General features: G+C 30.2%; 9 protein-coding genes and 1 pseudogene across 28 annotated transcripts; 5 read left to right on the top strand and 5 right to left on the bottom strand.

The window, feature by feature from the left end:
- The first annotated feature begins 4,570 nt into the window (after window positions 1-4,570).
- LOC111300934 (golgin candidate 6-like) lies at window positions 4,571-7,155 on the top strand (annotated as a pseudogene). Its single transcript, XR_016330137.1, has 8 exons — window positions 4,571-4,603; window positions 4,679-4,797; window positions 4,891-4,962; window positions 5,034-5,219; window positions 5,357-5,459; window positions 5,627-5,688; window positions 5,886-5,951; window positions 6,056-7,155. The product of XR_016330137.1 is annotated as a golgin candidate 6-like (transcript).
- A 1,846-nt stretch (window positions 7,156-9,001) lies between these two features.
- LOC111300506 (SAGA-associated factor 29 homolog A-like) lies at window positions 9,002-13,536 on the top strand. Its single transcript, XM_022896137.2, has 9 exons — window positions 9,002-9,300; window positions 10,785-10,878; window positions 11,114-11,190; window positions 11,757-11,866; window positions 12,063-12,145; window positions 12,245-12,298; window positions 12,735-12,888; window positions 13,041-13,054; window positions 13,226-13,536. The coding sequence occupies exons 1-9, from the start codon at window positions 9,183-9,185 to the stop codon at window positions 13,326-13,328; spliced, it is 807 nt and encodes a 268-aa protein (XP_022751872.2). The 5' UTR covers window positions 9,002-9,182; the 3' UTR covers window positions 13,329-13,536.
- Window positions 13,537-15,673: 2,137 nt separating this feature from the next.
- On the top strand, window positions 15,674-17,938 carry LOC111299559 (SAGA-associated factor 29 homolog B-like). 2 transcript variants are annotated; one of them, XM_022894802.2, is made up of 7 exons: window positions 15,674-15,977; window positions 16,427-16,536; window positions 16,738-16,820; window positions 16,920-16,973; window positions 17,313-17,466; window positions 17,616-17,629; window positions 17,774-17,938. In XM_022894802.2, exons 1-7 carry the CDS (start codon window positions 15,875-15,877, stop codon window positions 17,874-17,876), a joined length of 621 nt encoding a protein of 206 aa, XP_022750537.1. In that variant the 5' UTR covers window positions 15,674-15,874; the 3' UTR covers window positions 17,877-17,938. The 2 variants fall into 2 exon arrangements, with proteins under 2 accessions (XP_022750537.1, XP_089603636.1); XM_089747510.1 differs by lacking the exon at window positions 16,427-16,536 and having other exon boundaries at window positions 15,678-15,977.
- LOC111299558 (GDSL esterase/lipase At5g14450-like) lies at window positions 17,756-22,792 on the bottom strand. The gene is made up of 5 exons (XM_022894801.2): window positions 22,118-22,792; window positions 21,788-21,997; window positions 21,521-21,693; window positions 21,165-21,435; window positions 17,756-18,387 (listed from the first exon to the last, which is right to left on the bottom strand). Exons 1-5 carry the CDS (start codon window positions 22,365-22,367, stop codon window positions 18,134-18,136), a joined length of 1,158 nt encoding a protein of 385 aa, XP_022750536.2. The 5' UTR covers window positions 22,368-22,792; the 3' UTR covers window positions 17,756-18,133.
- A 380-nt stretch (window positions 22,793-23,172) lies between these two features.
- Window positions 23,173-27,114, bottom strand: LOC111299557 (putative methyltransferase PMT9). 2 transcript variants are annotated; one of them, XM_089747503.1, is made up of 8 exons: window positions 26,742-27,093; window positions 26,374-26,538; window positions 26,097-26,279; window positions 25,293-25,887; window positions 24,940-25,052; window positions 24,590-24,810; window positions 24,181-24,498; window positions 23,173-23,550 (listed from the first exon to the last, which is right to left on the bottom strand). In XM_089747503.1, exons 1-7 carry the CDS (start codon window positions 26,991-26,993, stop codon window positions 24,183-24,185), a joined length of 1,845 nt encoding a protein of 614 aa, XP_089603629.1. In that variant the 5' UTR covers window positions 26,994-27,093; the 3' UTR covers window positions 23,173-23,550; window positions 24,181-24,182. The 2 variants fall into 2 exon arrangements, with proteins under 2 accessions (XP_089603629.1, XP_022750535.2); XM_022894800.2 differs by lacking the exon at window positions 23,173-23,550 and having other exon boundaries at window positions 24,140-24,498; window positions 26,742-27,114.
- Window positions 27,115-31,393: 4,279 nt separating this feature from the next.
- On the top strand, window positions 31,394-35,133 carry LOC111299554 (E3 ubiquitin-protein ligase RGLG2-like). Of its 9 annotated transcripts, none has more exons than XM_089747508.1 (13): window positions 31,394-31,524; window positions 31,713-31,964; window positions 32,158-32,487; window positions 32,665-32,749; window positions 32,829-32,969; window positions 33,052-33,165; window positions 33,256-33,353; window positions 33,646-33,725; window positions 33,805-33,910; window positions 34,033-34,160; window positions 34,260-34,497; window positions 34,691-34,747; window positions 34,835-35,133. In XM_089747508.1, exons 3-13 carry the CDS (start codon window positions 32,197-32,199, stop codon window positions 34,916-34,918), a joined length of 1,422 nt encoding a protein of 473 aa, XP_089603634.1. In that variant the 5' UTR covers window positions 31,394-31,524; window positions 31,713-31,964; window positions 32,158-32,196; the 3' UTR covers window positions 34,919-35,133. The 9 variants fall into 9 exon arrangements, with proteins under 9 accessions (XP_089603634.1, XP_089603632.1, XP_089603631.1 ...); XM_089747506.1 differs by having other exon boundaries at window positions 32,154-32,487; XM_089747505.1 differs by having other exon boundaries at window positions 32,105-32,487.
- Window positions 34,955-38,235, top strand: LOC111299556 (uncharacterized). 5 transcript variants are annotated; one of them, XM_089747511.1, is made up of 3 exons: window positions 34,955-35,094; window positions 37,120-37,509; window positions 38,011-38,235. In XM_089747511.1, the coding sequence occupies exons 2-3, from the start codon at window positions 37,154-37,156 to the stop codon at window positions 38,042-38,044; spliced, it is 390 nt and encodes a 129-aa protein (XP_089603637.1). In that variant the 5' UTR covers window positions 34,955-35,094; window positions 37,120-37,153; the 3' UTR covers window positions 38,045-38,235. The 5 variants fall into 5 exon arrangements, with proteins under 5 accessions (XP_089603637.1, XP_022750534.1, XP_022750533.1 ...); XM_022894799.2 differs by lacking the exon at window positions 38,011-38,235 and adding an exon at window positions 37,638-37,888; XM_022894798.2 differs by lacking the exon at window positions 38,011-38,235 and adding an exon at window positions 37,603-37,888.
- A 476-nt stretch (window positions 38,236-38,711) lies between these two features.
- Window positions 38,712-41,825, bottom strand: LOC111299553 (ras-related protein RABB1b). Its single transcript, XM_022894791.2, has 6 exons — window positions 41,583-41,825; window positions 41,325-41,464; window positions 40,263-40,345; window positions 39,695-39,899; window positions 39,496-39,564; window positions 38,712-39,076 (listed from the first exon to the last, which is right to left on the bottom strand). Exons 1-6 carry the CDS (start codon window positions 41,626-41,628, stop codon window positions 38,981-38,983), a joined length of 639 nt encoding a protein of 212 aa, XP_022750526.2. The 5' UTR covers window positions 41,629-41,825; the 3' UTR covers window positions 38,712-38,980.
- A 7,100-nt stretch (window positions 41,826-48,925) lies between these two features.
- LOC111299552 (proteasome subunit beta type-7-A) lies at window positions 48,926-51,723 on the bottom strand. Of its 3 annotated transcripts, none has more exons than XM_022894789.2 (8): window positions 51,493-51,723; window positions 50,439-50,580; window positions 50,204-50,300; window positions 50,038-50,107; window positions 49,837-49,941; window positions 49,520-49,618; window positions 49,337-49,436; window positions 48,926-49,228 (listed from the first exon to the last, which is right to left on the bottom strand). In XM_022894789.2, exons 1-8 carry the CDS (start codon window positions 51,634-51,636, stop codon window positions 49,152-49,154), a joined length of 834 nt encoding a protein of 277 aa, XP_022750524.1. In that variant the 5' UTR covers window positions 51,637-51,723; the 3' UTR covers window positions 48,926-49,151. The 3 variants fall into 3 exon arrangements, 2 of the variants coding, with proteins under 2 accessions (XP_022750524.1, XP_022750525.1); XM_022894790.2 differs by having other exon boundaries at window positions 49,337-49,424; window positions 51,493-51,712; XR_016329852.1 differs by lacking the exon at window positions 49,520-49,618 and having other exon boundaries at window positions 49,003-49,228; window positions 49,337-49,500; window positions 51,493-51,712.
- A 1,262-nt stretch (window positions 51,724-52,985) lies between these two features.
- LOC111300505 (cytochrome P450 724B1-like) lies at window positions 52,986-56,153 on the bottom strand. Of its 3 annotated transcripts, XM_089746824.1 has the most exons (9): window positions 55,910-56,153; window positions 55,444-55,768; window positions 55,199-55,351; window positions 54,858-55,097; window positions 54,689-54,775; window positions 54,511-54,589; window positions 54,300-54,406; window positions 53,702-53,820; window positions 52,986-53,226 (listed from the first exon to the last, which is right to left on the bottom strand). In XM_089746824.1, exons 1-9 carry the CDS (start codon window positions 56,143-56,145, stop codon window positions 53,112-53,114), a joined length of 1,461 nt encoding a protein of 486 aa, XP_089602950.1. In that variant the 5' UTR covers window positions 56,146-56,153; the 3' UTR covers window positions 52,986-53,111. The 3 variants fall into 3 exon arrangements, with proteins under 3 accessions (XP_089602950.1, XP_089602951.1, XP_022751870.2); XM_089746825.1 differs by lacking the exon at window positions 53,702-53,820 and having other exon boundaries at window positions 52,995-53,226; XM_022896135.2 differs by lacking the exons at window positions 52,986-53,226; window positions 53,702-53,820; window positions 54,300-54,406 and having other exon boundaries at window positions 54,506-54,589.
- Window positions 56,154-59,622: the final 3,469 nt, after the last annotated feature.

Raw genomic sequence — 59,622 nt, 5'->3', positions numbered from 1 at the left:
CTTTCCTCATAGATTGACACGGCACGTTGAACATTTCTATTACTTTTTAATAGTAGAAAGGATCTTATCATTAAAACATACTTAGACTAAATCAAATTATTAATATTATCAAAGATAATTAAAAAAACCCATAATATTGCTGCTTTAGGTAATTTGTTGAACTGCATTATCGATGAAGTTAGCTGGAAATTTTGTCTTTTTAAAACATTGTAATAAATTCCGTTGTTAAGTTTACAAGAAAGGTTCTTAACTATTATTGATAAAGTTTTAGCTCCATAACATAATGGAAACAATTGCTTTGGATTTTTTAGATTTGATAATATAAAATACAACACAATAACATAACATGAATATCATACGAATAAAAAATATAAAAATAATACGATTTAAAATTTTAATAATAATTATATATAAATTAAATAAAAAAAATATTTTATATTTTTATATCGATACAAATTATAATATATAATTTTTATATAAAATATAATAAATATACATAAATTTTTAAAATTTTATACGAATCGAATATACGATTCATAAAGTTTAATTTTTAGTGAATTTGACCATCATTTTTGACAGCTAAGGTTGAATTTGGAATAAAATGCTACCGTAAATCAATAAAAATCTATTTTCTTATGTTGTCAAATGAATTTTAAAAAGATAAAATTTAAATTAAACTTGGATTGTTATTTGTGATTGAAATTAAAATAAAAATTGAGAAATGTATTCAAACAACTCCAAGACATCCAATATCTTGATTTCCATCTACCTTTTATCATGTTTTGGGCATTAATTCAAATGGGATTATGTGATTTTTCTCACTTTAGTTAATTTGTTGATAAGATTTGTTAAGTTTCCTACCATCACCATGAACTTTGTCATCTTTCTCTGTCTGTCTCTTTTTTTTTCTTTTTTTCTTTTTTTCATGTCTTTTGTTTTCTAGCAATCACCCATTTGTCATCTTTTGGCACCTCTAGTTTCTTAAATTATCTCTCTTCTATGTGTACTACAATTGGTACGTTTTGTTGGATGTAAATGTTAATAAATCGAATTTAAATTAATACAATATTAAATTTAAGTTTAAATTAAATTTAAAATTTAATTTAAATTTAATTTAATTTATTTATTTTAATTTAAATTTGATTCGAGATATAAATTAAATTATTTAAATTCATTCGATTAACATGTAAAAATAAGTTTGATTATTATATTTGATAAAAATTTTATTATTATATTTAAATTTGAATTCAAATTTGAGATATTTTATTAATTAAATAATTAAAATATAAAAATTTGATTAAATTCATAAATTATTTGAAGTGAATATAAAAAACCTCGAACTCAACTCAATCAATAAGTTAAATTATTCAAGTTCAAGTTTGATTCGATAATAATCTAATCAAATTTAAGTTTTATTTCAATCGAATTCGAATAATTTATAAATATTAATATATTATTTACACTTCTAATTAGATGTGCGTGGAAGTTACCTTATTCCCAGCAAGCTTTCTCAAATTTAGATATGAAAATTTGATTATTTTTATCATATAAAATATTAATAATTTATTTATTTGTATTATATTTTATATAAAAATTACATATTATAATTTATGTCAATATAAAAACATAAAATATATATTTTTTATTTTATTAAATTTATATATAATTTTTGTTAAAATTTTAAATTATATATTTTTTATGTCATTTTTGTGTTATATTATTGTATTTTGTTTTAGATTGCCAGTCAAATTCAAAGCATCAATGCTTACTTTCAGCTAGAATTTGTTTTTTAATCCATTTTCATAAAGGAAAATAATGCAAGTAATAGTTGGAAAGAAACATTTTTAATTCAGACAGAGATAATCTCGATTTTTTTTTTTTTTATCAAAGCGTTTCTTACAAAAATCAAAGTTTGCAGTCCATCTCTTTACTAACAGAAAGATACTTCACATATTTTAAATAATTCTAACTTAAATATCCGATAAATTTAAGATTTTAAAATTGAGTTAAAAAAAAAAAGGAGAAATGTAAGTATTTACTCATTAACTAAGACTCATTAAGTTATTTATACAATTCTACATTAATCATTTGAAGTAATAACGAACATTTGATTTCATAATTTATAAATTTAAATTTTTTATTCTAATAAAAAAAATATTATTGGCTTAAATATTTGATAATATAAAATACAACACAATAATACGATATGATAATAATATAAATACAAAATACAAAAATAACATAATTTAAAATTTTTTAAAAATTATAAATAAATTTAATAAAATAAATATTTTATATTTTATATTTTTTTATCGACATAAATTATAACACATAATTTTTATATAAAATACGACATAAATATAATATTTTATATGATATGATAATATAAATTATCAAGTTTATGACTTAATGGCCACTTTGTCTTCTTGTTAAACAATTTATTGACTTCTTTAATTTAAATCCACCCCAAATTATCCACCCAATTATGAATATTTAGGGTTGTCAATGCTCCACATGAATGATAATTAATGATCATTTAAAAATCATTTCCAAAAAGATAACAATGAAAATTATTTTTTTTTGTTTTAAATTCCTTTCAAAACCAAAGACAACCTCATATGTCTCTTTGACTTTCTCCTGAATAAAAAATTGATTGAAATGATGATATTTTATTTGTGACATTTGAGTTTAAAGGGGCCAACCTTCTGATTTGGATAAGCATATTATCATTTTAAAATAGTGAATTTTTTTAATGGTTTTTGAGATCTGAAATTATTGATTGAAACCAAAATAATAAATATATATAATAGTTTAAAAAAATTTCCCCATTCCGTCATCAATCACATGTTAAATTATTTTATTTACAAGATGTTTTTGAGTTTTGACTTTATATATATATATATATATATATTGATGTCTTGGGCCTATATTAATGATTAGCTTTGGTTTGAATCTATGGGCTTTTGTTTTTGTTGGATATGGATCAAATTTTAGATAGGATGATTTTTTATATTTGTATAGGATAGAATATTGATAATTTATATATATATATATATTATATTTTGTAAAAAAAATTATATATATATTATATATAATATATAAATATATCTTTATATTATCTAACTTGTATAAATAAATCTTTTTGAACAAAATTGAACATGTTTAATATGATAATATGTATTAGCTAGTTATAGATTTACTCTTACTTTTGTATTTAATTCAATCTTTTATTTATTTTGACAATAATTTAGCTTGTTTTGTTGTTAAGATTTAAAAAATTATAAAATTTTATAAACTGTAATGTTATATAAAATACTCATAAAATGAAATTATATTTGTAAAAAGTATCAGTTATATAATTAAATCTTATGTAATAATAAAAATATGTATATAATAATCTTTTCATAAAAATAAAATTTTTTCAATTTTTATTTCCTTAGCTTTTCCCCAAAATTAAAATATTAAAAGCTAAAGATTATAAGAGAAATCAAAAGTTATTGAGTTTGTATTTCTTTTCTTTTCTATAAATTAAAATTTTATCTAAACAAAAAAAATATTTTTCTATTTTCATTACTTTCCTTTATTTATTTTTTTATTTTTCTTCCCCTTCTCTCAATCCAAACATAATGTTAAATAAAATATATTTTAGGTAATATTACTATGGTAGACACTTTTAATTTTTTACTTTTTGTTCTTTATTTTTATTAAGTAATGTTACTTTGGTAAACACTTTTACTTTTTTACCTTTTTTTTAATTTATTTTTAATCTTTTATTTTTGGCCTTTTCCTTTCAATTATTTTTTGAAAAAAAAAATCTATCAAATGGAACCTAAGTAAATATTTTTTTTTATTTTACAAAAACTTTAGACCAAATCAAACCGCTATTAAGTTGAAAAAACAAATTTATGCAAATGAAAAATGCTTCTCCTATTGCTTTAAATTAATGATTCGCTTTAAAATATGAAAAATATAGAATTTAAAAATTTATTAAATTTCTAAAATCTTACACGTGAATAAATAAATATGTTAAAAAATGTAAAAGAATTTCTAGTATATTAGGTTATAAGAAATGAAAAATATAGAATTTATAAATTTATTAAAAATTTATAAATTTCTAAAAACGTACACGTGAATAAATAAATATGTTAAAAACTGTAAATAAATTTTTAGTATATTATATTACAAGTAAGAGTATAAATGATATATCATTATTAACAAGTTATAAGGATTTAACTCGAATAAAATTCAAATTCAACTCGATCGTTATTAAGTTAAGCTCGAGCAACTTAATTTATTGAGTGAGCCAAATATAAGTATTCTAATGTTTGATTTCGGTATTTCATAAGTTTAATCGAAATTTTTTAATTTTAATATATTTTATTATGTTAATTAAAAAATTATTATTTTATTAAAATATACATATATATATATATATATACACACGTGAATTTAAATCCAAATTTGAGTTCAAATACATAATCAAGTTTGAAATTGAATATGAGAATCGATATCATTTTTTTATTAAACAAGTTTAATTAAGAGTTAGATATTCAAGTGTTTATAGCTTTATATGGCTTCTGTTTTTCCTCCATTGCCAATTCCTGTTGATTCTTTCACATGCTATCACTAGCTTACTGGTGATTTGCTGTTGTCCATGAAAAAAACAACTCACCGGTAGACAATTAATTTCCTCAGTGCATTGGAGACTATCAATTTATTGATGATGGGAGGTTCAGATGCTGATCCTTATAAAGATTTGAACAAGACCACCCATCCCCATAAACATTCCTCGTTCAGGTTCATTACGAATCGTATCTGCTTGAATTGACTGCCTGAAGAGCTATATGTTTTTGTGATATATTATCTTGTTTCCTGTTTTCTTGATTGTAGAAAAAGTTGTTGGACCATCTGCTAATGCTGGGTGTTGAAAGCCAGTGGGCTCCAATTGCTGTGCGCTGTTCGGTAAGATCTCTTTCTAGATTTATTCTTTTTTCTTCATTTCAACATTCAAGTAAATGTTTGTATTTTGCCAGGCACTAAGGTGCATTGGTGATTTGGTTGCTGGGATTCCCAAGAATCTGGATGCCCTTTCTAGCAAAGTTCTTGGTGAGGAGCAGCAAGTAGAACCCGCTTTGAATTCTATTCTCCAAATCATTTTGTGAACATCTAGCATTCTAGAGTTTATTGTGGCTGACCATGTTTTTACGAGCTTTTGTGAAGTTTATATCTTAGCTTTGCTCTTTACTTGATATTTTCCTTTTGTTAGTAATTATGCCTATGTAATTTAAAAAAGAAGTATCTCACATGTATGTAAACTGTTGTTTCTTGATTGTGAATTTGGGATCTTGTTTTCTAGAAAAACATGGATGGGCAAGCAATGTTAACATCCACATTAATTCCCCAACCAAATTCAATGACTCATGCTTCCCTTGAGGAGGATGTGAACATGTCATTTAGAAGGTTTGTTTACTCATAATGCTTTATTTCTGCACTTCTCTATTATTGAGCTATTCAGCCTAGGAAGTGTTGAACTCTGAGAAGCTAGTTAAATCTTAAAAGTATTACTTGACTGTTTGCTTGTTTCATATAAATACTAGTTCATTTGATCAAATTATTTAAATATGTTGTATATGTGGCAGCATGCTGTTACATGGTCTTTCATTGAGTGAAAGCGATGGTGATCTTGAGGTAACCTAATGTTCTCACTTCTCTGTTGTGCATCATCAACTTACTGAGAAAGAGCAATACAGTGCCTAAATTTGTTGGACCATCTCATGATATTGCATGAAGATTTTATAAATATTGACCTTCATCATATAGAATATTAGATTTTCTTCATGGCGCTTACTGCCCGAAAATTATCCAGCTAATGTTGTGAAGTACAGACTTGTTGCAGGGCTGCTAGTGTTCTTACTCACATTCTTAAGGACAATACTCAGTGCAAGGAAAGGGTATGCTGTCGCATTTTGCGTCTCTTTTTCACTTCCATCTAGAGCAAAATGGCAACTGTATGTCTCTATTTTTCTGTAATCTAATTTCAATGGAGATTGTGCAGGTTATACGGATTGAGCTTGTAGCGCCAATGCCATCGTTAGGAGCTCCTGAGCTACTATTAAACCGTATTGTTAGGTACTTGGCTGTTGCCTCTTCCATGAAAAATAAAGATGGGAAGCCTGGTTACTCGTATCTCCAACCAATTATCTTGAAACTGCTCGTCACTTGGCTAGCAGATTGCCCAAGTGCAGTGCAATGCTTCTTATATCCACGCCTTCACTTAACGTATATACTTGAATTGGTGTCAAATGCATCATCAACTGTGTGTGTTAGGGGGTTGGCCACAGTTCTCTTGGGAGAATGTGTGATTTACAATAAATCTAGTGAAAGTGGAAAGGATGGGTTTACCATAGCTGATGCCGTAAGCCAGAAAATTGGGCTTACATCATACTTTCTGAAGTTTGATGAGATGCAGAGAAGCTTCCTTTTCTCTTCAGTGAAGCCAGCTCAGTCCCATAAACCATTGACAAGATCCACTGCTGCTAGTATGGCAGAGATTGAAGATGGTGATGAGAGTGTTTTATCAGATCAGAAGAATGAGGATCATCCAATCCTGGCATCAATATTTGATGCTCAGTTTGTTAATCTTGTGAAGAGTTTGGAATTGTATGTTAGAGGGAACATTGTAGATGTTTACAGTCGCCCTAAGAGTTGTGCCTGCAGAAATGGAACAAAAAGCTGGACAAAGTGACGAGGACTATATGAAGCGGCTAAAAGCATTTATGGAGAAACAATGCTCTGATATACTTCACATAAAAAATGTACCAAAATTGTCCATTAACATCACACCCCGACCTATAAACTTTCGCATCAACACATTTACCATTAAAAACAAAGTCTTGTCTTGGAATTGAAAAAACAGCTTAGCTCCAATTCATAACAACAGTTTAAGCTAGCGTTGATCGCAGTTATTTTTGCAATAAAAAAGATGAAACCTTGGAAACAAAACGACCAAAGGAGAAATTCAAGTTCAACCACTGAATTACACACTAAAAAAAACACAAAAAGCCCCTTCCTTTCAAAGAGAAATGACATAATATAATTGGAAAAACAGCATACTTGGAACCAAAACGAGAATTCTCAGCCTGGGTTTTCTTTGGAAGGTTGAGATCAGTGAAAATTTTGACTCTTGGAAGACAAGACAACGGGTCCCAGGTTTTGTAGCTTCGTTTTAAAAGATTTCGTTTTTGAAATCATGTCAAGTTATACCTATTCTCTCAATAAATTCTGGTCATATTATTGATGGAAAAGAATTCCATTTTTCATTGTTTCTCTTTCTTGAGGTAATTCTTGTTAGTATAATAACACTAGGACTCTTTCAGAGTTTTTACAGTTAGAATCTGTTAAGGAAACTATTGCCACTTGATTTGCTTGATTGAAATTGCAAAGTTGAAATCTAATCCATGGTTTACAAGTGGGAACCCTGATTGATGCCATGTATTTAAAGGCCAGTGTAACTCATTGAGCTTGCTATATGGAATCCATATTTTGTTATGTGGGACACCATTTTTATGTTAGCTTGTTCATGATCGGAAGGAACTGAAGGCTTAAGAACCTTTGTAACCTCTAGAGAAAAAAATTTAAAAAATCAAAATTCAATGTCGGTCTGATTTATATTGATTTTTTTTATTTAGTTTGAATTAAATTTAGATATTAAATATATATATATATATATATTAAATTTGAATTGAATTTTGAATTGAGATATAAAAAATAAAAAATAATACATCGAATTATATATTTTTATTAATTTTTATATATTTTAAATTTTTATAAAATAATTATTTTATATATAAATTTATTTAAATATATTAAAAAATTTATTAAAATAATATATAAAAAATATAAATTTTAAATTTTAAAAACTAATAAATCAAACCAAATTAATAAAATTCAATTCAGATTGGATCGATTTAAAAAAAAATCGATTAGGATTGGAATTAGATTTAAAAAATTTATAATACTATATATTATCTAAAAAAAATTAAATTGAATCGGATTGTTATCACCCTTAATATCCACTACCTAAAAACTTGCATGGTTTTGATTTCTTAAAAGTTTTTAAATTTGAAATTTTCTTAGGGGAGGTGTCATTTTAGGAAACTTGTGGCATTATTGTTAATAAATAGATAGCAACAAGAAATAAATATGGAAAGGAGGATATTTGACATAAATTTGATTCCTTTTAATGTGTTTGACATTTGACATGGTAAAAATCTTCTGTTTTTAAGATTGATGATAGTGTAAATATGTAGGATAAGGAAATCATTAAGGTAAAGGTAACTTCTTATTATACCTATCTTTGACAAATATTTTTATTATCTTTCTATAATTATCATTAGCTCTCAAATGTGATTTTAGAAGTCTTTACTATTAAAACTCTATTTAAAAGTTTTGATTTTCATTGCATTCAAAGATTTATTTTATGATTGAATTTTTGAATTTTTAAGTTTGATTTAAGGCAGAAATAAAAAACCCATAAGCACAAAATTTTTTTGGATATGGATAAAAATTCATTTAATTGATACTTTTATCAATTTTTTTGCTTTTTAAACTTTTATTTTTATAAATTTAGGCATTGTTTCATCAAATTTGTTATAACTCATAAAAAACTTTGATAATTTGATCTATTTTTTATTATTTTTTTCTCTTGTCCAAGCAAAATCCAAAAGCAGAAATGAGTTGAGGAAGTGGGGCAAATCCCAATCAGCCCAATTTAAACAAGATCAACAATTTCAATTAAGTGATCAACATAACACTTATAATTTCTATTTGGGCCATAAGTTTTCCCATTTAAGTCTAAACTTAATTTCAATTGAGGCCCAAAGTAAATAAAATTCAAAAATCAAAATTATCCACTGATTTTTTTTTTTTTAATTATAGGCTTGATTTTTATTATTTTCCTTTTGTCAGGTAAAAGAATTTGAAAAAGCCCACCAAGGTTTATTTTTTATTAAGTATTAATATTTAATTGAAATGTTTGAAGGGAAAAAAAAACAAAAAAGAAAACTTTTGATCAAACAAAGGATTGATTGAAGTGAAAAATCTAGCTGGAAGTAATCTGGTAAAAGTAAAACAGATAACATTGATAACATTGTATTTCCGACGAAGATAGGTAATAAGAAACGATGTCGTTACCGGACATTGCTTCAATCTCGGAAAACTCAAGGGAACTCGACCGGTTAAGGAAAGAACAAGAAGAGGTGCTTTTCGATATCAACAAGCTTCACAAGAAGCTTCAAGCTAGTAAATTTCTCGACTTTTTCCCTTTAGTTTCAAAATTTATGATCTGGGTTGATTTATATGGTCCATAAGATTAATGGGTCTATTTTAGATTATCAAAATATGGTGCTTTTTTTTTTTCCAATGCTTTTCAGTGTTGTTTTTTTTTTTTGTTCTCTGGGTTTTTATTTTTTTATTCAAAAAATGCTTTTTTAAGCTGGGTTTGGTTTAAAAGAGCTTAATTTTTGTTGATGATGGATTTTATTGGATAGGGAAGTTACTTTTGTTATCCATTATTGCTGATTGTTTTAATTTGTGAATATTTTTTGGTTTTTAGAGGAAAAGAGAATTAGAGTAATTTGATCAAAGGAAGAGAGTTTTATGGTCAGTTTGACTATTGACTTTCTTTTAAACTTAGCTGCATTTGTGTTTGAGAAAGAAGATAAGTTCTCTAATTGGAGTTTAGAAGATTTTAGGATCTAAATTGATGTTCAAAGCTAGTATCTGTTTCGGGTAATCTTGGTGTAAAGGTTTTGCCTTTAGAATCACAAAATATGCCATTTAGCTGAAAGGGCTGCTTATGGGGCCTAAGTTTCATGGAGAAGGAAATTATGTGGTTTGGCACATTGCATGTTCAGCTCATTACATGCTTGGAAATCCATATTGAGAATGGTTAATTTTGGATGTAGAATTTTTTTCAATGCTTCTTGTATAATTACCTTTTAACTGGTGATCCTCACAATATCCATTTAGTTGCTTTAGTTCAGAATTTCAGTATTATCATATAGTAACCTTGATCCTGAATTTTTTTGCATGAAAGATGTCAGAAATCAGAATATTCTACAAATAAACAACCGTATGAAATTGGAACAAGAGGGTAAACGAAATATTTTGTTGTCAATTCAATAGGGTTTAAGTTTGATTAGCAGTTTCTTGGATGTGCATAGAATCGAAAACCAGGAGTATCTAAGAAGTATCATAGAAGGAATTTTGAGATCCATATGGTCATTATCGTGTAAAAACTATATATTTAGAAACTATCGGATGTATTATAAGATCATGCAACCTGGTGGAATTTGTGGCTTTGTCATGTTATTTCAAATCAGAGGCTTGTTGTGCATCCTAGATCCCATTTTTTTTTTTTTGCTCCAACCCACTGTTATAATGAGTTTCAGACTTGAACAAAAGATTTACAAGAATTCTTGGTTCTTCTTCTATGAATGTTGCTTCTGGAAAATTCCTTGAGGATTTCCATGTTTTGACAATAATTTATCTAATCAATTTTTGGATTATTGTCTAGCATCAAGTAATTTACTACATCTTTACTGATAGAAAACTTGCTGAAAAACACAGATGATTAAATTGTATTCTTTAAGATATGAGAATAGCTTTTCTTTCTTCTGTTACTTTATTTGGCCTTGTTCTTTGTTAACTGTCACTGATAGTTTATACTTTATACTGATAGTTTATACTTTATACCAATCTTGAACTTCTGTTTATCAATGCAGCTCCTGAGGTAGTTGAGAAACCTGGTGATTCTTCATTATCAAGGCTAAAAAGTTTATATATTGAAGCTAAAGATCTTTCGGAGAGAGAAGTAACGTATGACTGTTATCTCTAATGAAGTCTTCTACCATTTTCTTTGTCCCTCTCTCTCCCTCTCTCATTTTCTAGTGAATCTGGGGCTTGTTTAAATGTGTCAACTTTTTCTGTATAAATTTTTGGGCCTAGTGTAGCAATGAACTTTCTGGTTTGGTTCTGTAGGCCTTTTACAATTCTCAGTACTGTATTCCTTTTTTTTTTTTTTTACTGACGCTCTGTTTTGACATTGATACAGGATTTCCAACTTGTTACTAAGTCAACTTGACGCTTTCCTGCCATCTGGACCTCCAGGTCAACAACGAAGAAAGATGGGTATGTTCAATATGAGACATTTCATTTGCTTTAACCTCTATTCCCAGTTTTCCCTTTGTGTGAAAGATATTTAGGAATTTTAACACTTGCTTTCTTATAAAGCAAAAAGTTAAGGTCATCTCTTGGCCACCTTTGCATTTGATTTATCCTTTAACTATTGAAGTGTTAGCTTTAATTATGTAATAATCAAAGAGGACATTAAGATAAAGCTGTAATTTTCTGCAATTTGATTTTCTTCATCTTATCTTGCCTCTCTTTCCCTTTCTAAAAGTGTGAATTGTGAGTAATTTTATGAAACATGGAATTGCTTGGCCGATGACATAAAAGTTATTGAGTTGGTATGACCATGGATTCCAAATTATATCATGATAATTAAAATCAGATCAAGACTCGGCAGTTAGTTGAAATTATTAGGTGTTTATGATCTTTCTGTTCTTCCAAAGCTTGAACATTGAATAGATGACATATGCCAAAACTGAAAACTCATTTCCATGTGTAGAGTTTTGATACTAGTACGAGAGTATCTGAGCTTCAAATTTATGTTGCTGACATTAAACAAATTGCAGATGGTAATGATCAAAAAAGGAGAAGAATGAAGTCTGATTCAGATATCTCTCGTCTTTCTCCTTCTATGCGGAGTTATATTGAGACTTGTATTAGTCTCAAAGATGAGCAGGTAAGCTTGTAGACTATGTAACAAACAGAAAAACCAAAGATGTGCATGTAGCTCTATCGCAACCAACTGTTGATATTTATTCTTAGACCTAATTTACCATGTTTGTTCTCAACTCTGATTCTCCATGATACATATCAATTTGTACTGTTCCTTATACTTCCAAACTAAGGAGATTGAAATGTGCTTGTGTACTCAGGTAGCTGCAAGAGTCATCTCAGATGCTGAGAAGGATGTGTGGTTTGTTGTAAAAGTGATAAATTTTGATGAGAAAACAAAAGAGTAAGTGTAGTTCCTTTAGGACATTTCATTTTGGCTTGTGTCAAAAATCCATTCAAAATTTTCTTTCTTCTTGTTTTTAAGTTGCATCTTGATGTGCAGATTTGAAGTACTTGATGAGGAACCAGGTGATGATGAAGAGGGCAGTGGCCAAAGGTAAGCTTTTACGATTAGGTTCTTTATAAATTGAGTTACATTGAAGTATTTGTTCTATATTATGGTTGTTCATGCACATTATTGACTGGTACAAGGGACTCTATCATGTTTCATTTGTTTTGATAGATTGAGACTGGAATTTGAAATCAATAAATTCTTTACTTGTACAGTACTAGATTGGGTGGCTTTTTCTCATCCTTTTTTATTTAAAAAAAATATGAAATTGGTGGTTCAATTATTTGCAATGGATGCATGCTTTAACTGTAATTTTTTAGAACACTTGAAAATTACGAATATCTTGCGGGCTTAAATTCTTTAGAAACTCTTAAGAATTACTGTGCCTTGGTGGTTGATGGGTAAAATTTTCTTCTTGTCAATTTTTAAATAACTGAAATCAGTCTATGGAAGATGTTGATTTTTGTTTTTGCAACTTAAGGAAGTACAAGCTGCCTGCATCTTGCATTATACCTTTCCCCAAGCAGAATGATGCTTCTAGTACTCAAGAATTCCCCACTGGAAGACATGTTTTGGCCGTTTATCCAGGAACAACTGCACTCTATAAGGCAACTGTCATTAGTACTCCTCGAAGGGTATCCAACAAATAATTTTGCATCATCTGCTATGGTTTTTATTCTTTCATAGATTTGCTAAAATATTATTGTTATTTTCGGATATGTTGAACTGACTACTAATCTTCTTCTGCATATCTTTGGGGGCTATCAACCATTCTGAATCTTTCCAGAGGAAATCAAATGAGTAAGTAACATCCTCCATTCTGGCCCTACTAATAAATAGTATAGCAGATTTTGGAAGAACTGGCTGTTTGGCCTGTTTACATTCTTCCTCATTTTGTTAATCTTCCTCTTAAACTGTTATGCGTCATACTGAAATGCACGACCTTTTCTTTTTTTTTTTCTTCTTGTTTAGATATTTACTTGAATTCGATGATGATGAGGAAGATGGAGCCTTGCCTCAAAGGGCAGTACCCTATCACAAGGTGGTTCCCTTGCCGGTAGGACACCGGCAATGAGATATGTGTATAAACGTGTATAATAGTTTAGATCTATAAACTTAGAGCTGGTTTTTAAACATGTGAATCAGAACCCTAATTTTCACGAGCCCTGTGTACTGGCTTAGCAATAGAAGTTTGACACCAATATCCTTTCTGTTACTTTAAGTTACATGGTTCTTCTTCATTACCCGTAAAGATAAAGATAATACTTTATCTTTGAAAGTTTCGAGTTTGAATCTTCGGATGGATGGGATGTCATTTATGGATAAGAGAGGATTACCTCATTATGTAACCCAATATTCTTTCATGCTTCGTTTGATATCTGATGCGAAGCTTATCAATGTAACAGTAGCATGCATGAATCTTGTGAACTTTAAAAGAGAAACAAGGTAACATGGCTTTGTTGGGAATCTGAAGACCCAATTTTTTTTGCATAATTCCAGCTTCATTGGCATATATTACATAGATCACATGCAGCTTATGGGAGAAAAAATTATAATAAATTTGTTTAAAATTCTATTATGCAACTGCGGCGTCGTGTTATGATCATGTTTGTAAGCCTGATAGACCTAGTTTCCAACTAGGAAAAGGATCAAATATATGTGCAATGATCTGCAGAACTTCATTTATCAGTTTTGCAATATGTTAGCTTTAAAGGAAAGAGGAAAAAGTTGTCAAAGCTGACCTTGAAAATCAGTCACCTCTCAGGTTTACTCTATCCTAAAGCTTCCTATTAGACTCGATAAAATGGTCAGTTTGAGCTCCGAGACAGCTCTGTTTGTCAGGCTCCTCAGGCTTAATATCATAGTGCAGACTCACAGGCAAGCAATCAATCGGGCCGGTATTATTATGGAACCAAAATTTCCTTGTCCCATGTTCATAGAGATTCTGTTAATTAGACACCATTGATTTTGATTAGAGTTCTAATGTTTTTAATTCAGAAAAACTATATAGAATCAAATCAAGCTTAGTTGGACTGCTTTAGCTAGCTGATCAACTATGTCAGGAACTGATGCTTGAAAATCTGTGTCATTCTTCTCCTTCCTCAAACCAGCAGACGTCATTTTGGCCAGTATAAGATACGTAAACAGCCTTGGAAAAGTCCTCTTGACTGAAAACCATAGACCAAAAAGATATAATTTCCTGAGCCTAGGAGAATAAAATCTGAAAAGAAAACTGGTTTGATTGTAGAAATAGCTGGTGCGAGCCTTTGAATTTGATCATATTTTAGAATCTGGATGTCAAGTGAGACTCGACTCACTCCAGTTAAAGATATTGATTCATTTTGTGGCCTAATGATTAGCACCATGCAGAAAACTCGTCTCAATGGAATTCAGGTATGGACTCAAGTAAGGCGATCCAAGGTGCTCAGCTGCATACATAAGAAACCTCAAATAAATTATCTGAACCAGGAAAAACCATACATTTTACTTCTTGTTGAATGCAAAGAGAGCGAGTGAACATGTTTGTTACCATGAAATCTATTATCAGACGCTGGAAAATGCAGCTGATCCACCACCAGTTATCAAAATTAAAATCACCAGTTTTATAAACTGCTCTAAAATTGCAGAGTGGAAATTCCTTCACCAGTTCACCCCACACGTTCCACACCCAAAACTTACGACAAAATTGAAAAAACAACAACAATAGTAGAGACTTTTACCTTCTCCATTGCACCAGAACTGAGAATTTAACTATTATAAAGGATTAGATTGCAGAAATATAGACAAATCATTTGCTTATTAACTTTTTAAAACCAAGTGTTGCATTCAAACAATCTGCTAAGATTATATTATGGCCTAAAATTATGGCGCAAAACCTTGCAAATCGCTTGCTAATTAGTACAAGAAATTAACTGTTTAACAAAATATAAGAGTTAGTTGAGGTGATTAGTGAGTAGATGTATGCTTAAACAATATCAGATGATCTCTTTCAATTCAAACTCAAACTCAAACCTTCATATGACAACAATAAATCTCAACTTTGTAAATAATATCCATTAGTTATTTAGTATAATTTTTGTAGAGTGTTCAAAACATGCATGAATAAAATAAGTTAATCCCGAGTTTAAAATAAATGTAAAAAAAAAAAAAAATTCATGTATAAGGAATCGAGTTTGAAACGTTCTTTGTCCTAAATAAAACAAAAAAAAGGAATCTTTGAAAACTTCAAAACCTATGACTACTTTATAACAACTATGCTTTTAAAATAATTTTACTAACAACTGTTAAAAGCTATTTGATTGAAAAATGTCCATGACTAAAAAAGTCTTTGAAAATTATTTTTATTTCTTTTAATTTTTTATTTTTGAAAGATAACAACTTTCCAACAGTATGGTTTAAAAAACAAAAAAGAAACTCATTTTTTGAGCAGAAAAGTTCTTAGAAATTTTATCATTCCTTAGCAAACACAACTTTAAAATATTAAAATTATCATTCATGACCAAATACTACGTTAAAAAATTTTGAGTTCTTTTGTTTATGGTTTTTCTGATATAAAGTTTTTCTTGGGACTTGTTTGTTTTCTCTGATTCTGTAAAACTAGAGAAATTTTTGGGATAGAAGATGAGAACCCGATCAAAAGGAACCTCTTCAAAATCAAAAGTTGGGTCTTCACAGCCTTCAGAAAAGTCTTCCAAGCGTAAAAGAGGAGCCTCTCAAAAAGATTGTAAGCTTCCTTCATATTCTTCCAATTCTCTCAGTTTTCCTGCATGTTTTATTTTGTTTTCTAACTCATGCTTTAACTGCGGAAGTGTTAGCTTTAATTATATAATGATCAAAGAGGACATTAAGATATGGCTGTAATTTTCTGCACTTTGATTTTCTTCATCTTATTCTGTCTCTCTTTGCCTTTATAAAAGTGGGAATTGTGAGTAGCTTTATGAAACATAGAATCGCTTGGCAGATGACATACAAGTTGTTGAGTTGATACGACCATGGATTCCTAATTATATCATGAATTCATGACTATTAAAATCAGATCAAGACTCAGCAATTAGTTGAAATTGAATAGATAGCATATGCCAAAACAGAACTCATTTCCATGTGTAGATTTCTGATACTGGTAACAGAGTATCTGAACTTCCAACTTTTTAACTGACACTAAACAAATTGCAGATGGTAATGATCAGAAAAGGAAAAGAACCAAGTCTGATTCAGATACCTCTCGCCTTTATCCTTCTACACAGAGTCATATTGAGGCTTGTGTTAGTCTCAAAGGTGAACAGGTAAGCTTGTAGACTATGTAGCAAACAGAAAAACCAAAGTCGTGCATGTAACTCTATCGCAATCGATTGTTGATATGTGTTCTTACAACTAACCTATTTTGTTGTGTTTGTTCTCAACTCTTATTCTCCATAGTACATAACAAATTGTAATGTTTCTTATACTTCCAAACTAAGGAGATTGAAATGTGCTCGTGTACTCAGGTAGCTGCAAAAGTCACCCCGGATGGTGAGAGGGATGAGTGGTTTGTTGTAAAAATGATCAATTTTGATGAGAAAACAAAAGAGTAAGTGTAGCTCCTGTAAGACATTTCATTTTGGCTTGTGTCAAAATTCCATTCAAAATCTTCTTTGTTCTTGTTTTTAAGTTGCATCTCGATATGCAGATTTGAAGTACTTGATGAGGAACCAGGTGATGACGAAGATAGCAGTGACCAAAGGTAGGATTTTGTGCTTTGGTTCTTTATTCGTTGAGTTACATTGAAGTAATTGCTTTATATTATGGTTGTTCATGCACATTATTGACTGGTACAAGGGACTCTGTGATGTCTTATTTGTTTTGATAGATTGAGACTGGAATTTGAGATCAATAGGTGGCTTTTTCTCATCCTTTTTTATTTAAAAAAAAAAAAGAAATTGGTGGCTCAATTATTTGTAATGGATGCATGCTTCAACTATAATTTTTTAGAACACTTGAAAATTACAAATATTTTGAGGGATCAAATTCTTTTATGAAATCAGTCCATGGATGATGTTAATTTTTGTTTTTGCAACTTCAGGAAGTACAAGCTACCTGCATCTTGCATTATGCCTTTCCCCAAGTGGAATGATCCTTCCAGTACTCAAGAATTCCCGGCTGGAAGACATGTTTTGGCCGTCTATCCAGGAACAACTGCACTCTATAAGGCAACTGTCATTAGTACTCCTCGAAAGGTATCCAACATATAATTTTGCATCATCTGCCATGGCTTTTATTTTTTCATAGATTTGCTAAAACATTAGTGTTGTCTTCTGATATGTTGAACTGACTACTAACTAATTTTCTTGTGGATATCTGTGGGTGCTATCAACCATTCTTCCAGAGGAAATCAGATGAGTAAGTAACATCCTCCATTCTGGCCCTAGTATAGCAGATTTTGGAAGAACTGGCTGTTTGGCTTGTTATTAATAATAATAATAATTAATACTTAGCTGTTATGTGTCATACTGAAATGCACGGCCATTTTTTTTTCTTGTTTAGTTATTTACTGGAATTCGATGATGATGAGGAAGACGGAGCCTTGCCTCAGAGGACTGTACCCTTTCACAAGGTGCTTCCCTTGCCTGAAGGATACCGGCAATGAGATATGTCTATAACTGTGTGTTTAAACATGTTCTTGGTTCGGATCGGATTGGTTTTTTTTCATATTCGGTTTGTTTTAAGTTAGGATGTGAATTGAAGCAAGTACAAATCTCCAAACAAACTCCTTAACAGAAAAATGAAAACCAAATAACATTATGCTAATTAAATTTCTTAGTAGAAGAAAAACTAGAGATGACCTTGAAAATCAGTCCTCAAATTAATTTCTTGTATGATGAACACATCTGTCGGAGTAATTACTCAAGAATAGGCTTTATGGCATGCTTGTGTAATTGGCAGAGGTGGATCGCTAAATGAACCATTGATTATATGATTAGCAATCCAACGATTGGCAGCCTCACTGTAGTGGACACCATCCCAGCTGATATACTTGGAAGGATTTTCACAAGAACCGGCATAGATTTCAGTACCATTTATGTTTTGTTTGTGGCCACAATACACTTGAATGTCATCTTCATGAAATCCGCAGCAAATATCTGCAGCATCAATGAATCCTAACAACCAAAAGAAAAATAGCATTTTCAAACATTAGTAAATGGTCCAACTCAATAGCCATTGAACTATTCATAATCACCTAATGTAGAGGGATTTTTTGATTAGGTGAGGAAGTATTGCAAACAAGTAAAATGAGATATGCCAGGAGATGGTGAAGAGGAAGACTGGAGCAGACTCTAAAATATTGAGTGTAATGGCAGGTAATGGTAGGTAGTAAAATAAAGTTGGGTTGAGAAGAGAGTCAGGCTGAGAGAAGGATTTAGGAAGAGAGGATTGCAGAGAGAGTTTTGAGGAAAAAGTGTGAGAAATCTGCTAAAGTCCAAAAGTTTCTCATGAATTGTGAAAATTCTTATTTATAGATTTCAAGAATAGAAGTTACATATTTTGAGTAATAAATAAGAATAATAGTGGATAATAAGAGAATTAGCCGTTACAAAATATGTTAATGTATTAATTAATAAGAGTTTAATTAATTTTTGGTAACAAGGATTGTGAACATATGTTCTCAAAGAAAAGGAGAAACACTCACTTAAAAGAAAAATAAAGAGAAATCCTTTTAATTATCTTTATATCTGATTTATCAAATCAGTCAAACTCTCTGAAATATACTAATAGTGAAATTAACCTAAAAACTCTGTCATATTCTGGGGTTATTTTCACTTTTTCATTTAGTGAAGTAATATTCGATAAAGTGTCTTTTGTAAAATAACTTTTAATAAAGCAACTTTTGATAAAAGAATTTTTTATAAAATAATTGATATTGTTTCTTAAGGAAGTTGTTATGAGAATAGTTGTTTCGTATAAGTGTTCCATGAAAGAATTGTTCCTTGAATAATTGTTTTATGAAAAAGTTAGTTCTTGAATAATTGTTTCGGGAATAACTGTTCTGTGAAAGAGTTGTTCTATGAATTATTATTTCATAAAATAACTTTCGTTGAAATAACTTTTTCACATGTTCTAACTTATCATTAATTTTAACAATTTTAAAGAAATTTATAATAATAAAATATTAATAATCAATATCAAATATTTATATTTTGCCCCTTGCATAAGAATTCTTAGTATATAAAGTTTCATGCATTAGTACAATTAAAAAGTAAAATTAAAAAAATATATGAAAATAAAATATATTTATTCTTATAATTAAAAAAATGAATAATATAAGTTTCATGAAAAAAAAATTATATATATTTTTTGTGATAGCATATGTGCAAATTCATCGTCCCTTGTACAAAAATTGTTTGATACAAAATAAAGAATATTCCATATGTAGAATAAGTAAATTTTAATGTTATAAATAAAAAAACAGTCTGTTAAACATGTATATTTCCTAAAAAATAAAAAAATTATTAAAAAAATAATCGATGAAAGTGTTTTCCTAAAACAACATAATTATATAAAAAAAAAGTAATGAGAGTGTTTTTTTTTTTTTTTAAATAAAAGATACATAAAAAAATACAACTAATGAAAGTGTTTCCCTAAAAAAATAAAAAAAATATCAAAAGGAACAACTATTGAAAGTGTTTCTCAAAAAAATAGAATAATTATCAAAAATAATAACTTTCGGAGTGTTTTCTTAAAAAAAAAAAAAAAGAGAATAAGTAATGATAATATTTTCCTAACAAATATGGGAATAAGTAATAGTAATATTTTCCTGGAAAATATGAGAATAAGTAGTAAGAATATTTCCCTAACAAATAAAAGAATAGTTGAAAGGAATAAATAATGGGAATGTTTCCCTAAAAAATAAAAAAAATTATTAAAAGAAATAAGTGATGAAAATGTTTTTGTAAAAAATAGAAAAAATATTAAAATGAATAGGTGATAGAAATGTTTTCCTAAAAAATAGACAAATTATTAAAAAAAAGTAAAAGAGTATTTCTCTAAAAATAAAGAAATTATTAAAAGGAATAGAGAAACAAATAATGCGAGTATTACCTCTTAAAATAGGAGAATAAGCAATGATATTGTTTTTCTAAAAAATAGGATAACAACGATTAACTTTTTTTTTTGGAAAAGCTTGTATATGAGAGTGATAGAAGTCATGCATAAAACCACAACAATCAACTTCTCTATTGAAAGACTTTTATACAAGAATGATGGAAGTAGTGAATGAAACCACAACGATCAATTTCTCTATTAGAAGAAATTGTATATGAGAGTGACAAAAGTAGTGCATGAGACCACAACAATCGACTTCTTTATTAGAATACATATATATATATATATATGAAACTAATGAAAGTGACACATGAGATCATAACAATTGACTTTTCTTTTTAAAAAAATTTGTATATGACAATGACATAAGCGGTGTATGAAATCACAACAATCATCTTTTCTATTAGAAGACTTGTATATAAGAGTGAAAGAAGTAGTGCATGAGACTACAACAATCGATTTCTATGTTACATATCTATGAAAATAACGGAAGTGACACATGAGACCACAATTATGGATTTCTCTCTTAAAAAAGCTTGTATATGAAATTGATAGAAATTGTGTATGATACCACAACAATCAACTTTTCTATTGGAAGACTTGTTTAGAGAGTGATGGAAGTGGTGCATAAAACCACAAGGATCGACTTCTATATTAAAAAAAATACTGTATGAGAATGATAGAAGTGGTGCAAAAGGCCACAACAATTGATTTCTCTTGTAAAAATAACATAGATATAGCAAGAGACCAAAACGATAGACTTCTTTTCAAAAATAATTTATATATGATAGTATCTACACCTAACAACGAGGAAGAGATTCTTCATACAATTTACCTTGCTTTTTTGCATTGCCAATCAGTTCATACTTTGCAGCGTAAATATCCACATAAGTAACCTCCGCATGCGGAAGTTCTGCCCTAAGTTTGATTACTCTATCCTTAAGCTTCCTATTGAACTCTATAGAATAGTCATTTTGAGCTTTGAGACAGCCCTGCTTATCAAGTTCCTCAGGCTTAATATCATGATAGTGCAGACTCACAGGTAAGCAACCAATTGGGCCAGTATTATGCATCCAAAATGCCCTTGCCCCATGTTCATAGAGATTCTGTTGATTAGACACCATTCATTTTGATTAGAGTTCTAATCTTTTTAGTTCAGAAAAAAACTACATAGAATCAATTCAAACTTACTTGGAATGCTTTAGCTAGCTGATCAACTATGTCAGGAACTGATGCATAAAAATCTGTGTCATTCTTCTTCCTCAAACCAGCAGCAATGTCATTTTGGCCAATATCAAATATATAAAGAGCCTTGGAGAAATCCTGAGGTCTGGGGAGCTTTGTGCGGTCGGATTTCGTCTTGGCTGAAAACCATAGACAAAAAAAGACATAATTTCCTGAGTATAGAAGAACAAAATCTGAAAAGAAAACTGATGTTAATGCAATTCTTGGGATAACCTTGACTGTAGAAATAGCTGGTGCGACCCTTGAAATTATCATATTGTACAACCTGGACGTCAAGTGAGAATGGGGGTACTCCATTTAAAGACATTGATTCATTTTGTGGCCTAATGGTTGATCCCCCAATGGCAAAATTAGCACCATGCCGAAAACTTGTTCCAATGGAATCCAGGTATGGACTCAAGTAAGGCAACCCAAGGTGCTCAGCTGCATAAATTAAACAAAAAAAAAAAAAAAAAAACCCTCAAAGAAATGAACTGAAAAAGGAAAAACCATGCATTTTGCTTGTTGCAAAATGCAAAGAGAGCCAGTGAACATGGTTGTTACCGATGAAATCTATTATCAGACGCCCGTCAGAGCCCCTTCCAACCGGCCTACCGAAGAAAGTCTCACCAGTTGGAGGCCCTGCTATCCAAAATGCAGCTGATCCACCACCAGTATCAGAATTAGAGTCACCAAAGTTATAAACTGCTCTAAAATTGCAGGGTGGGAACTCCTTCACCTCCACTCTTTCCACACCCAAAACAAACACCAAAACTGAAAAAACAACAATAATAAAGACTTTCACATTCTCCATTGCACCAAAACTGAGAATTAGTCATGAACATTCAATGGATTACTTTGCAGAATATATAGACAAATTAATTACTTGTTAAATTCCTATTAAAAAAATGTGACCACTTTCAAATTTTGTCATTATCACTTAACCAACAATGGGGACAAACTACTTTACAAGTTCAAACTTCAAATTATATTATTTAAAATCACGTGTTGCATACAAACAACCTACTAACATTATATTATGGCCTTAAATTATGACATAAAACCTTACGAATCTCTTGGTAATTGGTATAAGAAATTCAACTGTCCAATGCATGAAAAATATAAGAGTTAGTTGAAAATTTTTTTGGTATTGTTAGTTGAAAATTTTTAGTGAGTAGATACATGCTTAACAGTATCAGATGATACATCCTCATCATCTCCGATTCAAACACAAACCTCTGTATCGGATAATAGTAGTAAATCTCAAACTTTGTAAGTAATACACGAATTATTAAGTAATTTAAAATATAATACAGTGATATGATATGAAAGAATATAATCAAAATTAAATTAATTGTATCAAATTCAATCTTAACACAATCAGTCCATTCTATCAAAAAAATTTGACAATCTAAAATACGTTACAATAATATAAAACAAATACAATTCAAATAAAAAATAAAAAAGTGATATGATTTAAAATTTTAATAATAATTATATATGAATTTAATAAATCGAAAAAATTTATTTCATATTTTCATATAGACATAAATTATGATATAAATTTTATATAAAATATGATAAAAATATATAAATTTTAATATTTTACACAATATAAATATATAAATAACCAAATTTGTTGTCAAACATGATTAATTCCGTTGTAAATGCCCCACGTACAGATAAATGAATGCTACAAATCTCCGGGCCGGCAATTGAATCCAGAAATCCAATTACCAATAGAATCCCGGATAAAGTAATAGGTGATACAGGGCCACACCGTTTTTTATAGCCAAAATTGAATTCATGGAGTGAGATTCAATCTCAAAACAATCAATCCTGCTCTGTCTAGCATGACTAATTCCGCAGCAAACGCCCCACATTCAGCAAAATCAATGCTGCAATCTCCAAGCTGGCAATTGAATCCAGAAATCCAATTACCATTATAATCCCGAATAAAGCATCCACAAGCAGCGATATTTCCAGTTGGATCCCAACTGCCATCAGTGTTTAGCTTTGAGACCGCAATTTTGCGTAAAAAGTTATCATTTTTATTTTTTAAAAAATGATTGTCACATGAATCATTCAAGAATCCAAATTCATATGATAATTAATAGCTATACAATGCAATGAACTTTTTATTTTTTTAAATCTTTAAGAATCGGTTGATTAAACTTTTGAAAACTTACATACGAAATAAATATATTTTTTCATAACAAAAATGAAAAAAAATCATAAAATCACATGTTTTTATATGAATTAATTGAATTAAATTTTAAATTCAAAATATATTTATTTTCATATTCAAGCAGTCGAATTTGAATCTCCCTTTATCCAAAATAAGACAAAAAAATTCCTTGAAAATTCCATAATTTATGATTAAATCATTTTTTAACAACTATTCTTTTAAAATAATTTTGTTAACAAAGAATTCTTTGAAAATGATTTTTATTTCATTAAAAATTTTTATTTTTGAAAGACAATATACTTTCCGACTGTATGGTTTAAAAATGAAAAGAAAACCCATTTTTTCAGTAGAAAAGTTATGAGAAAGTTTATCATTTTTACCAAATACCGTTATGTAGACCAACACAAATCAAAGGCAAGATTATAGGTTGAGAAAATACATTCACGTTGTTATAAACCCATCAGTCCACAACTTCTTTCTCGCAATTAACACTCTTTCCTCACCAGCAGAGAGAGGATCGATCCTTGGTTCAAATTCTGATAACCAGCCATCCCACCGTAAGGCAGGGATAACTTTCTGGATATAATTTATTACCGAGTGTTTATCTCTTATAATGACATGCCCTTCTGGCCGAAGTATCCTATCCATTTCGATCAGTAGGTCCTCTGCACTACAACCATGGTCCTCAATCTCTGAAAACACCGCCCAGGCATGAAGAAGATCATATGTTCGCGGGTATGTTGAAAATGCTTCACACCTACAAAACCAAAGGTTAAAGCCTGCTCTGCAAAATCAAGCTGAAGAAGAAGAATAGACATATCTGAATAATGATAAATGTCAATGCATACCAGTTATGAACAGTTCCAATCAAGCCTCGGTCATAAACAATCTTCAATCTTGCAGACATTTTGATGGGAGCAACATTCATCACCCAGACATCTTTATCTTTAAGGGCAGCAGCAAAGCCCCCAAGGTTTGAGTTCATATCCATGACATTTCTGATGGAATTCTTCTGTATAACAGATTTCATCTGCTTCCAATACTCAATCACTCTAAAATGCCATATGTTCTGTATCATAAGAATATCTCAATCATCAAAACCTAAGGCTATAGAGAGGAAAGTAATAAATGAATCATGATGAAGAAATCACGACATAACTACACCACTTGAAATTCTCCTGTGATCTAAGAAACTTACAGTATCTTCATTGAATTCCTCAGCACTGACACCAATTTCTTCAAGGCGAAGTGGTGCTGCAGTAAGCCTCTGTGGCCAAGGAAGTAGTCCACTCGATCTTTCTTTGTGCATCTCTGTAGAATCAAGCAAGAATTGAGTTAAATCTTAAGTAGTCCACATCCTATTTCCATTTTTCAAAGACAGTAGATCACAAGAATCATGTTGTTGGGGAAAATTTTCTCATCAACATTGCATATGATAATTTATGCAGGCAAACAATACGAAATGTCTATCAGCCAGTAAATAGATTGCAGTAGAAGAAAGCAATCCACAACTGTGAATCCCATCACCATACACATGGAAGTCCTACTTACTTGCAGAGTATGGAGTGATGCATGCCTTCAGAGACACGTTCCAACTTGCATCTGGGTCATTGCTGGAACTGCACAAAGGAGGTTGAGTACCAGGATCTCTCTTCAAGTAACAACTATTGCTCAGAGGCTTTGCCCATATAACAGTTTGGCCTCTCTTCACAACAACTCTCCAGCACATTCTTTTCAAAAGGCTGTACATAGCATTCCAGATCTTTCTATTTTCTGGATCTTGTTCATAGGCTTCAGGGGAAGAATATGCAAAGTACCCTCCTGGTCTCAGTAATCTATCAAGTTCCAATAGGAAAATCCCATCTCTCTGAAGCCAGTCAATTCGGCATCGTGAACAATGAGCTAGCTCAAATGATCTGCTTGGATAAGGAAGCCTTTTTGTTCCCAACACACCAAGTGTCGAAGGGATACCCCTTTCTAATGCAAATTGTATTTGATTCTCATGTACATCGTTAGGTGCAAGGGACATAGCTATAATATCAAGGGGTAGGAGATAGGCTCCAAAACTTGCAACTCCACATCCCACATCAAGAACATTTCGAATATTTCCACCATTGTGCAGTTTATCACCAGGAAATTTTAGCATCTACACAAATACAACGATACAACATCAAGCTAAACAATAACATAAATTTTATGAATAAAGGAAATGTTGCAATTATTTGGCTCAGTCAATGAGCAATAGTTTGTTTTCCAAGAATCAAAATAATCATATGTATCAAATGCATAACCTTAATTCAATTCTTGGCTCTTGCAAAAAACCAAAGGATCATTAACCCAGCAAGTAAGATATACCTGAGCAAGACCAACGATATACTTATCAGCACCATAATGAAAATGGGTTCCACCGCCAGGAAACTTTATTTTTTCTCCATCAACAACCATCCAATGCTGGTCCGATTTCTCCTCAGCAAGATGCGTATGGGGTATATTTGCTTTCCACACTTCATCTCTACTTGCAGGCCATCTTATAGGGATCTGAAATTCTAGTAGCAATTTCGTTGGAATCAAAACTAACTGAAACTAAACAAATCCAAACTCTTAGCTTAACCACTAAAGAACCATCACCAACCTTGTAACTTTTTGGCGGCGGAATTAAGCAATTGTAACGCCGCTCTGGTGGCGGACAATGCCGCTCATAGTGTTCCATTACTGCCAAATTCGGCTTTAATTTTAACTGGTATATAAGGTTTCTATCTAAGCAGGGTATCAACTCTGAATATTTTATGTCACATATCTGAAATTATAAACAAAACCCAAAACCAGAAAATTAAGAACACAATGTCATTTGAAACTAAAAAATTATAAAGAAATAGAAAATCAACAAAAACCCACATTTAAAGCAGAAGAAAAAAGCAATCTTTAGTGAAATATAGAGCTAAAAAAAAAAAACCCAAAAAGAAATAAAAAAAACTCAGCTAATAAAAATGCAATATTTACAGGGATGCTTTTAGGAACTTCCAGGTAGTGCCCTTGCTCGTCAAGCAAATCAAACAAATCCCGGTTCCTTGAAATCCCACCAAAAACCCGATCCGAACCATACAACCGAGAACCAGTATCGTCGGATCTCCTCGACCCGGGAGCAAACGAAGATCCATAGTACAAACAAACCAACCCAAGAACCCCGATTAACCCGATTAAAAGATAAGTTAATAGCCTTCTAGTGTGAATTTGCTCGTTCTTTTGCTTCATTTTGGTATCCCAATATCCCAAATTTAAAACCCTAAAAAACCAAAAATTTTTATTTTTTGAGTAATAAAATGAGAGTGACAGCTACCAGCTTAGCTGGATTTCGCGGGATTGAATTGAAAGAAACAGAGAGGATCCGTTGATTTTTTACGATTCTTACGAGTGATTGTCTGCGGCCTAGTTGATTCGTTGGAAAATTTTAAACCATTAATATGATTACACGTGGTGTAAGGTGAGGTCAGCGTTTGACGTTTGAGTTGGAATGATTGAGGAGGGGTAGGAAAGTCTTTATCGGAGGGAGTTAGATTGTAATGTAACGCGTCGGGGAAGAGAGTGAAATAAAACGGTCAATTTGGACTTATTCGTGGTTTTCACGAAGAGACGAGCGAGTGGGATGTTTGGATGAGGCTCCAGTTCTTGTGAAAAGTTGTAATCGGAGTTGGAAAATGGAACAAGACAAAGATGCCAGATCAGCTTCTTTTTTATTTTTTAATTTTGTAATTGAAAAATACGTTTGTAATTAAAAACTTTTTTTTAAGTTACATATATAAAAAAAATTACTATCATAATCAAAGTAAAGAAATAAATTAATTAAATCAAAAAATTAACTAAGAAAAAAAAGTAAATAATTAAATAAATTTACCATAAAGTTATAGCAAATTCACACATGATGAGATGTGAACATAAAATCTCAAGTTTTGTTGATTTTGGCCAAAAAAACAAAGATTATTGATTAGTTAATTGTTAGATTTAATTAATGACAATTTATTTTTAATTTTTCATTTAAAAAAATGAGTTTGAAATTTTTTTTTTACTAAAATATCATTTATCAATTATTGAAACAAAAATTCAAAGAAAATTTTCTTATTTTGAAAGTAATTTATGATTGAAAAGGGATTTGTGTCATAAGTTATTCTAAATTGGAAAATAATTCTAGGTACTAAATATTTGTTAAAAACTTATTATTTATGAAAAATTAATGACTTTAATTAAAATTCATGAATTATTCATATAATTTTTACTAAATTAGGAAGATTAGTGATTTCCTTAATTTATTATTTAGGGCCATCTTAAATCCATAAATGCATCAAAATTTACAACCTTAAGTATTACTACTATTACTTTTTTTTTCATAGTTTAGTACATTAATTATTTACTACTATTATTTATGGTAAGTATCAAGCTTGGTAGCCTAACAATGTGAAGAGATGGTTGAAAATTTATAGTTAGATAAATTATAACATAATTATTAACATATTGATTGAAAATTTAAAATCTATTTTATATTGCATTTTTTTATTTTAATTGTACAATAATCATAGTAAATAACTTCATTGCTTTTTTTTTAATGTCAATTTGTTTTGGTTCAAAAGAATCTCTCCTTACTTTATAATTATATAAACAAATAGGAAATTAAATAATGATAACTTTGAAGATTTATCAAGAGAGAAAAATAAATATTTTGGAGTATTTCAATCTTGTACACCCAATATTGTTTTCTATTTAGGTATATCCATGAATCAAGTTATCTATTCAATTTGTGGACCTAGTCCAATTTAGATGTAAGAATATCTACTTATTGTCCGAATATTAAAGATCTTATTCATCATATTTTATTATCATTATCTTGATAATTAATAAGGAGCATATGCTTTTAAAACTTTGCTGAAAAAAGTTGATGGTGACACCCCTTTGGCATAAACCATTTTTAACTATTTACTCACTAACACTTGAAATAATTGAAAAGCTTGTAGGAATTCCTATTGTATTTTTTTCACCTTTCTTTTTGGTAAATATATTAATTAGTTATTGATTTACAAGGATTTTTAATCAATTTTTAAATTTATTACACATGTTTGGATGAATTTTAATGAGGTAAACAATTAGTCGATTCAATTTAAAAAAATTAATAATTGAATTAATTGACTTTCATTTAATAAATAATTGAATCGATTTAAAATTTTTAAATAATTGATGATAATTGAATTAAACAAAATTAATTTGGTTTAGTTAGTTCAGTTATATAACTAAACTTTTCTTTTTTTTTTGTTATGAATAATTATTTAATTATAAATTCAATTCAACAAAACTCAAATTCAAATATCATTCAAACTATATCACTAAAGAAGTTAATAATTTTCACAATATTTTACAATAAAAAAATAAATAAAAATAGTCATTTCAATTTTTTTACTTTTACTTATTAGAAAGTCGATTAATTTGATTAATTTGATTATCAATTTTAATAATAAAAAACTAACCAAGTTAATAATTTAACTGATCAAAAAATCTATTGTAACCAAAATCAAATAGATCAAACTAAATTAACCGAATTCACTAAATTTCAATCCATCTAATTAGTTCAAACCAATTTTTGCTCACTCCTAAATTCCAAGCATCAATATATAAAAAATAAAATGATAGTTTTATTTTCAACAGGAGAAAATTTTAATTTGGTTTTCAAGAATTTGGTGCTAATTAGAAATGGATTAATGCTTCCAGAAAAATCATGAATAAACAATCAAGAATTGCACTAATGAATTATTAATTCAATAATATTGAAATTAATTTTAAAATTAAAAAGTTTCGAATTTGAACCATAAATCTTTCAACACCCATTCTTATAAAAATATATTGCATCTGCATATATGATAATGATATATGAGCTGATATCATGGATTGTTGCTTCTTCGAGTCTTCTTCTTGTATGACTTGTGTTATTTTTTTTCAACAATTTCCATTTCAAAGAGCACAAACTTAGCATGCCACAAAATAGTTAATATATATGACAAAAACTTATTTAAATTAACCCAACATTTATTCTCATAAAACTTTCAATGCTCCAATATTCCATGGGCTTTTATAAGTTGTCAACTTAGTTACATTTGACTAGTTAACTCAATGATGTGATCAAACTGGTTTTTTTTCCCTTTTTTTTTATAGAATTAATTTTGACTTTTAAATCTCCAATTTCAATTGTTTTAATAAACTAAAATCTTTCATATGTTGTTTTCTATTTTTTATTTTTTATTTTTACGTAGGAAAGGGCATAACCCTTCCAAAGAAAAAGAGAGAGGAGATATTGGTTTGAAACCAAGACTTCTATATTTTTATAAAATCTCCTTAGCCACTAAATCAATAGATGAAAAAGATTTTTTTATTTTATTTTTCAACATGATTCAAAATTTTTTATTTATTGTTTTTTATTTAAAATTATTAGACATTAAATCTTAATCATTAATGTTATATTTTTCATTCTTCGAGTCAAACTAATTAATAAAATTAAATTTCAAAAACTTAAATTTTAATGTGTAATAAGAGATATTTTCTTATATATATATATATTTTTTTTTTTTTCAATTCATTGACCATATATAAGCTTTGACCAATGTAGAGAAGGGAAAAGTAATTTCTAGATAAGGAAATCAAAGAGGATTTTGAATAATAATAGATTTAATAATTTGTATATTTATATTATATAAAATATTAATAATTTATATATTTATATCGTATTTTATATAAAAATTATATATCATATTTTATATCAATAAAAAAATATAATATATATTTTTAATTTTATTAAATTTATTTATAATTTTTATTAAAATTTTAAATTATGTCATTTTCATATTTTTTATTTATATTATATTATTATCTCGTAATTTAGATTACCAAATTTAAACAATATATTCATACTCAAATCTAAGAAATCCAATCTCAACTTCTCCATAATTTAAGTCCTAAATTCCAGGATTTAACCAAAATCACTGTCTAAACAATTCCCATTTGGCAGCCACTCACATCAAAAATATTATTTTTGAATTTTTCATTTTTTTCACTCCAAGATAGATTAAAGTATTATTTATTAAAATATTATTTATTAATATGATATTTTATATAATAAATATAATAATATTTATTAATGTATTATTTCTTAATATAATATTTATATAATAAAAATATTATTTATTAATATAATAATTATATCGTCACTGTAACAATTTAATTGTAATTTTTGTAAATAGTGATAGTATGATAATAGTGTCAAATTATTTTTTTAAAAAATTAAAAACACAATTTTTTTATTTTTAATAATTTTCGAAAATTTTCAAAATTTTATTTTCAATTTTTAAAAATAAAAAATAAAAATAACTATAAAATATATTTTTATTTTTAATTTAAAAAAAAACTGAAATATAAAAATGATAGAAAACGGAAATATTACCATGCGACCCTCGGAATTTATTTTCTACGAGTGGATAAAGGAGTTTTCTATTGAAGCGGGGACAGGTAGAGGATTGACATGACTCATTGAGTGTAGAGGAAGAACTCAGATAACTTCCAAAATGCGCAACTTCCACGTGAGGCCATAAAAAAATACAGCAAACATGGAAAAAGATTGTATACTTTTCCATTCCAAGGCTTGTTAATTATTATTATTATCACTCTAATCTCAAATTTCAAAAGCAAAAAAAGATACCAGATCTTCCATTGACGCTCTGCCACCCTGCAAATTCCCCTGCTTCAATCCAAGGTATGGTAATTTCTCTTTGACCCCAGTTCCAGAAATTGTTTACTTTAAGCGTTAGATATTGAAAACGTGTTTCTTTTTTTTTTTTGTATTAAGCAATTAACAATCGCCGAGATGTTTCTTAGCGTTTCGTTGACCGCAGCCGCCGTTTTACTTTTCTTTTTCTTTGTCTCTTCTTTGGTTGTTTTAAGGTCGGTAACGGGGAAGCTTACGTTTGTGAATTGGTCTCCAGTTTTGGGCGACGAAAAATTTGAACTTTCTTCAAAAGTCTGAATACTAGATATCCATTTAGGTTTTAATTTTCTTGCTTCCTTGTATATATTTGGAATGCTTGCTTTGATGGGGTTTTGATTTTTTGTTGGTTTCTGACGTTTTCCATTGCATTCTTGAGGAGAGAAGTCTAGATAAGATATTATCTGATTGTTTTGTTTTGGTTTTGACTGGTATGGTTTGATAGATTTGTTTGTTGTATTGATATAGTGAAAAGGGTTTTAGAAAAGATTTGTTTGGAGATTTCATTCCTTAATTGTCATTCTTTGTTGGTTTCTTCTTCTTGTTTATTGGTGGATTGCATTTATATCAGGGCCATTCGTTTTCGGGTAATCTTATATTTGGTTGATTGGTTTGTGGAGGAAGGAAGCAGTTTTTGCTAGGAATTGTGAATTTCTTGGGTTGATGGGGGGTAGTAGTTCAAGGGAGGGAAGTTGGAGGCAGAATTCATCTTCATGGAATTCTCATTATGGGTATCCTCAGTCATCATATGGTCAAGAAAGCCCGAGTCATGCGCCTCAGCATAGCTATGCGTCCCCACAGTATTATCTGCACTCACAACCAGAACCGCAGTATTATCCGCCTTCACAACAAGAGCCGCAATATCATCCACCTTTGCAAGACCATGGCAGTGCTAAAAAGACAATACAGAGGAGGTATTCGAGAATTGCAGACAATTACAACTCCTTAGATCAGGTTAATATCTACATTGCTTCATTTTATTCGAAGTTTGTTTTTATTTATGCTTTCTTCTTTTCCCCAGACAATTTGGTAATTGCTGCTTAATCTTATTCAGTTGTTTATTTTCTATTGTTGATGGTCAAGATGATGAAGGAAATTTTAAGGTGACATGAATGATTTACTTGATTTTAGGTTACGGAGGCTCTTGCTAATGCTGGTCTTGAATCTTCCAATCTCATTGTTGGTATTGATTTCACAAAGAGCAACGAGTGGACAGGTTAAGATCTACTTCTTAATTGCTGGTAATCTATGTTATTAGCCATAGCAGAACTTGCTGAATCTGGTCTGTTTTGTAGGGAAGAGATCATTCAATAGAAAAAGTTTGCACCACATTGGACATGGTTTAAATCCCTATGAACAAGCAATATCAATCATTGGGAAGACCTTAGCTGCCTTTGATGAGGATAATTTAATTCCTTGTTTTGGATTTGGTGATGGTTCGTATTTAATTTGTTTTTCCTATCAGGATGCCTATATATTTAAATGCAGATGCTAAGAATTACTTATATTTGTTGGCAGCATCGACGCATGACCAAGATGTCTTCAGTTTCTACCCAGATGAGAGATTTTGTAATGGATTTGAGGAAGTGTTAAGCAGCTATAGAGAAATTGTGCCTCATCTACGACTCGCAGGTTTCCTTTACACTCCTGTTTTTCATCGTTTGTTTGAGTTACTTTTTGAAGCTTATCCAATCAAATAAAATTATTACAATTTCTTGCCAGGACCAACATCATTTGCTCCTATCATTGAAATGGCTATGACCATTGTTGAGCAGAGCGGTGGCCAGTACCATGTGTTAGTGATAATTGCTGATGGCCAGGTATTTTGCTCTGTATGTGTGGATTTTACTTCATTTAGGTTTTTGAGAACTAGATTTACTACTCAAGTGATTAGCTTGAAAGCAAAAATGAGCAGAAAGGAAACTTGTGTTAGTATTGGCATGGGAATAAAATGAATAAAAAAATGCTGGCATGATGGTTTACTGTACCACTTATGATTTTTTTTTTTGCAATGCATTATTACTATTGTTATTAACTTTTTTATGATGGTTCAGTAGGATTTACTATAGTTTCATATAGGTTTAACATTATAAATGCTGATGGTTGTTTCAGGTAACTAGAAGCATTGATACTCAGCGTGGCCAGCTAAGTCCACAAGAGAAGAAGACTGTTGATGCCATAGTGCAAGCAAGGTGAACATGACGTAACCTTTTTCATCCATTTTTTTCTGTGTGCAACCATTTTCTTTCTTACTTGTTTCTTATATTACAGCAAGCTTCCTCTGTCGATTATATTGGTTGGTGTTGGAGATGGACCTTGGGACATGATGAAGGAGTTTGATGATAACATTCCTGCTCGAGCATTTGATAATTTTCAGGTAAATTCTGTGTGCATGCAAGATGTTTCATGTTAGATATCATCTGTCTTTTGTTCATATGGCATTATCATCATGCTTCAGTTATTAAGGTTTTTCTGCTTTTGCTTCTCTCTTCCTCTTAGTTTGTGAATTTCACGGAGATTATGTCAAAGAATACAGCCCCATCTCGAAAGGAGACAGAATTTGCTCTAGCTGCTTTAATGGAGATGCCTTCACAGTACAAAGCAACCATTGAGCTTAATATTCTGGGGTAAAAATTCGTTCTGTGTTGGTCATTTGAAAGGTTTTTTTATAATACCCTTTTGCAACTCAAGTTTTGATGGTGATTTACAATTTATTTGTTGTGCAGTGGTCGAAAGGGAAATGTTCCTGAGAGAGTTCCCCTACCTCCTCCTGCATATGGTGAGGCATCTTTCAACAGCTCGAAACCTTCCTATTCTACTAGTTTCCAATATGGTTCAGCATCTTTCAGCAGCTCAAAACCAACTCATCCTACCCGTTTCCAAGCAACCGTCCCTCCTTATCCTGAAGATACTAGTCCTGTCAGCTCAACTCCCCCAGCTCCAAGTTCTACTTATGATAGTCAGGTATGAGAATTTTGATGTAGTTGTTCAGTTAGTCGATATATCTTCTATTAACAACAAGCCGCCTTAGCGTTCAACTTTGAACTGAAATCCGAAAAGAGCAAGACCAACTGCCTATTTCTGGATGCCTCAATTCTTCTATATTTGGTTATTTATCTCGAAAGCTAATATATTCCTTTGCTGTTTTTTCGAACAGCTTTGTCCCATTTGCCTTAGTAACTCGAAAGACATGGCATTTGGTTGTGGACATCAGGTAAATGCCTCTAATTCTGTTTCTTTTCAGTTCTTGGTGTACAAAGGAAGGTGCTGACATAATATTACCTGATTTTTATTCTCTCAGACCTGTGAAGAATGTTCGAAAGACCTCGAAACCTGTCCAATATGTCGAAGTCCAATCCAAACGAAAATCAAGCTCTACTTCTGATTTTTTTTTTTTCTTTTAAAATCATCTTTGCCCATCTTTCCTTGTTAAATTTGTTATTGAGAATATGCAAATAGTGTAGGTCTGATGAAGTCAGTTTCTGGTGCCTGTGACCCAAGGAAGGGATCTCATCATGCTTTGTAGATTCTTTTTTGGCTTGAATTCTCTGTACATTTCTGGTATTTGATTATTTCATTTGTTCCTCCTTGTTGCCCTTATGAATTATGATCAATGCTCCTTCGATATATTTGACCACATGAAAAGCTGAGAAGCTAATGGAAATTTAATAAATTAGTTTAATTTTACTATATAGTGCATAACTAGACTTAGAAATCTAAAACGTGATATGGTAATACGACATAAATAAGATATAAAAATAAAATATAAAAGTGAAACTGTTTAAAATTTTAATAATAGATATATATAAATTTAATAAAATAAAAAATATTTTGTGTTCATGTCGAAGTAAATTATGATATCTAATTTTTACGTAAAATATAATATAAATATATAAATTTTAATATTTTATATGACATAAATATATGAATTGTTGGGTTTATGAAGAAATTTAGAGTTATTGGGATATAAATTAGGTCTATTTCTGGTTGTAGTTTGACAGAAATTAGGCATTGGTTGATGCTATCACTTAAATTTGAACCTTGGGTTGCTTTCAGGTCTGTGGTTGTCTCATTCTTATGCTTCAAATAATTCAATCTTCAACTAAATCTTAATAGAATCTCGGAATTATTTCAAAAATAAAATTTTAAATGCTACATTTAGATAATCAGTGCTTCTTTAAGATTGTTCAAATAAAAAATCTTAATAAAATCTTGAAAGTATTGTGAAAGTAAAATTTTAAATGTATCATTTAAAAGAATGTACTACTGATGAAAAAGATTAAATTCTTTAAGATTATTTAATGAAAAACTTAAATTTAAGTATCGATTAAGTTTAAGTAAAATCTTGAATGTATAATTTATTAAAAAAAAAATTAAAGTCCTGTTCTTTACAATAAAACTGTTAATTACATCTGAGATTCTAAACTTATTATTAGTAAATTTTAATTCTTGTGACCCCAAGTGTATTTTTTTTTTTCAAGTTTCTCAAGTCTTGATAGTGGCTGATGGAGAATTTAATTCTACTCTGTAGAATAATTTTGAAGATAATCACATCTGATGGCTTTCATTTAATAGCTTTTCGTATAAAAAAAGTATTTAACTCAAAATAACTTGGCAATTAGTGAAATAGTTTAATATGAATATAAGATTATAGGTCCATATCTTTTGTAGGTAGAGATAAAAAAAATTTATTATCGAAAAGGATAATGAAAAAGAAATTTTAATTTTAATATTATGTTAAGTATTCAACTCAAAATTAATTAATAATAAATAAAGAGATTCAATCAAAATATAAAATTATAAAAAATTAAATATTTATTAGATATAAAATAATTTACTTTAACAAATATATTGAGATCCAACCTATTTATTATTTGTTGGCTATGGCAATGGTTACAATATAAGAGGAAGGATGATGTTTTTTTTTATTATTAACTAGTGTCTTATGGTTGGCCAAAAAAAAAAAAAAAATCTTAACGACACTTTTTGAAGTTCGTTAATAAATTATAAATACAAAATATTTGTTATAAAATTTATTAAATAAATCTTTTTTTTTTAATTTATATATATATAAATTGGTAATATGAAAATAAAATATAAAATTATAGACAATAAAATTTAAACTTCAAACAAATTAAAAATTTTGTATATTTTGGAATGTTAATTATCCATTCAAAAGAATACAATCAATGAATCTCATAAATTCAGTTATATGTTTTACATGGATGAAAAAGGAAAGTAAAAATTAAACATATGAGCAAAACATGAACCGTAGAGTGTAAACATCAACCTTTAGCCATTTTATAATAATCATAAAATTAAGTCTAAATGATAAAAGATTATTTTAATATCATTATTATATTATTTACGCTAAATGATGGGCAAAGAAATGATGTAAACTCCCAAAATGACCTGCCTCTGCATCTGCAGTTAATGCACCCAACTGTTTCAGCGAAACCAACCATGTATATTTAGGAGGAACCGAAAAGCTCATATTCCAATCAAATTACTTATCCATTCAGAGAGACTAGCCACCTTTTCCTTCACAAACTTATCTGGGTTTTTTGTTTTTTGTTCATTGTTCAGCTTTCTGAAAAGTTCCCAAGTGTACTATTGAGAGATGGCCTCAACTGCCAAGTTTTCTTACCAGAGATTGAGACATGAAGGTAATGAGCTTGATGTTGATGAAATAGCAGAGACATTGATTGGGAGATCAAGAGCCTGGTACAGGCTGAAAAAGATACCCGTTAGGAGAAGATTCAGGTTGAAGGTTCCAAGTTTGAAAAGATTCTTGAAGAGGAAAGTTAAGCTGGTCAGGCTTTCATTTGCAAAGTTGATGCAGAGATTGAAAGAAAGTAAGGCTCATTTTGGTGATCTTTTTGCTGGAAACTATATGTTCATTCAAGTCAATCCTACCACCATGAAATGCTTTGAAAAATCTTGTAAAGGCCCTGGCCTTAAAGGCTTGCCTTCCAGGTACTCTCTCCCTAGGATTGCTTGATTTTTTTTTATTTACTTTTTTTATTGTCTTTAATATTAAAAACTGAAGTTTTCAGCTTCTCTTTCTAGGTTTTGAATGTCTTTCCTGCTTTTCCTTCTCCCAGATCTTGACTGATATAGGGTAGCTACTAGCTATTACTATTTGCAACCCACTTTTTTCAATCCAGGATTGGACTGCAAACAAAGGGATCTTTACAATATGAATCTGGGAAAATACGTTACAGAATTTAATCAAAGAAAAGATGCAATTTCTGGAAAAGATTTCTATGTTAATTCCCTTAGTACAAATCAAAATTACCCATGTAGTTTATTCATGAATCAATTGCAATTTCTTTATGTTGCATGTGGCATTCCAATTCACAGTTCTTTAAGCAAATGGGTGAATGTTAAGTTAAACATAACTCTGACAGTTGTGTACCAGTTAAAATTGAATAACAGCCAACCATGAAATTTTTACTTAAATGCTTTGAGTAACAGCCAGGAAATGGTGTTAGTGAGCATTGAAAAGTGATGTACAACTAAAATAAATTCCAACATTAAGTGAGATGTGTCCGGATTTCTGTCACAAACAAGAAGCATTGAATGTCCATCGTGGAGGTGTGGAAACCATTACTAGTTGTCAACATGTAAACTCAAGGAAATCATGTGATCTGCTTGAAGTTTGGAGGATGGGATTTAAAAGTCAAGGTCACCCCAGTTGATAATTTGTGTATTTATATTAAATAAAATATTAATAATTTATATATTTATATAATATTTTATATAAAAATTACGTATTATAATTTATTTAAACATAAAAATATGAAATATATATTTTTTATTTTTTTAAATCAATTTATAATTTTTATTAAAATTTTAAATTATATCATCTTCACATATTTTATTCGTATTATTTTTAATATCACCGTACCGTAATTGAAATTACCAAAACTAATCCCAACAAAAAAGATTTGGCACTTGGCAAAACCAATGGTTCTTGAAATAGAACTAATTGTGGCACTAAATAAATCATTTATACGTTGTGAATTACGTATATAATACAAAAAATATAGTGAATATCCACATACCAAATATAGAATAAATTTTCTTATTCTTATCAAACTCATTACATTTTTACTAAAATTTTAAATAATGTTACTTCCATGTTTTTGTTATCAGTTCATCAAGCATCTATTAAAGGTAAGGATGTAAACACTGGGAAACATTACGGGATAAAATTCGTTTATATGTTACAGTGCAAATGATTCAAATTAAATTAAAATGAGTTGTAACATATGGATTCCTAGTTCAGTACAAAGAACAGAAAAGAAAAGAAAAGACTAGCTCTATAAGTTCAGTTTTCTTGCTAAGTTCAACAACACCTTTAAGGATTATATTCATCAAAGCAATGTGATGTAGAAATGAATTGGACAGAAGGATCAAATACGTGTAAAAGATTGTTTCCATTCTATGAACCACAACAGCCACCACTCTGAGCAACTGTTCCATCTCTTGCACTTGATGGACCTTGGGCACGGCCATAGCCAATCTTGATACCAGATGACTGCAAAAATTTCAAAGCAAAGGCTTTTTTTTTAAGTGAGACGTACTTTAGAGTTGTGATGAAAGGAAAATTAATCAAGCTGAACTCGTCTCTCAATTAATGAAAGCTAATTCTTGGTTTAAACCACATTACACAAGTTTATCAACCCTCCCATACAAAATTTGAACCATCTAAATCATGGCTTTCTTTAGTTTCTAGGGGTATTAAGAAGAGCCAAAATTTTGGATGGCCGGATTGCCCAGTAGATCACCTGAAACAATGCCAATCTTCTACATGGGGAGTGATAGCCCATGTCTAAATCTATAATCAATAGTATTACTATCGAGTTACTTTAATTCTAGCATGATGAATTAAAGAAAGAAATATAATGAATCTTTGGTTCTAGATATCCCTAAAATAAAAGTGGCTTTGATTATTACCTCATTGGATACATCAAAGACTCCTTCCTGAATGTTTTGAAGGATCTTTGCAGCAGTCTTTATGAAGGCCTACAAGATGATTCAGTAATTTAGATAAAAGCATTCATTAAGAGGAATGAAGAAAACATTATAAATTCCAACTATACAGATAACACTAGATATAAACAATTTGATGTGCTACTTAAGGGGTAAAACTTACCTCCTCAACATTTTGAGCTGTTCTCGCAGATGCTTCCAAGAACAAAAGCCCATTTTCCTTTGCAAACTGTTCACCCTCTTCTTTGCTAACAGCCCTCCTGTGAGAAAGATCACACTTGTTCCCAATTAGCATGATTGTCATGTTGGGATTTGCATGCTGTCGTGCATCTTCCAACCAGCTTGCTAGATGATTAAATGTCTCTCTCCTGGTCAAGAGTACAAATTTTCAGTTCAGTAGAAGAAAATTCAAATGTGCCAGAACTAGATTTCACCAGAAAAGGGCAACACAGATATGTTTTATAAGCTCTGAAAGTCGTATAATAAAAGAAAAAAATTGGTCTTAGCATTCTAACCCAGAGGAAATTAGATTAAGCAGTTGCTTAATTCCAAGGGAAAGGAAAAATCTAGAAGGAAAAGCTACAATAGTGAGATGCAGGAGGTGTAAACTTCACCTCTTCCACATTCATTATTTAAGCATGTTTGCACACCACAACCTTGTTTTACAAATCTCCACTACCTTGCAAATAATACCATATAATTCCACACCCAAAGACAATTTCGTCTCTCACCTGGTTATATCATAGACCAGAAGAGCCCCTGCTGCTCCTCTATAGTAAGATCTGGTGATGGACCTAAATGATTCTTGCCCAGCCTGAAATATAAGCAATAAAAGCTCTTGCTCAAATCCATCAAATCAATGAGCAATGAAACAAAAAATTGATCACACAACCGAAAAAACACTTATAATTGAGATCAGATAAAATATGCCATTAAATGCATTAATAAGCTAAGTTTCGTTGGTTCATCATTCCCTAAGTAGAAAGCAACCAACAAAGGAATTACTAACTCTTCAAGGTAGTCTCCCTTTTATGAAAGAAGGCAGACTTCCTACAAAACAACTTAACAAATACCTAATGTGTACAATACCGCCGAGAACATAATTTCCTATAAAACAAGTCGTTACAAGGACTAACTTATGCCTTTCCTTACAAGATTACTGAGTTCAAAAGCTTTCCCCTCTCGTCTGTTCACTCACCAATCCTACGATATTCAAACCATTAAACCAACTCAATACCAATCAAACAAAAAACAACTGCACACTTTTCCACTTAAAATGAATTTCAATTCCCACCAAATTCTACCCCAAAATAAATCCATATTACCTGTCATCATCTTCTTTTGCCTTAAACCTAAATTCTTCCATACCCAACAGCCAACATTCATTACTTTCAAATACCCTTTTTGCTAAACAGCCATAGAAAACATAAAAATAGAAACTTTAAACATAAAAGTCATGATTTTTACAGAATCTAAAATCTTTCCCAACACTCTCTTTGGCTCCTATACCTAAATTATTCATATGCCACAGCTAAGAAATTTAAATTTTATTACCCTTCTCACCAAAATTCATTACTTTCAAATACCCTTTTCGCTAAACAGCCATAGAAAACATAAAAATACAAAATTTAAACATAAAAGTCATGATTTTTACAGAATCTAAGATCTTTCCCAACACTCTCTTTGGCTTATATAACTAAATTATTCATATGCCACAGCTAAAAAATTTAAACTTTTAATACCCCAAACAACCCAACAAAGTGAAAAAAAAGGTTTAAAAGTGAGGATTTTACAGTATCCCAAATCTGAAGCTTGATGGGTCGGCCATCTATGGTGACCATCCGAGCACCGAACTCAACACCGATGGTTAGATCATGAACAGGTTGAAATCTCTTGTCCGTAAATTGCAAAAGCAAACATGATTTCCCTACGCCTGCATCACACCCAATCAAAACCCATAAAAATTTTAAAAAGCTGAAACTATTTCTAAACAATAATAATAAAAATAAAAAAAACCCAGATTGGGATTTTCAAACAGAGAGAAAGGCTACCAGTGTCACCGATGATTATGTACTTGAAAAGATAATCGTAAGACATAGTTCTCTACGTCGTCGTTTGAAGCTTCTTCGCTTTCTATGGAAATATTTTGGGGAAGAGCGAGGGAGAGGAATGTATATAGAAGAAAGAGATACGGTGGCGTTTGATTAACCGACAAGTTATCCGTTTGTCGCAGCTTCTTTCAAGTTTTGCGTTGGTTCGAAAAAATTGAGAGGCTTTTTGTTTTATTTTCTTTGGATGCGGATAATTGAACGCTTATGTAATAGCCTTTTTAACCTTGTTCTCTCTTTAATTATTATACTTTAAAATACTTGCTTTTCCCTTTTTTTTTTTTTTAATTTTTATTACTTTTTTTTTTAAATTCAAATAAAAAAATTTAAGAATCCAACCTTTATTTTATGCTCTAAAAATAAATCACATAATTGTTGATTATTTAATTTAAAATTTTAATTATGGATAAGCATATTCACATTTATTATATCTTGAATTTGGTCCATTAAAACCTTTTATGATTAAAAATAAACATGGATGCTAATTTTGGATTGCCAATTTCATAATTTGGGTGTATTTTTTTACAAAAAAAAGTATGAAAATAAAAAAAAAATTGAATTCTAACCTTATTAGATTACATTTTTTAAAGAGTGATTATATGAATTAAACTCAAATTTAGGTATAAATTATATAATTTAATAATTTAATTTTGAAAAACGTCAAAATTAAAAGTTGTAAATTCAAATTGAAAAACATGAAGAATAAAATGGTGTTGATTTTCCAATATAGATGTATTATAATGAAAATTCCTAGAGAAATATTGAAGGAATATTGGGTTTGGTTAGGCATTTGAGAAGAAAAATGAAAGAAAGAAACAGAAGATTTTAAAGGTCTATGTTAGCCATGAAATGGAAGGCATCTTGCTCACATTTTAAAGGTCAGATCCTTCAAGCCCCAACAATTAACTTAGGGGTGAGAAAAAAAAATAAAAAAAATTAAAAATTGATTAGAAATTATAGTGTTAGGTTGGATCAATTTTTTTATCTAATTTAAATTAAAATTTAGATATTAAATATATATTAAATTTGGATTAGAAAATAAAAAATAAAAAAATCGAATTGAATTATATATATTTTAAATTTTTATAAAATAAAAATAATAAATTTATATCAAAATTTATTTAAATATATTAAAATTTTATATTAAAATAATATATAAAAATAAAAAATTTAAAATTTTAAAAATTAATAAACAAAATAAAAACAAATCAATAAATTTAATTCAATTTCAATCAAATAAATTAAATAGAATAAAATTTAAATTTAAATTTAAATCAAAATTTAAAATTTTATAATATTATAAAATATCTAAAAAAATTCAAATCAAATCTCACTTAAATCATCACCATCCTTATCGTTAATGTCTCATTAAATATCGATCGTATGCTTTGATCCAATTCAGTCTCAATCCCCCCATCCATCTTGCTAGGGGTGAGCATATATCGACTCTAATCGATTTAATCGACCGAAATTATGAAATATGGTCATTTCGGTTCGATTTAATCGATTTTCGATTGTAATCGATTTTAAGATCGGTTAAATTAGTTAAATCGATCGGTTATCGATTTTTAAAATTGATAACCGAATTAACTGATCTTATAATAATTAAGGGTAAATATGTAAATTCTCTTTAAAAAAACCTAAATTTAACTTACCTTTTTTATAACTCATCCACCCAGCCGTTTCCCTTTCTGCTCTTTGCTCTTCCTCTGTTGCAGCTTACTGTGTCTCTGCCCTTTGCAGTTTGCTCTCTTTCAATCTCTTGCATCTTTGCCTCCCTCTTACTCTCTTGCTTGGCTACTTGCCTCATAATCTCTTGCTCCATCTAATTTGCTACACAAGATCCACAGTTGTAGAGATCAATCTGCCCAAGACGCCATCGTAAGTTCTTAAATCTTAGTAACCTTTATTTTTTCTTTTAGCGTGATGTTTAGAGCTGTATTCTTCCTGTATGTTTTAAGCTAAAGCATAACCCAAACAACCAAACCTCAGCCCCAAGGTATGCCCACGGTAATGTTTTTTTTGCTGGTATTTTTCAGTAGCTTTTGTTGTTTACTTGTTTAGAGTGATTCGATAGATGGACATTATCTCTAGCCTGGAAGGAATAGGTCTAGAACTTTCAGTGGCTTGTTTACTCCTCCAGTTGATTGACTAGGTTCTGGAACAAAAGGATCAAAAGTCAAAACCTTTCACGCCCCATGTTGGATTTATAGTATCTGTAACAAACTGTGAAAATACTCCTTTTAGTCGAAGAAAGCACTTTAACTTATAAAAATGAAGGGAGCAAGATTTTTAATAACAGTTTCTGCCAGTTTCGACTTGCTTCGTTAAATTACCAAAAGAAAGCAACAACTATTCGGACTAAGACGATATGGACAGTGGACTCAAGAAAAAGTAAAAGAAAATGCTATTTTTTAGCATGGAGGCTGACTGGGGAAACCAATTAATGTGTGGTAAAGCACATCTTTCTCAGATTGATGAATTTTATCTACTGATTTAGTTAAGTCTATTCCCCAAGCAGAATTCAAGCTCTGCAATTATAAGGATACTGCAAATGCAGCTAGAGACCAGGCAACAAATGCTACTCAATCAGCTCAAGAGTCTGTTCAGCAAAGACAGCAGCAAACTACTAGTTTTCTGCAGCAGACTGCTGGTTTCCTGCAGCAGACTATTGGTTTCCTTCAGCAGGTTTCTTCTTTATCTGTCATTCTCTTTCATCAATTCTTTTGCTTTTCAATAATAATAATAATACCTCATTTTAGGGTACATTAAACAGACAATTGATAAAGTTAACGTTATTTTGAGCTTTGGTTGAAACTAATGAAATAGGAATTTCTACTGTTGCAGACTGGAGAGCAAATGAAGGGCATGGCTCAGGGTGCTGTGGAAAGTGTGAAGAACACACTTGGAATGAATGAGAAGAAATGAAATCAAAGGATTGATGAGATCATTTGGTTATGAAATGAGCTGCAGCTTTAATAAATGCAAATTTTGTTGCTTTCTTTTGGTAATTTAAGGATGACTCATGGTATGGCAACATGGTAATGATGTGGACTAAGGCGATTCAAGAATGGTCCCACAACTCACAAGCGAAAGATAAAAATAGTTTAAGTGATTTACACCTTGAAGTAGAGTGTGTAAATACTGGATGTATACATAGAGAAATAAATTTAAAACACAACTATTCGGGAATAAAGAATTTAAAGAAATCTATTGTCAGAGATCTAGCACTTTTAAGTTTTAACTTTCTTACCAGATCTAGCACTTTTAAATTATGCTAGATACTTAAATTAAAAGTTAAAATAAATTAGCCTAAACTATGCTAGACACTTACATTGTTTGTTAATAAAATAAGCAACTAATATATAGTTTGATTAACAAACTATTTCATTATTTGAAATCCAATGTGTTCAATAATTGTGTGAATATTACTTTATTATTTTTTCATTATTTGAATATAATTTTATTTTTATTTATTATTTTAATATAATTCAATTGTTTATTTTTTATTGTTTGGATATAATTTGATCACTTGCTTTTTTTTTTTTGAAGATGTCAAATGAAGTGAATGATATGATTTTGGATTCTACAACTAATCAAACACAATTGGCCTCTCAACTTTCTGCATATGATGAGGCAACAAAAAGTGCAACTGCAAATTTCAAAGTGATGAGACGAGCATCTAAGCCGTGGTCAGAGGGATGGGACCACTTTACTAAATTTGTTAATGAGAAAGGTAATCGTAAAGCTAGGTGTAATTATTGTGACAGAGAATTTTTTGCTGATCCTAAAAAGAATGGAACCACCGCTTTAAAGAATCACATGAATTCTTGTAAAAAGGTTCCTCGTGTTAGTGGGGATAATGGTACTCAAACAGAATTGGTGTTGCCGTCAGGAGGAGTGGAATCTTTAGGCACTTGGAAATTTAATCAAGATGCTGTTAGAAAAGCTGTAGCTAAAATGATCATTCTGAATGAGTTACCATTTAGATTTGTGAAGTCGGAAGGATTTAGGCATTGCATGTCAGTTGCATGTCTTAGATTTCGTGTACCATCACAATAGACAGTTGCTAGGGATTGCTATCAGCTTTATATTGATGAAAAGACTCATTTGAAGTAATTCATGAAATCATCTTTTACAAGAGTATCTCTTACCATTGATACATGGACTTCATTACAAAGGGTCAATTATATGTGTCTTACGACTCACTTCATAGACAAAGATTGGAAACTAAACAAAAAGATATTAAATTTTTATCCCATTTCTAGTCACAAAGGTGAAGCTATTGGTAAGGTAGTTGAAAAATGTTTGCGTGATTGGGGGATTGATAAAATTTTTACTGTTACAGTTGATAATGCTAGTTTTAATGATGTTGCAATTGCATATTTGAGGAAAAAATTTAACAATGCTGGAACTAGTATTTTGGGAGGCAAATATCTTCATTTAAGATGCATTGCACATATTGTTAATCTTATTGTTTGTGATGGATTGAAGGAAATGAATGAAACAATTGCTCGTGTTAGAGGGGCAATAAGATATGTGAGATAATCACCTTCCAGGTTAGCTAAGTTTAAAGAGTGTATTGTGAATGAACATATTCAAAGTAAAAGTTTATTGTGTTTGGATGTTAGCACTAGATGGAATTCTACTTATTTGATGTTGGATGCAGCTCAAAAGTTTGAAAGGGCATTTGATGCATTTGATGATGTTGATCCTTATTATAGAAGTGAGCTTTTGATGAGAGATGGGGTATCCGATCAAAATGATTGGGCAATTGTTAGGAAGTTTTACCTTTTCTTGCAACAATTTTATGATCTCACCGTGAAAGTTTCAGGTACTTTTTACGTCACATCTAATACTTTTCATGATGATATATGTGATGTTTATTCCACTTTGCGAGAATGGCAATTAAATCCTGATGTTGAGTTGAATGCAATGGCAAAGAGAATGAAGGATAAATATGATAAGTATTGGAGAAATATAGAGAAGATGAATATGTTGGTTTATATTGCTTCTCTTCTTGATCCTTCAAAAAAGTTTCCTTTTGTTGAATATTGCTTCATGAAAATGTATTCTTCTGATGAAGCTTCATTGGTGATTAAAAAAGTACAACAAGCAATAGAAAACTTATTTAATGAATACAAAAGAATGTTAGAACTTCAGTCTGAGCAAGTTGGTGAAAGTAGTCAAGTGAGCTAAATGTCACAGCCCACCGATGATGAAAGTGGAAATGGAACGACAAAAAAAAAAGGAAAGCTTTAAGTCCAAGTACAAGAGGTATAGGATTGAACATGGCAAAGATGAACATAAATCAAAATTGGCTAAATATTTGAGTGAAGAGCCTGATGATGATAATAGTGATGACTTTGATGTTTTAATTTGGTGGAAACTTAATAGCCATAGGTTTTCTATCCTTTCCCATCTAGCTCGTGATGTGTTAGCAATTCTTATATCCACAGTTGCTTCCGAATCTACTTTTAGCACTGGTGGTCGTGTGCTTGATGCATATAGGAGCTCTTTAACTCCTAAAATTGTGCAAGCCCTTATTTGTGCTCAAGATTGGTTACGTAGATCTTCTAATCTTGATTCATTTCAACCTGAAGATGATTTGATACAGCTTGACAAAATGGATTTAGGTAATATTTTATTTATACTATCATTTATTTTTTAAGGATTATTATTTTTTATTTTTTTATTTGTTTAAAGCTTACTTTTGTTATTTTTTGTTTATATATTTTTAGATTTGTCAAAAATTACCTTAGATCCAGTAATTGATTAAAACAAAGGTGCATGGACCTTTTGAGGTAATTTCATTATTAATTTCTATGAATATTTACATTTAAAAAATATTTATTGTATTCATTGACAACTAATTAAGGTTTTAATCTTTTTAACATTTTAGGAAAAAATGAAGGATGTGCACCAAAGTTATGGGGTTCATGTATGAAGAATGCTGTTAGAACTTGGAATGTCCTTTAATTAGCTTGTTTTATGTTTTTTTATGAACTTTTATATCCATTTGTCAACTCGGAGTGTTCTTGTCTTGTTTTATGTTTTGTATGAGTTGTTAGCTCAATTTGTCAACTTAAAATGTCTTTTATGTTTTGCACCAAAGTTATGAGATGCATATTTGCTTGATTTGCTTTTTTAAGTTGGCTTGTTGATCCTTGAAAACTTGTTTATGTGTTGAAATAACAATTATTATGTATTGATGGCTTTGTTGGTTATTTGATATATGTTAAAGTAATACTTTTTAAAACTTATTATTTAATTTATTTTGATTAAATAAGTTTAAATGAGTATTTATTTGTCTTTTTTCTTGTAAAATATTGTAGAAATTATTAAATTCTTTAGTGATTTAGTTTGAATGGTATGTCAATTTGAGTTTTATTATATTGAATTTGTAGCTAAATAATTGTTCAAAACAAGAGAAAAAATGATGAAAAATTCGGTTATTTAACCGAACTAATCGAATCGAACCGATTTTTGATGGTTCGGTTAAATCGATTAGTTAAAATTTTGTTGGTCGGTTCGGTTACTAATAAAATAATATCGGTTAATTCGGTTATTGATTTTTTTAGACCGAATTAACCAAATTAACCGACTGCACACCCCTACATCTTGCTTCTATTACTTTATCTAGTTGTCAACATAGACCATTCCTCTCTAGCCTGGAAAATCATATGCCAACATGGTTAACGCATAAAGTGATCAAATGTGATGCTTTTAATTTCATATTAAAAGAATATATAAATATAATAATATATATATGTAAAAATTTAAATTTAAATTTATAAAATATTTTTTATAGAATAAAATTATAAAATTTTTAAGTTAAAATAGATAATATTTTACAAATTAAGTTTAAATTTTTATAAATTAAATCAAAATGATCACCGATTGATAAAAATTAAATATTATATTATAAAAATAATTACAAATTTCAATATTTGATATAATTTTGATCCTACAATTAAACTCAACTCGACAAAGATGCCAAACTTTAAAGGCAAAGAGATTGTGACATTCTTCTTTTCACATTAAAAAAAAATGTAAATATGATATGATATATATATAAATTTAAATCTAAATTTGTAAAATATTTTTTATGAAATAAAAACATGAGATTCTTAAATCAAAACGAACAATACCTCTTAAGTTAAATTCGGATCTCCACGTCAATAGAAACATTAAGATTTGAACTTTGGAATTTTAACCATGGAGGTCATATGCATTGAAACAAAGAGTTGGATTTATAAGATAATCTAGCTCGAGACTAGGGAAAATAATAAAGAAACGGTGTAGGAAAGATTTGAAGGTGGTTTGAAATTCACAACCGATAATTCCATGTGAATCATATCACTGCTAAAATGTTAAAAATCCTCATAAGATTAACGAACAAAATCTTTTGGTGAACAGATAACAATTGCAGAATAATGATCAGAAAATAGTTCTTTGACAAAGCACAAGTGAGGCTAGAAAGATGATCCACCAACAGGTAATTAAGTGTCGTCACTCTTCCATTGCATCTCCTCCTTCAATGATCTCCACTTTCTCCTTCAACGGCGTGATTTTTGTCAAGAGGACCTCTGTTGCCATAGAAATTAAGGAAACAAAAAGGGAAATTAAACAACCTACCACATTAACTTGCATGATGATACCAAATCTCGTTTGAAATTGTAAAGCACATTACTAACCTGTCTTCTTGGGAAAAGAATAGCCCTTGGAGCTGGTGTAAGTGCGAGGATTAGGTTGTAGATGGTTCCTCAAGTATTCTTTGCCGCCCTGAGGCATATACTTCAATAAAATGAGAAACTTGCATCAAAATGAACATAGGATGTCCTTTCCTAACAAAAAGAGGCTGTCAAATAGAAACAAACCTTGGTTATCACACAAATATCAACATTGCTTCCACTTCCTAGGTCATTGAAGATACCAGAGCATATAGCCTCAGTGACAAGTTCTATTCCTTCATCCCTCTGCCAGGAGAAAAATCAGTGACCCAGATTCAATGGATCAAAATATATTGCTAATTTATTTTACTTTATACCGTGAGCACTTGAAAGATTAATTTTACATGGAAAACACATATCATATAAGATTTTACACACAAACAAACTCATAGTTATAAAACATGTTAAGGTAGCCTATCTCTTCAATCTTCAAGATACCACAAGAATGGAATAGGTGAACTTACGGTAAGGCCTTCTCTGTATTTTGATTCAAATACTGCCATTGCTGCCAGAGAACCAGAACCCATTGTAGCAAATGGCAATGTGTCAGTTGATCCATGGGGATATATCTGCAAAATTTAACCATAGTAGTGATGAGAAATCAAACTAATAGAGAAGAAGCTACTGTTGATTTGAAGCCCCAAAAAGAGTTTAAAAAAACTCACAGTATGCAAATGAGGTCCAGTGACATCAACACCACCAAGTACCAAAGCAGCCGAAACATAGCCTTGGTAGCTGGACAATTTGCTAAGCAGTTAGAATCACATATTCTCTATAGACTATGCAGAGGTACGTTGTCAGTCAAAGAATATCAAAAACAGAAAAAGTTACTTGAAAAGGTGTCTCTTGAGAAGGGTCAATGCAGTAACAACCCTTGACTCTCTACCAGTATGATATCGGTGTAACTGGAGCTGTGAGCTGACCATGTCTGGGGATATGCATAAGACCATAACAATGGGTTAGCTACAGTCACTATAACAGTTTACAACCGAGGTGTTCAAGCATGCAATTTGAAGCAACTACTGATGTTTGCAGAACCATAGTAAACACCAATTTAAGAAAGTACCAGTAACTGCCTCTGTATCAGCAGCGGTTCCAGCTCCACAACAGTAAATGTTTGGTGCCATGTAATGAATTTTCTCACAATTCTTATCACAAACTATAGGTCCTTCAGTTGCTCTTGTGTCTGCCCCAAGAATAACACCATCCTATACAAAAATTTCAAGTGATAACAATGGCATCACATAACTACCATCAGAAGAAAGCTAGAAAGAACAGCCTAGATAAACAAAACAAATAAGAAAAATAAACTGCAAATGTCTGCATATCTATATTCCACATGTTTATGACAAAAAGAAGATAACAATTGACAAGTTGTCAATAAGATAGTGCCAGTTCTTGGGATTTTTTAAGTTCAGCTGCAGATATTAACTAACAACAACCATCTCAGTTTCTGCCTTATGAACTACATATTAACAATAGAAGCCACAAAGAGACACGACCACCATTTAACTTAAAATCAACCAACAAGCCAATCACATTGGTATACATGCCAATAGAATTTATTCCCATAATTAGTCTCTTTATTTCAGACTTTCTAAAGGGCTCATCATCTGTTGAAATGATAAAAATCTCAAGCTTAAAAGCACGATAGCACAGATACAAATCGTGAAAACAGCCACTTCAGAAAAATCCTAAAGCCAAGGACTATGATCAGCTGTTTCCAAATCCACCCTCACATAAACCCACTTGGAAGAATCAACAACTGGGTAATAACTAACGACACTCCAAAAATTCACCATCTTTATGTCTATAGGATACATTCATTAGTATAATCCATCCCTTCTTCTAATCTTTAATCTGAAAAAACAACAATAAGAACCGCAAACAAAGAGTTGAAACTTCCCATCATCAACCAATCAAAAACCCAAATGAGTTTCCAACTAATACACTGAATAAAGATAAAAGAACCAATTTTTATTTGGTAAAACAACAAACAGATTAAAATCCAATTTGGAAACCAAATTATACACTAAAATCAGGTGAAAAGAACAAAATTTTCTTGGTTAAACAAGCAAAAAGATTAAAACCCATACTCTAATTTTCCCCAAATTTAGTACCTGGAAGATCAAGCCAACAATTGTGGTACCCGTTTTACGAAAAGACGGCGGATTAACGCCTTTCTGTGCAAGCATCTCATTTCTTTTACAAAGATCGAAGCTGAATCCGCCTTTTGGAGGCATTTCGATCGCCGATTTCGACATTGTTTTTCCCTTAAATCGAATGGATTCTTTGACCTAAAAATGAAGGAGCAAATTAAAACATGTATAAAATTTAACGCAAATAAGAAAGGCTCATGGAAACCTGTTGGACAAGAAAAGAGTTTATGATTTTGCCAATAAGGGTCCCATTTTATAAGTTATTTTTCCTCGTATGCTACTTTAAATGTTATTTCACAAAGAGGCTTTCAATTTGTTTGTGTTTTGTTTTGCACCCTTTATTTTTTATTTTGATGATATATGTATGTTTGTTTTTTATATACTGTTATAAATGATTTAAAAGATTCAAACATATTTTACTTATTTTTTAATTATTATTTTTTTATCTTTTAATATATTTTAAGAGATATCTATCATTTTACTAATTTTATTTGTAAAATTTAAAACTTACACCGGTAATGATGAAATAAATTTTTTATATGAGTATACATATATAAATAAGAAGAAATTATGGGATAATGCATAATTGAACCATAAAATTGTTGAAAATCTATATTTTAACCATCAGATTCTAATTTTTGCAATTTGTGTGTGTTTCGTTTTGTACCGTTTATTTTTTGTCCTCAATCAGCTTTATCTATAAAAAGTTGGATTTTACTACAAATATTTGAATTTTCGGGCAAGTGTCTAAATGTATTTATTTTAATGGTTATATATATATATATATATATATATAAGTTTCTTTTTATACAATATCAATAAAAATTTTAATTTTATAAATAGATTAAAAGATCAACATATATTTTACTTATTTTTTAATTATTATTAATTTTAATTTTAATATATTTTAAGGGATATTTATATCCTATTAATTTCGTTTGTGAAATCTTAAACTTATAACAATACTGTAATAATTTTTCTGTATGAGTTTATATATTTAAATAAGAAGATATTATGGGATCATGCATAATTAAACCATGAAATTGTTGAAAAACTATACTTTTTTGCCAATCAGTCCATGAAACTATTATTTTGGTGCAATCCTTATTTTTATTGTGCCAGTTTGATTTTCATTGGAACTATTTAGTGTTCTTCCCATTGTTTAAGATTCAACCAATATAAAGCATTTTCTTTTATTTTTCATTTATTAAAAGAAAATTTATCCATTGACAACCAACATATATGAGGAATTCGTTTATATTAATGTAACTCTTATATTTTATTAAATGTTTGGATCAAATTATTAAATTTAAAAATATTATTTTGACTCAAATGAGTTGTGGATTTAATTTTGATCATGTAAGAGTTATATATATATATATATATATATATATATATATATATAAAACCTAGCAGAGAGATAGCAATGGGAAGCAGTTGAATTTTCTCCTTGACAAAGCATCCATACCACTGAACTTTACATCTGAAATTTACCATATTCTTCCAATAGATACAACCAAATCATAGTTTTACAGCACAAAGACTCTACGATTATATCTATATATACTTAAGTACTACAATCAAGTTTCAATATTAGCAGCCATAGCTTCTATTGGCTCAATCTCCAAAAGCAGGCCTCTCCTGAACTCCACATAGGGGTAAGCAAGAGGGAAATCATCTGCCATTGTTTTCCACCTGGTCAAAAGAAAAATGCAAATATACCCAAATCCCAAATTAATGATGGATTCAAAATCTTTTTCGGAGATGTTTACTTATTATATATATATATATATATATATATATATATATATATATAACTGTCGATAGATTTACGAATTTGATTCACGACAAATTACTTGTTTTTAAATTTTGAGGTGTCCATGGACACCATCTTTTTGCATGCGGATCTGTCTCTGTCTCAAATCCAATTATGATGCATATAAGAAATTATTGGATGTATTCAGACAGTAGGCTGTAGGTTAAAGTGTATGCTGTCTAGCAAGATTGAAATCAGATGAATTAAAGAAACATGCAACCTAATTATTGTGCTGGTTCCTAAGTGGGATGCAATGGCCTTTGAAGGATCCAATTAGGCCGACCATTTGACACGTATAAATTATTTTTATTCATCTGATCATATTTAATGGGGCTTTTGATGCTGACATTTTACCTATAGTTCAAGACAAGATGATGAAGGAAGAATGCAATCTCGGCTTTAGCAAGCTCAGCCCCTGGACATAGCCGAGGACCACCACCAAAGGGCATCACCTTTCTGCTTGTTGCTTTATCCTGTGGAAAATGGCCGACTATTTGATTGCAGCAGATGAAGAAAACAAGAAATAACATTGTTTCTGTAGGCTGATGCGGGGTCTTTTACTCTTTCTATGTCAAGTAAGCATCATGGCTAGCCATTACCGGCTTGATCTCTTTTTCATTCATTTATTTCCCTCCCTTTTCTTAATATAATGCCTTTTTTTTTTCACAAAGGAAAGGCACGAATACTGAGATTCAAACTTTAAATCTGTTGAATGGCGGTTCTTATGAATGATTGCGCGACATAATGTACTCTTTTTAATGACAAGGAACTCGAGAAATGTTAACTGTGCCTATTGACGCTAGTTGAGGTTATCTTTAAGAAAAAAATTAAAATTAATGCATAATCTGGTCTTCAATTTGGTGAAAATCATGCATTGAAATTAATGGAATTTGCTTTATATACATGTACTTGGACATGCATTTGAGGAGCTTTTGAGACAAGGGATACTTACAGTCCATCTCCAAGGATTAAAATCCATAGGATTTTCATGAAGAGATGGATCAAAGTGAGCTGCAGTGAATACAGGAAGAATCTTCCATCCCGAGGGAATGAAATATCCTGCATCAAATATATATAACCACAAGCATGATCTCCAAAATGTAAGAATTTCATTGAAATGATCAACATAAAAAGAGAAAAAAAAAAGGGTTGTTGAAGTTAACCTTTGAATTTGACATCTTGAAGAGCTACCCGGTGCACAAATTTGACTACATTTCCACATCTCATAGCTTCGTAAACAACCTAGACACAGACTACCATTTAAGTTTCTTTTGATACTACCCAAACACAAACTTGACACTCAAAATGCAAATTGCATGTGAATTCTCACTACTTTCTTACATTGCAGGTGAATTCCATTTTCTGGTAATCTTCCCAGCTCAAGGGTTCACCATCCTCTTTGCTTTTCCTTATTGCAATATGTTCTTGCTGGCATAATTGTTAGAAAAGAAAAATTAAAGAATTAAGTAATTATATCGATGCATGCATGGAAGAAAGAGAGAAGAGTTACCTTTAAATGTTCTAATGCATTTGGAGCATGGGCAAGAAAGTAGACAATCAAGGCCATGAGTGTTGCTGTTGTTTCATAGCCTCCAAGCAATATGTCCAACACAATGCTAACTGTTTCTTCATCACTCAGACTCTCTTTTGACAAAATTACATCCAAGAAATCTCCTTTTGCAAGCGCCAACTCCTCTTTTTTTCTTTCTTTTATAATCTCTCTAACAGTTGCTGAAAGCCTTGCTCTAGCCTGCATGCAAAAGGTAGTGAAAGAGGAAAACGGTAGCCTTAGATGTCAGAATTGGAGAACCTGATGCATAGCTTAGCCTAAGTGTGCTGAAATATCAGTACCTTCACTGCACTGGCATAAGGTGTTCCAGGGAGGTATACTGGCAAAGACACAAACCCTTTCATGTAAGTTAGAAAATCTTCCAGGATCTTCAAGGCTAGTGGCTCTTGTGGTTCAATGCTCAAAAGATGCTTCACCATAAGATTGAGTGCGAACTGTTTTACAACAAAGCAAGATTAATGATGGATTTAATTAAACATGATAAGAGAGAAACAAATATTATTTATAGTTTTCGATCCCATCCCACCTTTTTAACTTCTTTGTAGAAGCCAATTTCTTTACAATTTTTCCAAGAATTCATCATTGAGATTGACATCTTTTCAACACAATTAAGGAAGTCCAGCTTCGATTTAGAGGCACTGATGAAGCTGGCGCCAATGTTTCGTAGCTTTTTGTGAACATCCCCAGAAACAATAAGCAAAGAGAACTTGCCAAGAATGCCATGCATGGCCTTGGGGTAGCTGACCTGAAATAGCTTCTCTTCATTCTGAAGAACAAACAGGTTAAGCTCATGGTCGCAGGAAACTACAGTTGGGGAGCCAAACAGATGAGATTTGAACACTCTTCCATACCTGTCTAGCAGCAATGGAACATGTTTAGTGTCCTATAATCAATAGTACAAATAACTATGCAAGGCTACTTGGCATCCACGAAACATAAATATTTGAAGGTAAAAGACTCTCACAGTGAAAATAACAATAATAACTTGTTACCTAGAGCAATGTGCTTGCAAGAAATTTCCCATGGAGTTTGATCTGTGAGGCTTAAGGAAACCAAGAGTCTCCCCACACAAGGGCCACCCCATGCTCCCATGGGGTAAATTTGCAGGCTCTTGTTTTACAAAAACTTGTAGAAGTAAATGGAGTCCTAGTCCTAGCAAGAAAGCTGATAAGATGAAAGGAAAGAGATCAACCATATCTGCTTGATATGATATGATCTCTTGCAGCATTTTTTTTATACAAGTATGTAATAAAGCAAGGCTTGTCTCTGCTAGTCTTAATTTCTTTCTTAAGGGCTAGATTTATGTATTTAAACCAAATCCAATTGCATTTTTTTGTTTTAGATTCTGTTTTTAATCATCAATCATCAAAAAGGTTGAAATAGTTAAAGCTTTTAGAGACTTTTTTTTTTTTTTTGGTTTTAAACAATGTGAGCTGGATATAAAGCCTTTTAAGTGATATATATGTTTTATTAATTCATTGATAAAAAAAGAAAACATGTCGGATATTTCTATAATATTTGTCAAGAACAGTAAATTATGAATTTAAAATAATGAAAAAAAATCTTGAAATTTAATTTAATTTGTTCATACCACTATATTTAAGAGGTAATATTCAGTGGAGTTCAAATTTTAATACTTTCAATCTTTTTCTTTATCTTAAAGTTGTGATCTCTATTATAAAATATAGTGAAAAAAAATATTGAATTCGAGATTTTATCCAATAAATTTATTATAAATATAGAATTTAAATTTTAATACTTATAATTCATTCATATAGTATTATCGTATTAGGATTTTTTTGTATAAAAAAAAACTTCTTTTCCAACAATGGTAAATTGGTTTTAATTGGATAACTTATTTATGGCAAGTAAAAAGAATCACATTAGATCTTTGACCAAAAAGAAAGAAAAAAAAGTTGTGAAACATTTCCTAAATGTTAAACATTATTCTCCTAAAGGGCATAGATGCTACCAAATTCTCTATTGTAACAAGGAGTTCTAATATCTAAAAAAAATAAAAAAATTTTTTTTTCCCAATCAATGTGTAATCCCCATTTACAAAATGCTGACCAAAGGAAGTAGTGAGAGGCTTGGACACATATAGAAAATGGAACTAGGGTTCCCTAAAGGAAGAGCAAAGAGGGTCCATTTGGTTGGTGAATTTCTACCTTTTTTGCAAGCCAAAGAGAACAAAGACTTTCAAAACTTTTGATTGGGTTTTTCTTTTATGGTGCTCTAAAAATGGTGTTTCATAGAGATGTTTGCAATAATGCCCGACCAAAACTCGCTACTTTTTGCCTTCAAAAACATATTTTTTAATTTTTGTTGTCGAGTTTCGAAATATGTTCGGAGCTTAATTGATGCATTAAGGAGACAAGTTTTTATATCATGAAATTCGATTTCATGTCATAATTTAAATTAAAATTTACATTTTAATCATTTAAATTAAAAGTCTAACATTTTATATCACGCGATTGTTGACGACAATAAAGTTTTCACGAAATCAATAATTAGAACTCGGTTGAGGCAATGGTGCACGTGCAATGGATCATGGACCCATTGACAATCAAATGGTTGGCAACTAGAAGAACTAAATAGCTGGATATCATTCATTTTTCAACTTTCATGATTGCATGCCTCTTAGGGTTTCGGGTTCCCCTTTTTCAACCCTTTATTTCTTTAAAAACAAGTAAATTTTGAGCTTATTTTGGTGTTACATTGAACTTAGGAAACCCATTTTGTTGTTGTGTTGGTGCTGTTGGCCTGTCTTGTTATTTACGTGTCATTTGTTCAAATTAAAACTTGGTAAGGTAGGAAGTATTAATTCTCTCCCCACTTTGATTGTTGTCTGGCTTGTCTTTTGCTACTGTTGGGTGATGCTCATAGTTTGGTTTAAAGGTGTAATTGATATATTAATATTCACAAATTATTTGGATTTGATTTAAATAAATTTCAAATACGGTTCAATTATTGTCGAGTTAAATTCAAATATGAATTGTTTAATTTATCGAGTGAGTTAAATTCGAATATCTTAATGTTTATCTTAAATAATTCAAAAGTTTAATAGAACTTTTAAATAATAATTTATTTTATTTTAATTAAAAATTACTGTTTTATCCTTATATGTATTAATTTGAGTTTAAATTTGAACATATAATTAAGCTTGAAATTAAGTATGAGAATCAAATTCTTTTTTTTATTAAATTAATTTAATCGAACAAATTTGAGTAATTCAATTTTTAAGTCGAATCGAACTTGATATTAAAAATTAAAACTCAATTAAACTCAAATTGAATTTCGAATAATAAATTTCAAATCAAATTTGAACTCGAACTTCTCACTATATTACTTCAAATTGACTCAATTACACCATTAATTTGGCCTATCCCGTTATGTTTGGAAAATTTGTCCTTATTTGCTGTATATAATTACAATGAAAATTTGCCTTGCCTTTGAATTGTTTATAATTTAAGATTGGCTTATGAGAGGCATGCACATTTTAAATGGAAGTCATGAAAATTAGCTACCTGGCTCATGCATTGCACATGGTGAGGCCAAATCTGAGGCATGGTTTTGCAGGGACAATTTTTTTTTTTTTAATTTAATTTTCTCAATATGATCTTTTGACAATTGAGGCAACAAAGTCTTGATATTATGTCAGGCTTGCCATTCACTTAAAAATGAAAATTTTACCGAACAAACATGATTTTATTGTTTCCAAATATGTTCGAGTTATAAGTAGTCATATGTTCAAGTTATAACTTAAGTGGTAATTATATGTTTAAGTCACGTGCCCATTATTTTTTTCTCTGCAAAACTGATTTATTAAAATGTGCAGCATCAAAATTTTTATATTCAACGATTTTTTTTTTTTTTTAATTCGACGTAAGATTAAAATACATTGCCTTCTCTCTTGGAGCACTTAAAATAATACTCATCCAATTTCGTAATGTCTTTGTTAAAATTGACACTCTACTTACTATTTTTTAAAATATTTTGGTGTGATCAAATTTTATCATCGTATTTTAGTTCGATATCTTGTTAAGTGACCAGACCTACACACCTTGCTTATCTTCGCTAGAACATTTTGCGTGAAATCCAATAAATTAAGAGTTAATTCAAATATCATTTATCATGTAATCATTATCTTATTCTCACAAAATCGATTTGTTGAAATGTATAGTATCAATGTTTATATGTTTATCGATATTTTTTTTCTTGTTCAATGTGAGATTGAAGTACATTATCAATTTTTTAAAAGTTTTTAGCATGACATTTTCTTCTAAATGATAATCAAATGCTATCAATATTTTACAAGTAAGCTATGGTGTTGTATAAAATCATATATTTATGATTTATTTAGATGATTAATGAGAATAAATTTTTACCACACAATCATATCGTTTTGAGATAGAACTTTTAGTGGAACGATCATCAATGAAGTATTAGCAGAGTGCAATATATTACAAATTTTCAATTTTAGGCCTTAAGAGTGCACGATCAATCAATCAAGTACAAAGGTCGACCATGTTTAATTGGTTTTGAATCTTTCTCTAAATTTTTGTCCGAAGAAAAGGTGAGGAGATCCCTTCTCTACGGGAATGGGTGAATGGGTGGGGAAGCAATAATAATAATAATAATAATAATAATCATTTGAGACATTTTCTTTTAAAAAACATAATCTACCATGATGTTTTTATGAGAC

This window comes from Durio zibethinus, chromosome 18 (assembly GCF_047325235.1).
Source record: "Durio zibethinus cultivar Kanyao isolate XHJ-2024 chromosome 18, ASM4732523v1, whole genome shotgun sequence".
Taxonomy (NCBI): domain Eukaryota; kingdom Viridiplantae; phylum Streptophyta; class Magnoliopsida; order Malvales; family Malvaceae; genus Durio; species Durio zibethinus.
The sequence above is the reverse complement of the archived record's forward strand: the minus strand, read 5'-3'. Positions and strand labels throughout refer to the sequence as shown.

Coding starts and splice junctions, on each gene's coding strand:
- LOC111300506 (XM_022896137.2), top strand. CDS start 9,183: ATGTCGTTACCGGACATTGCTTCAATCTCGGAAAACTCAAGGGAACTC. Junction 10,879..11,113: donor CTTTCGGAGAGAGAAGTAAC/GTATGACTGTTA, acceptor ACATTGATACAG/GATTTCCAACTTGTTACTAA. Junction 11,191..11,756: donor TCAACAACGAAGAAAGATGG/GTATGTTCAATA, acceptor AACAAATTGCAG/ATGGTAATGATCAAAAAAGG.
- LOC111299559 (XM_022894802.2), top strand. CDS start 15,875: ATGAGAACCCGATCAAAAGGAACCTCTTCAAAATCAAAAGTTGGGTCT. Junction 16,537..16,737: donor TTAGTCTCAAAGGTGAACAG/GTAAGCTTGTAG, acceptor TCGTGTACTCAG/GTAGCTGCAAAAGTCACCCC. Junction 16,974..17,312: donor GAAGATAGCAGTGACCAAAG/GTAGGATTTTGT, acceptor TTGCAACTTCAG/GAAGTACAAGCTACCTGCAT.
- LOC111299558 (XM_022894801.2), bottom strand. CDS start 22,367: ATGGAGAATGTGAAAGTCTTTATTATTGTTGTTTTTTCAGTTTTGGTG. Junction 21,694..21,787: donor CAGCTATTTCTACAGTCAAG/GTTATCCCAAGA, acceptor TATGGTTTTCAG/CCAAGACGAAATCCGACCGC. Junction 21,436..21,520: donor AGCTAGCTAAAGCATTCCAA/GTAAGTTTGAAT, acceptor TCTAATCAACAG/AATCTCTATGAACATGGGGC.
- LOC111299557 (XM_022894800.2), bottom strand. CDS start 26,993: ATGAAGCAAAAGAACGAGCAAATTCACACTAGAAGGCTATTAACTTAT. Junction 26,280..26,373: donor CGCCGCCAAAAAGTTACAAG/GTTGGTGATGGT, acceptor CTAGAATTTCAG/ATCCCTATAAGATGGCCTGC. Junction 25,888..26,096: donor ATATCGTTGGTCTTGCTCAG/GTATATCTTACT, acceptor GTATTTGTGTAG/ATGCTAAAATTTCCTGGTGA.
- LOC111299554 (XM_022894792.2), top strand. Junction 32,750..32,828: donor AAAGAGCAACGAGTGGACAG/GTTAAGATCTAC, acceptor TCTGTTTTGTAG/GGAAGAGATCATTCAATAGA. Junction 34,748..34,834: donor CATTTGGTTGTGGACATCAG/GTAAATGCCTCT, acceptor TTATTCTCTCAG/ACCTGTGAAGAATGTTCGAA.
- LOC111299556 (XM_089747511.1), top strand. CDS start 37,154: ATGGCCTCAACTGCCAAGTTTTCTTACCAGAGATTGAGACATGAAGGT. Junction 37,510..38,010: donor CTTAAAGGCTTGCCTTCCAG/GTACTCTCTCCC, acceptor TTTGAGTAACAG/CCAGGAAATGGTGTTAGTGA.
- LOC111299553 (XM_022894791.2), bottom strand. CDS start 41,628: ATGTCTTACGATTATCTTTTCAAGTACATAATCATCGGTGACACTG. Junction 41,465..41,582: donor CATAATCATCGGTGACACTG/GTAGCCTTTCTC, acceptor GGTGTGATGCAG/GCGTAGGGAAATCATGTTTG. Junction 39,900..40,262: donor CTGGTCTATGATATAACCAG/GTGAGAGACGAA, acceptor ACTCTTGACCAG/GAGAGAGACATTTAATCATC.
- LOC111299552 (XM_022894789.2), bottom strand. CDS start 51,636: ATGTCGAAATCGGCGATCGAAATGCCTCCAAAAGGCGGATTCAGCTTC. Junction 50,581..51,492: donor TTGTTGGCTTGATCTTCCAG/GTACTAAATTTG, acceptor ATTTTTGTATAG/GATGGTGTTATTCTTGGGGC. Junction 49,619..49,836: donor AATACAGAGAAGGCCTTACC/GTAAGTTCACCT, acceptor TTCTCCTGGCAG/AGGGATGAAGGAATAGAACT.
- LOC111300505 (XM_089746824.1), bottom strand. CDS start 56,145: ATGCTGCAAGAGATCATATCATATCAAGCAGATATGGTTGATCTCTTT. Junction 55,098..55,198: donor CTTATGCCAGTGCAGTGAAG/GTACTGATATTT, acceptor TTTTGCATGCAG/GCTAGAGCAAGGCTTTCAGC. Junction 54,590..54,688: donor AAATGGAATTCACCTGCAAT/GTAAGAAAGTAG, acceptor GTCTGTGTCTAG/GTTGTTTACGAAGCTATGAG.